This window comes from Hemitrygon akajei, chromosome 20 (assembly GCF_048418815.1).
Source record: "Hemitrygon akajei chromosome 20, sHemAka1.3, whole genome shotgun sequence".
Classification (NCBI taxonomy): domain Eukaryota; kingdom Metazoa; phylum Chordata; class Chondrichthyes; order Myliobatiformes; family Dasyatidae; genus Hemitrygon; species Hemitrygon akajei.
The window spans coordinates 68,696,209-68,763,388 of record NC_133143.1 but is presented as its reverse complement, the minus strand read 5'-3'; the positions used below and the strand labels follow the sequence as shown (position 1 = coordinate 68,763,388).

General features: G+C 44.4%; 1 long non-coding RNA gene across 1 annotated transcript; it reads right to left on the bottom strand.

Moving 5' to 3' along the window:
- Positions 1-33,690: 33,690 nt before the first annotated feature.
- On the bottom strand, positions 33,691-63,213 carry LOC140713904 (uncharacterized). The gene is made up of 3 exons (XR_012095773.1): positions 63,108-63,213; positions 36,710-36,773; positions 33,691-33,949 (listed from the first exon to the last, which is right to left on the bottom strand). It is a non-coding gene; the product is annotated as an uncharacterized lncRNA (long non-coding RNA).
- Positions 63,214-67,180: the final 3,967 nt, after the last annotated feature.

Genomic DNA, 67,180 nt, shown 5'->3' with positions numbered 1-67,180 from the left:
AATTAACACAACCATACCAGTGGAAAAATTGTACCTAGAAATTTACTCACTTCATACCTGTTACTGCACTAACTAGTAATAACCTCTGATCTACTGTGATTGTAATGGTGACACACAGAGAATGCCGATACAGTTGTTGCTACAGAAATAAGAGAGCAAATACACCGTATTTCATCCATCAACACCCAGGAACTGACAAACAATTCTTCATTTGCTGCTCTTCTGAATCACAGAGAATATGCCAGCACAGATAGAGGCCTTTTGGACCATCTAGTTTGTGTTGAACCATTAATCCACCTAGTCCAAAACTCTCTGCAGTTTCATCGTTACTAAGTGTTAGATGGAGAACAACCTTTTTTGTGGTCTTGGCAATAAGCCACACAAACTGCTGAGATTTTCAGCAGTTCACCGTTCGCTGGTGCACACCTGGAGCACAGAGGCTTTAGAACGGGGATCCCAGCCTGGGGTCCACAGACCCCTCAGTTAATGGTGGAGTCCATGGCATAAGAAACATTGGGAATATGTCAGTTCCAGTTAAAGTTGGCACCTAAAACATTAAATAAATGTCTTCTGGGCTTGGAAGCAAACCCCTTCATTATAATCTCCTCATCAAAGAAACATTAACTGCAACCTCTCACAAAAACACCCAAAATCCACACAACAAGGAGAGCACTAGCGGAAGTCACGAATCATTTAACTTAAAAGCTCCACATTAAGCTCTGGAAATCTGACTTGGAGGTTTTATTGTATTAAGTCAACCTATTACATATTTTCAATAGATCAAAGTCAAGCAAGTCAGACTGCACTGCCCTGGAACTATAGATTAGCTGAGGTTATAAATCTGTAATGTGGCCATTAGATCACTTCAGTGGCTTTAACCTTACCGATTTCCTAGAACCGCACAAGCGGCAAAAAATCAAAAGTCAACCCATCAATCCGCCCTCACTATTCCTTCACCAGGAACATTTTATAGCCATTCATTTTCCATGCAACTTCACGATCAACAAAATGTCATTTCATAATCCACAACAGCTCACCAAAGAACAGAAAGACTTTTGTTTTACTTCTCATAAACACAGGAGATTCAGCAGACGCTGGAAATCCAGAGGAACGCACACAAATGCTGGTCAGGTCAGGCAGCATCTATTATCAGGGAAGAAAAAGTTAATATTTTGGGCCAAGATCCTTCATCGGGGCTGGAACGGAAGGGGGCAGAAGCCAGAATTAGAACGTGGGGGGACGGGAGGAGTACAAGCTGGCAAGAGATAGGTGAGGCCAGGTGAGGGGAAGTGTGGGAGGGAGGGATGAAGTGAGAAGCCAGAGGTGACAGGTGGAAAAGGTAGAGGACTGAAGAAGGCATCTAATAGGAGAGAAGAGTGGACCAAGGGAAGGAGAGGGGAACCTGAGGGAGGTGCAGAGATGAGAAGGGGTGAGAGGAGAACCAAAATGACGAATGTAAGAGAGGAGGGGGTGGTGAAAATTTACTCAAGTTAGAGAAATTGATGTGCATGTCTTCAGGCTGCAGGTGGAATGTGAGGTGTTGCTCCCCAAACCAGCGTTAGCCACATCGTGACAGTAGAGAAGTCCATGGACAGACATGTCAGAATGGGAACGGCAAGTCGAATTTTAATGAATGTAAAGAACATGAGATGAAGAGCCCTTGAAAGTGAGTTCAAAGTTTGTGGGAATATTTCAGTGATGGGGCAAGTGAAGTTATCCCCTTTGGTTCAAGAGCCTGATGACTGAGGTGTGTTTAGGTGCATTTACAATAAACAGTATAATGCTGCTGGTGAGGCCCGTCCCAGATCCCAGGTGGTGGGGGCTGTAACAACCTTAATTTTCCCGATAAAGGAAAGTTTCTGAGCGTTTGGAAAAGATTGACAACCTGACCACGCACTCTGATGTCAAAGACAGCTCATCCCATCACACAGTCAGCCACTTTCATTACCCCAATACGAACCCAGAAGAGGCACATCTCTCCTGAACAGTTATAACAAGAGGATCTGACAAATGCCAAACCCTCTCACAGCCAGTTTTGAACAAAGTAACATCTATGGTTAAAGTCAACACGAGTGAATCTGCAGATGCTGGAAATAAATAAAAAACACAAAATGCTGGCAGAACTCAGCAGGCCAGACAGCATCTATGGGAGGAGGCAGTGACGACGTTTTCCAAGTTTAGATCTACTGTCATTCAACCACACACATGTATGCAGCTAAATGAAACACCATTCCTCTGGGGCCAAGGTGGAAACACAGTCACACACAACACATACAGTTACGATAGCACATACAGTCACAAAAAATATTATCAGCACAAGTCCCTGAGTGACACAGCCGGATGATTGACAGGTTGACATTAAGTGTGAGGTGCATGTTTATGTAGACAGTGTAATGTTACTGACACTATTATAATAAAACAAGTAGTTGTATAAATATGTAATCTATAATTAATATCACCTCCTATCTTGTACTCTATTCCCTCCCCCAACTTTTTAATTCTGGCATCTTCCCCCTTCCTTTCCAGTCCTGATGCAGGGTTTTGGCCCAGAACTGTTCATTTGTTTCCACAGAGGCTGCCTGCCCTGCTGAGTTCCTCCAGCATCTTATGTGTGTTACACTGGATAAATATGTGAAACAGCAGCAATGAAGATTAAAGGTGACCAGTGCAGGATGAGAGATTGGAGAATGGGGCAGGCGTTCAGACGGGGTGTACGTGTGTGCTGGGTGACAGCACGGTGTTCAGAAGTCTACCAGCCGAGGGGAAGAAGCTGTCCTTGTTTTTGTGAGAAGGGTAATTTATCCTTGGTGCAGAATAAATGCAATTCCAGTTCATTTTATTTCATTTTTTCAGTCTTTTTATTGATTTTCAAATAAAAAATATACAAATCAGAGGAGTTTAGCAAACAGATAATATAAAAGACATATAAACAGCAATAATAAAAACAGAAAGTATATAATGTCAAAATCAAATCGGTAAAATGTTACGCTGTTATATATACAATGATAAAAAAAACTCCCAATGCTACAAACTCCCCGGTTGCTATAGCCGGGGGTGGTGGTTGAGTAAACACCCACTACCTTTTAAATGCTCCCAAAAAATGCTCCCAATGGCGTGCATCTCAAAGAGCCTCTGACAACTGAGTCTAGTTCCTGGCTTCATAAGTAGCCTGTGCAATGCGATAGTGAGGATAGGAATAGAATGAGGTGGAGGATAAATGCGTGGCTGAAGAATTGGAGCAGAGGGCAGCAAGTCAGATTTCTGGATCATTGGGACCTCTACAAAAGGGACTTCTATAAAAGGGATGGGTTGTACTTGAATCTGAGGGAAACCAATATTCCTGTGGAGAGGTTTATCTGAGCTGTTGGCAGAGGTTTAAACTAATACGGCAGGGGGATGGGAACCAGTCTGATAGAGCTGAGGATGAGCCAGCTGGTGATGGGTGTAACATGAATGTTAGGAAGGACAAGCCAATGATTGGGTACAAATGCAGACAAAGTAGAGTTAATTGTACCACAGAGGCAAAATTCAAAAGGGTGAAGAATGCAGGACTGAAGATGCTGTATTGAAACTTGTGTAGCATTCAGAATAAGGTAGACGAACTCATGGTGCAGTTAGATTGGTCGGTATGACATTGTGGGCATCACTGAGTCGTGGCTGAAAGAAGGCTATAACATCAAAGGCTATACTTTGTATCGAAAGGACAGGCAGGAAGTCATAGGCAGTGGTGTGGCTCTGTTGGTAAGAGATGGAATTACATCTTTAGGAAGAGGTGACTTAGGATCAGAGATGTCGAATCTTTGTGAGTGGAATTAAGAAATTGCAAGGGTAAAAAAAAATTATGGGAATAAAATATAAGCCTCCAAATAGTAACCAAGATGTAGGATTGAGATTGCAAAGGGAGCTGGAAAGGGCGTGTAATAAAGTAATGTCACAATGGTAATGGAGGACTTCAATATGCAAGGGCATTGGGAAAATCAGGGTGGTGTCAGAACGAAAGAGAGGGAATTTGTTGAATGCCAATCCATTGGCTTTTTAGAGCAGCTTGTGCTTGAGCCTACTCGGGGAAAGGCTGTCTTAGACTGGGTGCTGTGTAATAACCCAAATCTCATTAGGGAGCTTAATGTAAAGGAACCCTTAGGAGGCAGTGATCATAATATGATTGAAATCAAACTGCAATTTGAGAGGGAGAAGCATAACTCACATGTATCAGTATCACAATGGAGTAAAGAGAATTACGGAGGCATGAGAGAGGAGTTTGCCCAGGTGGATTGGAGGAGGATACTGGTGGGGATGACGGCAGAGCAGAGATGGGTGAAGTTTCTGGGAATAGTTCACAAGGCGCAGGATAGATATGTCCCACAGAAGAAAAAGTTCTCAGCTGGCAGGGGTAGGCAACCGTGGCTGACAAGGGAAGTTAAGGACTGTATAAAAGCCAAGGGAGGGGCATACAAGGTAGCAAAAGTGAGTGGGAAGTTGGATGATTGGGAAGCTTTTAAAATCTAACAAAAGACAACAATAAAAGTTATAAGAAGGGAAAATTAGAAATATGAGGGCAAACTAGCCAATAATATAACTCGAGATTTTTCAATTATATAAAGAGTAAAAGGGAGGTCAGAGTTGATATTGGACCACTGGAAAACGATGCTGGTGAGGTCATAATGGGGGACAAAGAAATGGCAGATTAACTTAATGTGTACTTTGCATCAGTCTTCACTGTGGAAGACGCTAGCAGTGTGCCAGAGGTCCGTGAGTGTCAGGGGGCAGGAGTGAGTGCCATTGTTAATACAAAAGAGGAAATGCCAGGCAAACTCAAAGGTCTTCAAGTTGATATGTCACCTGGACCAGATGGACTACGTCCCAGGAGTCCTGAGAGAGGTGGCTGAAGAGATAACGGATGCATTAGGCACAATCTTTTAAGAATCATTTGAATCCGATGTGGTCCCAAAAGACCAGAAATTTACAAATGTCACTCCACGTTTTATGAAGGGAGGAAGGCAAAAGAAAGGAAATTATAGGCCTGTTAGCCTAACCTCAGTGGCTGGGAAAGTGTTGGAGTCTATTATTAAGGATGAGGTTTCAGGGTACTTGGAGACTAATGATAAAATAGTCAAAGTCATCATGTTTTCTGAAAGGAAATCTTGCCTGACAAATCTGTTAAGAGTTTTGAGGAAATAACAAGCAGAGTGGACAAAGGAGGGGCAGTGGATGTCATTTACTTGGATTTTCAGAAGGCATTTGATAAGGTGCCACACATGAGGCTGCTTAACAAGATAAAATCCTGTGGCGTTACAGGAAAGATACTGGCATGGATAGAGGAATGGCTGACAGGCAGGAGGCAGCGAGTGGGAATAAAGGGGTCTTTTCTGGTTGGCTGTCAGTGACTAGTGGTATTCCTCAGGGGTCAGTATTGGGACCACTACTTTTCACATTGTTTGTCACTGATTTAGATAGTGGAATTGATGGCTTTGTGGCAATGTTTGCAGATGATACAAAGATAGGTGGAGGGGTAGGAAGTGCTGAGGAAGCAATGCGATTACAGCAGGACCTAGACAAATTGGAAGAATGGGCAAAAAGAGGCAGATGGAATACAGTGTTGGGAAATGTATGATAATGCATTTTAGTAAAAGGAACAATAGTGCAGACTGTTTTCTATGTGGGGAGAAAGTTCAAACATCAGAGGTGCAGAGGGACTCAGGAGTCCTCGTGCAAGACTCCCAGAAGGTTCATTTACAGGTTGAGTATGTGGTAAAGAAGGCAAATGCAATGTTGCCCTTTATTTCAAGGGGAATAGAACATAAAAGCAAGGAGATAATGCTGAGGCTTTATAAGACACTAATCAGGTCACACTTGGAGTTTTGTCAACAGTTTTGGGCCTCATCTCAGAAAGGATGTGATGTCATTGGAAAGATTACAGAGGAGGTCCACGAGGATAGTTTCCAGAATGAAGGGGTTAACATATGAGGAACGTTTGGCAGCTTTGGGCCTGTACTCACTGGAATTTAGAAGAATGTTGGGGGATCTCATTGAAACCTACCAAATGTTGAAAGGACTAGATACGGTAGATGTGGAGAGGATGTTTCCTGTGGTGGGGGTATCCAGAACTAGAGGCACAGCCTCAAAATTGAGGCACGACCTTTTAAAACATGAGTAAGGAGAATGTTTTTTAGCCAGAGAGTTGTGAATCTGTGGAATGCTCTGCCACGGACTGCAGTGGAGGCTGAGTCCATGGATATACTTCATAGTTTTCTGATTGATCAGGGCATCAAAGGATGTGGCGAGAAGACAGGTGTACGGGGTTGAGTGGCATCTGGGATCAGCCATGATGGAATGGTGAAGCAGACTCGATGGGCTGAATGGCCTAATTCTGCTCCTATGTCTATGATCTAAGCGTGTCTCACTGACAGGAGAAAGGGCAAAGGCTGGTTACTGGCACTTGGAGCGAATGCAGTTTGTCAGCTGATCTAGGAGAAGGAAAACTCTGATCTCAAACCTCTGCTGCCTTGTAGGAGGATTTGGGAGTAAACCCTGAGGAGAAATCTGGAGCTGGAGTCTCTAAAGCAGCTGTGTGTTGGGTTCAGCGCTGACCGGCAACTCCTGCGATGCCGCTGGTGCCAAACAGCATCAAAATCTGCCCTTCCTTTGGATTCGTCAGCTGTGTGGAGAGGAGGAGATGCTAAATGGGCAACAGCTCGCTCTCCATATCGTTCTGCCCTGGCTTGCATACTCAGCTGTGTGTCACTTAGACAGCTAGAACATAACTTCCATGGCCGATCCCAACCAAAGGAAGGCCTCATTAGGCTTCACACAGTACTATAATAGTTTCTCATTAAAGGGAGCGTAGAAACCAGGTCCCTGTGAATTTTAAGGGAGTGTAGGAATCAGTCCTATTGAACCATTGGGACAATTGGATAGCACGTTATGGGAGTTTTACTGCACTGATTCCCATAATCACTTTATTACAGAATGTGATTTGCTGACATGGCTGAGGACAACACGGAGTCACAGGGATATGCTATCAAACTCCTGATGTTTTCACCAAAATATTTCTGCCAATAGTCCTCGCTCTTAATTAATTCTCTGCATTAATGCAAACAAAAGATGTTTCCTGAAATTCTTCCTGTTTCAGACAACCTCTGGAATTTGTTATTTAGAGATACAGTATGGCTGCACAGCAAGCTCCTGTGGTCCAGCCAGAGCACGCCACCAGGTACACCAATCTGAGTAATTACCCTACTAACCTGCGCGTCTTCGTAACATGGGAGGAACCCCACACGGTCACAGGAAGAACATGGAAACTCCTCACAGACAGCGGTGAGAAATTAACCACGTTAATAGGGTTACACTAACCACTACACTACCATGCCTCCCCAGATAAAAGATTAACTTTGTTTGTCATATGTACATTGAGACATCAAAATGTACAGTGAAATGCACGTTTATGTCAGTGACCCGCACTGTCCGAGGATGTGCTGAGGGCCGCCAGAAAGAGCCGGCACCCTTCTGGTGACAACGTAGCATGTTCAGAAGTTACTAACCTGTACTAATCTCTGGACTGTGAGAGGAAACCAGAGCACCTGGAGGAAACCCACATGGTCACAAACTCCTATCAGACAGATGGAACTGAACCCTGTCACTCGCACTGGAAAAACATTACACCAGCTGCTGCACGACTGTGCCATTACCATGAATTACATCCATCGATCCAGAGCAATTTCAAGTGGTTTGCAGCTGGACCTAATTTCACCTCGATGTCAAAATGAAGAACAAGGCTCAATGATACGAGGTAAATTAAATGACAATTTACAAATCTCCTTTCTAACCTCAGTCAACATGCAGCTGTTAATTGCCACAACCCAGAAAGCTCCACCACATTTGAGCGACATGGTTACGTAGCGGTTGGTGTAACACTGTTACAATGCCAGCGGTCAGGGTTCAATTCCCACCGATGACTGTAAGGAGCTTGTACTTTCTCCCGGTGATCGCGTGGGGATCCTCCAGGTGCTCCATTCTCCTCCCACAGTCCAAAGACGTACAGGTCAGATTAGTGAGTTGTGGGCACCGGGAGCATGGTGACATCATCATGAAGTGTTTTGGGAGGCTCGTCATGAGGCACATCAAGACCCTGCTGCCCCCCTCACTGGACCCCCTGCAGCTCGCGTACCGTCCCAACTGCTCAACAGACAACGCCATTGCCATCACCCCCCACCCCCCACCTGGCTCTAACCCACCTGGGCATCTCCTGCCATCTCCCTGTAACCTTTGACACCATTACTGATCAAGAACTTATCAACCTCTGCCTTAAATATATCCAATGACATTTATCTGTGGCAAAGAATTCCACAAATTCACCACCCTCTAGGTAAAGAAATTCCTCCTTATCTCTGTTCTAAATGGATGTCACTCTGTTCTGAGGCTGTGCCCTCTGGTCCTAGACTCCCCCACTATGGGAAACATCCTCTTCATGTCCACTCTATCTAGGCCTGTCAATATTCAAGAGGGTTCATTAAGATCCCCCTCATTCGTCTAAATTCCAGCGAGTACCGGTCCAAAGCTGTCAAACACTCCTCAGATGTTAACCTTTCTTTCCCAGAATCTTTCTAACTGACCTCCTCTGGACCCTCTCCAATGCCAGTTCATCTTTTCTTAGCAACACACACAAAATGCTAGAGGAACTCAGCAGGCCAGGCAGCGTCTATGGAAAAGAGTATGGTCGATGTTTCGAGCCAAATTTTGCTTGGATTTCCAGCATCTGCAGATTTTCTCTTCTTTGTGATTTGACATCTTTTCTTAGATAAGGGGCCCAAAACTGCTCACAATACTCCTCATGCTGTTTGGCCAATGCTTTATAAAGCCTCAGCATCACATCCTCGTTTTGTGGGGTAAAAAGTGGGAACCTGACACAACAGCCCCTCTTCAGAAAACCAATCAGACATCGGGAATGATACGGGACTTTGGAGACATACAGCACAGAAACACACCCTTCATTCAAAGTTCAACATAATTTTATTCTCAATATGTCACCGAATATAACCCTGAATTCATTTTCTTGCGGGCATACTCAGTAAGTCAAAGAAACTTAATAGATTCAATGAAAGACAGCACGCAACAGGACGAACAGACTACCAATCTGCAAAAAACAACAAACCGTGCAAATACAAAAAAAATAATAATAAATAGGCAATATATATCGAGGATGTGAGATGAAGAGCCCGAGAAAGTGAGTCTGTAGGTTGTGGGAACAGATGCCTGTCAAGCTTTGTGTTCATCTATACTCATCCCGTTGACGCACGTTAGGTCCCTATCCTTCTACACTTTGTCTCCTCAGATTACCGTCTAAAGGTCAGCTCAACATCAAGATGATTCACCCACTCCTCTGGACATCACCCAGATTACAGCCAATATCTGTGTAGTGTCAAAGTAAAATTCCCTCTGAACCCCTTTAAAAATTCTTCCTTCCCTCCCAGTGAACTCCTAATACATGTAAAATTATATTGTACCAATACTGTACAAACTCCTGATAAATGTAAATGTATATGGTGAATAAAGTACCAATACTGTACAAACTCCTGATAAATGTAAATGTATATGGTGAACAAAGTTGATCCTTGAACCTTTCACCTGCCCTGTTCTTCTTGACGTTCTTCCCATGGAGAAAAGATTCTGAGTGACACAAAGATGCTGGAAGAACTCAGCAGGCCAGGCAGCATCTATGGAGAGGAATAAGTAGTCGATGTTTCGATCCTAGACCCTTCAACAGGACTGGAAAGGAAGGAAGGAGAAAGGGGGGGGGGGCCAAGCCCCGATGTAGGTCTCAGCCAGAAACGTTGACTGCTTATGCGTTTCCATTAATGCTGCCTGACCTGCTGAGTTCCTCCAGCATTTTGTACATGTTACTCTGGATTTCCAGCACCTGCAGAAACTCGTGTTAGTGAGAGAATGTTTTAACTACCTGTTCTATTTGGACCTCTTTTAATTGTTTATATTTCCTTTAGGTCATACCTCAGCCTCTTCTGTCAAGGAAAAACAAGTCCAACCTATCCAATCTGTCCCCATCACTAGAGTTCTCCCATTCACACAACATCCCGATGAATTTGCTCTGCACTCTCTCCAGCGTAACTGCATCATTTGTCGAGGAGACAGGCAGAAATGCACATTAAGCTGAAAGTGTGGCCTAGCCAGAGTTTTATCAGACACAGCAGAGGTGAGGTGATACTTCACCTGTGAGTTTGTCCGAGCCGTCTATTGTGTTCACTGCTCTTGTGACGTAGATCGGGGGAACATTTGTCAAGCACCTTTGCTCCATCCATCACAAAAGGCAGGATCTCCCACTGGTTGTTTCAATTTGACTTCCCATTTCCATTCTGATATATCACTGTCACAACGAGGCCACTCTCCAGATGGAAGAACAACACATCATATTCTGTCTGGACAGCCTCCAACCTAATGGCATGAACATTGATTTCTCCAACTTCTGGTCATTTCAAACCCCCCCCCCCCCAACCTTCACTCTTTTTCCATTCCCCATTCTCACCCCTTCTCTTCTCCTCACCTGTCCAGGGAATCTCATTCTCACCCACAGAACTTCCTTCTCTTTCTCCCATGGTCCACTCTTCTCTCCTCTCAGATTCCTTCTTCTTAAACCCATTGCCTTTGCCACCTATCACCTTCCGGCTTCCCAGTTCATCACCCCCCCCCCCCCCCCCAGCAACCCACCCACCTGCATTCTCACCTGTCATCTTGTCCTCCTTCCCCACCCCCCACTTGCTAATTCTGGCCCCTGCCCTTTCCTTTCCAGTCCCAATAAAGGATCTCAGTCAAAAATGTTGACTGTTTATTCCTCTCCATAGATGCTGCCTGACCTGCTGAGTTCCTCCAGTATTTTGTATGTGTTATTCAAGATTTCCAGCATCAGCAGAAACTCCTGTGTCTCTTGGAAGAGTTTTGGAACACAAGTGTAAAGGAGAATATAACACTTCTTACTCCAGATCTGATGCAGCACAAAAATAAAACGCAATAAGATAAAGAACACAATAAATATAAATACATTAGATAGCTCATATACATAGGTTGATTGTAGGTACAGAAAGAGACACTGGGCACTGCAGGGTCTATACATAAGGTGACTCTGACAGAAAATAATGAAGTAGTGATGGTTGGCGGTGCCTAAGACTTTTGCACAGAACAGTATTGTCAACGTGAAGTGGAGAGTGAATTTGTAAATCTGGTTGAGCAAAGGATGTTGGGAAAAGCGAGGGGCTGGAACCGCAGGAGGGGAGTGGGGCAGATGACTGAGGTGAGGCCAGCATCACAACACTTAGAATGCACCTCAGGAGTGAAGGGTTGGAGCTTGGCGCTTCAGTATGAGACAATTTGACACTTTACTGCGAGGATTTAAATTTAATTAACGCTACTTCCTTGGTCTCTGTGTTGTGAATCTATCAGAACAGAATACGCAGCATTTGTGGAAATGCATTCTGATCGAGCCTCTGAGCTGTGTCTATACCCCTGTTAAATGCCCGTGATGCCCAGCTGTCGCCACTTTTTAAATGGAGAGTCTCCAGAAGTTATTACGATGCTTTTGGAATCTTTATTTAAAATGATTATGGTCCAGAGTAGGTGCAAAATAATTTATCTCCCTCCTTCTGTATGCTGCATGCATTCAGATACAACACCTTCAGTCCTATATTCACTCTTTTTAATTTTGTCCACCTTTTATCCTGTTAACTGCTGTTTTGCCCTGTCAACAGCCTCTTCTCAATACATATTGCCTCTGTTTGTAAACCAGTTATCTCATCTTCAGCCTTTCCTGTGAAACTTCTTGCATTGAAATATTTGCAGCTCAGGACTCTAGTCACACTATGCTCGACCTTTTGATTCCTGACTTTGTCTGAGTCTTACCCAGCATCTGCTTCCTCAAACTCTCCACTAACAGCTCTGGCACTCTGGTTCCCATCCCCCTGCAACTCCAGTTTAAACCCCACTGTGCAGCATTGACAAACCTTCCCACTAGGATATTAGTCACCCTCCAGTTCAGGTGCAAACTGTCCCACCTTTCATGGAAGAGAGCCCAAAAATCCAACAATCCTGTGCTCTCCCTCCTCCACCAACTCCTCAGCCACATGTTAAACTGAATAATCTTCCTAGTTCTAGCCTCACTAGGGTGCAGTCCTGAGATCACGACTCTGGATGTCCCGCTCTTGAACTTAGCACCTAACTCCCTGAACTCCCAGTGGAGAACCTCGTCACTCGCTTTACCTACTGTATGTCATTGGTACCTCCATGGACCACGACCTCTGGCTGTTCACCTTCCAACCTGAGAACGCGGAGGACTCGATCCAAGATAGCCCAGACCCTGGCACCCGCATGCAACATACCAGCCAGGAATCTCATTCTCACCCATAGAACCTCCTGTCCATTTTCCTAAGTAAATAATCCTCTTCTCCCCTTCCCTTCTGGGTCTCAGAGGCAGACTCAGTGCCACAGACCCAACCACTATGTCTTTCCTCTGTTAGGTCAACCCCCCCCCCCAACAGTATCCAAAGTGATACATATTTTGTTGTGGGGGATACCACTGGGATACTTTGCACTGGCTCTTTAACCCCTTTCCCTTTCCTGGCACACAGTTTCCTGTGTCCGCCACCTTGAGTACAACCACCTCTCTCTACGTCCTATCTATCATCCCCTCAGCCTCCCGAATGATCCTGAGTTCATCCAGTTCCAGCTCCAACTCCTTCATGCAGTTTGTTAGAAGCTGCAGCTGGAATTACTTCTCGCAGTTGCGGTCATCAGGGACACTGGAGACCTCCCTGCCCTCCCACATCCCGCAATTACCCTGCCTGACGCCTCTGCTGTCCTACCGGGGCAGATATGAAGAGGAGAAAGGAAACAACTTGAGCTTTTCTTTCCATTGCTTTCCCTTTGCTGAAGCCCAAAGATCACCACTGACTCTGCCCGGTCAGACAATGGCCACTGCACTTGCCCCTGCTCTCAGATGCCGATCGGCGGCTGGTCAAAGTGCTTATTGCAGTGCCGTGACCCACGACTGCCTTTTATCCTCAGGCAGTGAACCTGACTAATGTCCCTTCCCGTCCAGACTTCCGGACTGGCCGCTGGTCAGTGCAATGTACAGAGAGCAAATTCCACAACGTACTGTGTGCCAGGGATATTAAATCAGATTCCAGTTCTGATGTGCGTGGACCGCCATGCCAAGGGTGGTGGTACAAGCAGTTACATTAGGGAAATTTAAGAGTCTATTGAAAAGCACATGGATGATAGAAAAATGGAGGCTGTGTGGGACGGAAAGGGGTAGATTGATCTCGGAATATAGAAGGTCGGCACAACATCAAGGGTCGAAAGGGCTGCACTGTGTTCAATAAAATGTTTTATAGATTATTTCACAGACTGAAATTCCAGGGAGCATTTCCTTTCTACATGCCTGTATTAAACTCTTTTTATTTGTTGAACTTCGAAGTCAATAACAGTACAAAGATATTATGTAAATTTTGTGGTTCTACAAGCAAGCAAAGGTACTTTACCTGTCATTTCCTCAATTACACTCACAGAAAGTTAGAAACTGCAGCATCTAGAAGTCAGTCCGTCATGTAAGACCATCTCCTAATGACCTTATGTGGCATCTTCATTCTTTCACACAAATGATAAAACCATTTTCACCATCAATTCAGAGAAATTATGTCTTTTTCGAGAACCTGCAGTTGTTTTTTTTTCAGATTTCCATTTACTGTAACATTCTGACTGATTTCATCTTCCACAGGTGACAAAATTATTTTCACTGTAAGTTCTGAGAAAGAAAGAGTTCTATCTCATCCTCACTGACCAGAGCCTGAAGAAACACACTCAATGTTTCAGAAACAGCTTCTTCCCCTCCAACATCAGATTTCTGATTGGTCCACGAACCCCCTCACTGTTCCTTTGTTTACAATTTTTATTTATTTTTATAGTCTTTGCCCTGTATCACAAGACAGGCCATCATGGTAGCATAGTGGTTGGCACAACGTTTTACGGTACCAGCGGCCTGGGTTCACTTCCCGCTGCTGCCTGTAAGAACTGTCTGCGTTCTCCCCGTGATCACGTTGGTTTCCTCTCAGTGCTTCGGCTTCCTCCCACAGTCCAAAGACGTACCAGTGGTAGTTTGATTGGTCATTGTGATAAGGGGGTTAAATCGGGGGGATTACTCGTCAGTGCAGATTGAAGGGCCGAAAGGCCTACTCTGTGCTGTATCTCAGTAAAATAAAAACAACGAGACTCCTCTCCCTGGAATGGCAGCAATTGAGAGGAGATTTGACAGGGGTATACACAATTATGAGGGGTATAGATAGGGTAACTGCAAGCAGGCTTTTTCCACTGAGGGTGGGACTAGAATTAGAGGTCATGGGTTGAGATGGAATGTTTAAGGGGACGGTGAGGGGAAACTATTTCACTCAGAGGGTGGTGTGAGCGTGGAACGAGCTGCTGGCACAAGTGGTGGATGCGGGTTTGATTTCAACGTTTAAGAGCAATTTGGATATGTACGTGGATGGGAGGGGTATGGAGGGCCATAGGCATAGAGTAGAAGGGCAGAAGGGCCTGTCGTGTACTATGATTTTTCTAACTACATTTGCCCTGGGCCCAGCACGTAAGAGCAATTATGAAGAACCCATGGCTGCAGCCATTTATTTGAGGCGATTTGGCACAACTTCGAAACTTTGGTGTCATGCCAAAATTAAAAATTATTGAGTATGCCCACAAGAAAATGAATCTCAGGGTTGTATATGGTGAAATATATGTACTTCAGTAACAAATTTAGTTAGAACTTTGAACTAATTATTATTATTACTGAAAATATATCACAGACAATAACTCCTCTAACTCCTTCACTCAATAGATTACAACTCTTGCTTTCAGTCAATGGGTTTTAGTTTTGTCTTTGATTTACCCTAAAGATTTTCTTTATTCATTTTTTAATATATGGGGAATCATTCTGTTACATTACTGTCAATTGAAATTTAAATGTCTTTTGAAGCCTGGATTTCCATTACCATCTCATGTGGCTTAATATATTTAAATTATTTCTAAGACACTCAAGCAGAAATTGTTCATTTCCATCAGCGTTGTAGCTGCCAGATCAGATTTTATCTATAATAAACTGACATTCATTTTCTTTTAAACACAAGATATTCTACAAGATATTCTGCAGATGCTGGAAATCCAAAGCAACGCACACTTCCATGTGTGGCAGCATGAACAAGCAGTCAACATCTCAGTCTGAGGTCCCTCATTAGGACTGGGGGCGGTGGGGGGGTGTTCGGAGCTGGAATAAGGAGGTGGACAAGCCGGCAGGTGTTAGATAAAGCCAGGTGGCGGGGGGTGGGGGGAATGAAGGTAGAGGCTGGGAGGTGATTGGTGGAAAAGGTAAAGGGCTGAAGACTCCTTGGAGTGACGGAGGATGAGAGGTGACCTGATAGAGGTGTACAAGATGATGAGAGGCATTGATCGTGTGGATAGTCAGAGGCTTTTTCCCAGGGCTGAAATGGCTAGCACAAGAGGGCATAGTTTTAAGGTGCTTGGAAGTAGGTACAGAGGGTATGTCGGGGGTAAGTTTTTTTTATATAAACGCAGTGAGTGGTGAGTGTGTGGAATGGGCTCCCAGTGATGTTGGTGGAGGCAGAAACGATAGGATCTTTTAAGAGACTTTTAGATAGGTACATGGAGCTTAGTAAAATAGAGGGCTAAGGGTAACCCTAGGCAATTTCTCAGGTAAGGACATGTTCAGCAGAGCTTTGTGGGCCGAAGGGCCTGTATTGTGCTATAGGCTTTCTACGTTTCTAAGAAGGAATCTGACAATAGAGGAGAGTAGATTAATTTTCTTTTACACATTCTGTAGAAATCCAACTAGGCAACACTGCTAGAAGCTAGCCCTAAAACCGGAAAATTCAACAACACAAGGGAAAAACAAAGCACATTGAAGAATGTGGTAAAGAAAGCAAATGCAATGTTGGCATTCATTTCAAGCAGAATAGAATATAAAAGCAAGGAGATAATGCTGAGACTTTATAAGACACTAGTCCGCCCGCATTTGGAGTATTGTCAACAGTTCTGGGCAGCATATCTCAGAAAGGATGTGTTGTCATTGGAGTGAGTACAGAGGAGGTTCACAGAGATGTTTCTGAGAATGAAGGGGTTAACATATGAGGAGCGTTTGGCAGCTTTGGGCCTGTACTCACTGGAATTTAGAAGACTGCAGGGGATCTCATTGAAACCCACCAAATGCTGAAAGGTCTAGATAGGGTGGATGTTTCCCTTGGTGGGGGTATCCAGAACTAGAGGCACAGCCTCAGAATTGAGGAGCGACCTTTCAAAACAGAAGTAGGGAGGGATTTTTTTTAGTCAGAGAGTATTGAATCTGTGGAATGCTCTGATATAGATTGCGATGGAGGCCAAGTCTGTGGGTATATTTAAGGCGGAAGTTGTTAGTTTCCTGATCGGTCAGGGCATCAAAGGATATGGTGAGAAGGCAGGTGTATGGGGTTGAGTGGGATCTGGGATCAGCCATGATGGAATGGTGGAGCAGACTTGATGGGCTGAATGGCCTAATTCTGCTCCTTTGTCTTTGAAAATAAATTCTACAGATTCACCACCCTCTTTCTAAAAAATCTGTTAAATCCCTCCCACTTCTGTTTTAAAGGGATACGCCTGTACTCTGAGGCTGTGCCGTCTGGTCCTAGACTCCCTCACTTTAGAAAACATCCTCTCCACATCCACAGGCCTTTCATTATTCAATAGGTTTCAATGAGATCCTTGATCTGTTTTTTTAAACTCCAGCAAGTACAGGCCCAGAGCCATCAATTGCCCCTCAAACATTAACCCTTTTATACCTGGAATCATTCTGGTGAACCTCTTCTGGACTATCTCCAATCCAGCACATCGTTTCTGAGATCAGGGGCCCGAACTGCTCACAATACTGCAAATGTGGGCTGACCAATAACTTACAAAGCCTCAGTGTTAATGTCAAACACAGGAAGCAAACAATTGTCAAACTACAAGCCCATATTTGGGCATTTCATTTAGGACAAGGCTGTTAGGGTTTTATCTACAATTTGAAGATTACAGATACAACAAAACATCAAAACATACAGTGAAATTCATTGTTTACATTAACATGGCCCTTCGGCTCATAATGGTGCAATCAACACTGGCACACCTCAGGGGTGTGTGCTTAGTCCACTGCTCTACTCTCTCTATCCCCATGATGGTGTGGCTAAGTACAGCTCAAATGCCATCTATAAATTTGCTGATGATATAACCATTGCTGGTAGAATCTCAGGTGGTGACGAGAGGGCGTACAGGGGTGAGATATGCCAACTAGTGGAATGGTGCCACAGCAACAACCTGGCACTCAACGTCAGTCAGACGAAAGAGCTGATTGTGGACTTCAGGAAGGGTAAGACAAAGGAACACTTACCAATCCTCATAGAGGGATCAGAAGTGGAGAGAGTGAGCAGTTTCAAGTTCCTTGGTGTCAAGATCTCTGAGGATCTAACCTGGTCCCAACATATCGATGCAGTTAAAGAGAAGGCAAGACCGCAGCTATACTTTATTAGGAATTTGAAGAGATTTGGTATGTTAACAAAAATACTCCAAAACATCTATAGATGTACCGTGGAGAGCATTCTGACAGGCTGCATTACTGTCTGGTATTGGGAGGGGGGGGGCTACTGCACAGGACTGAAAGAAGCTGCAGAGGGTCGTAAGTTTAGTTGGCTCCATCTTGGGTACTAGCCTACAAAGTACCCAGGACACCTTCAAGGAGCGGTGTCTCAGAAAGGCAGCGTCCATTATCAAGGACCCCCAGCACCCAGGGCATGCCCTTTTCTCACTGTCACCATCAGGTAGGAGATACAGAAGCCTGAAGGCACACACTCAGCGATTCAGGAACAGCTTCTTCCCCTCTGCCATCTGATTCCTAAATGGACTTTGAACCCGTGAACACTACCTCACTTTTTTAATATATATTATTTTTGTTTTTTTGCACAATTTTTAATCTAGTCGATATATATATACTGTAATTTATTTATTTATTATTATTTTATTTTGATTTTTTGTTCTACATTATGTATTGCATTGAACTGCTGCTGCTAAGTTAACATTTTTCATGTCACATGCTGGTGATAATGAACCTGCTGCTGAATACTGATTAATGTTGTGCTGACCTTTTAACCCGCTCGAAGATCTAACCCCTCCCTCCCACAAAGCCCTCCATTCGCTATCATCCATAAGAGTTTCTCAAATGTCCCTAATGGACCTGCCTATCCCCCCACCCTGGCAGTGAGATCCACACACCCAGCACTCTCTGTGTAAAAATACTTACCTCTGACAACACTCTCCTCCAATCACGCCCCCTTGAATCAGCGATTACCACCCTGACAGTGAGATCCACACACCCAGCACTCTCCGTGTAAAAATACTTACCTCTGACAACACTCTCCTCCAATCATGCCCCCTCGAATCAGCGATTACCACCCTGGCAGTGAGATCCACACACCCAGCACTCTCCGTGTAAAAATACTTACCTCTGACAACACTCTCCTCCAATCACGCCCCCTCGAATCAGCGATTACCACCCTGGCAGTGAGATCCACACACCCAGCACTCTCTGTGTAAAAATACTTACCTCTGACAACACTCTCCTCCAATCACGCCCCCTCGAATCAGCAATTACCACCCTGGGAAAAAGTCTCTGGCTGTCCACTCAATCTATGCTTATCGTCCAGTAGACCTGCTATCAAGTCACCCCTCATCCTCCCTCACTACAAAGAGAAAAGCCCGAGCCCACTCCAGGATGACACCAAGACTGGGGGTGTTGTGGACAGTGAGGAAGGCCACCGGGGCTTGCAGAGGGACCTGCACCAGTTGGATAAATGGACTGAAAAATGGCAGATGGAATTTAACGCGGGCAGGTGCGAGGTTTGGCACTTTGGTAGGATCAATCAAGATGGGTCTTATACAGTGAACAGTCAGGCACTGACGAGTGAGGTAGGACAAAGGGATCTGGGAGTACAGGTCCATAATCTGGTGAAAGTGATAGGGTCGTAAAGAAAGCTTTTGCAACATTGGCCTTCATAAATCAATGTACTGAGTACAGGAGATGGGATGTTATGTTGAAGTTGTAGTAGATGTGGGCGAGGCCGAGTCTGGAGTATTGTGTGCAGTTTTGGTCACCTACCTACAGGAAAGACGTAAACAAGGTTGAAAGAATACAGAGAAAATTTACAAGGATGTTGCCGGGTTTGGAGGACCCGAGTTATAAGGAAAGATTGAACAGGTTAGGACTTTATTCCCTGGAACGTAGAAGATTGAGAGGAGATTTGATAGAGGTATACAAAATTATGAGGTGTATAGATAGGGTAAATGCAAGCAGGCTGTTTCCACTGAGGGTGGGTAGGACTACAACCAGAGGTTGTGGGTTAAGGGTGAAAAGTGAGAAGTTTAAGGGGAACATGAAAAGAAGCTTCTTCACTCATAAGTGTGGAAAGAGCTGCCAGCGTGAGATGGTCGGAACGAAACACAATATCCCCGGTGTGGTCTAACCAGCGCTCTATCGATCTGAAACATTGGCTCACGGCTCTTGAATTAAATCCCCCAACTAATGAAGATCTCCACATCATCTGACTTAACAACCTTATCAACTTGTGCGGTAACTTTGAGGGATCTATGGACATGGATCCCGAGATCCCTCTGTTCCTGCTGAGACTCCTGTCATTAACCTTGAACTCTGCTTCAAGTTTGACTTTCCAAACTGTATCACTTCGCACATTTCCCGGTTGAGCTGATGTTGAAGGCTGGCCAGTTACTTGCTATGACTCTGACCTATTTCATCAATAAGAGCTATTGCTTCTCATGGAATAATCATCTCTAAAAAAAAGGCAAAGACAGATTGACCCAGAATATTACTCAACAGGCACCCTACAGTGGAAAAGTGAAAAATAATTGCATAACTTCCATGTTAATCTAGTGCTGAAATTAAACTGGGTGCTGCTCGTCATGAATTACACTGACAATGATCACCAATCAACACAATTGCTCATACACTACTACCAGGAAAATTAGACCCTGATGGTCACAGCAGTGACGTTAGTTAAACTGCTTCCTCAACAGGTCTAACCAGTGCTTGAGAATCCCATCCAGGTCAGGACCATTTCCTAACCTTAACTCTGACTTATCCCATCAACCCACCTAACTCAAAACCAATTCCCACTCACTCTCCAAGTTTGCCTTCCTATCAACCAAATACCCTATGGCTCCCAGATGACATTGAACAAAGTTTTTGGCAGGTCAAAAATATTCAAGATTCAAGATCGTTTATTGTCATTCTTCAATGCAGGAGTGTAAAGGAGAGCAAAATGTCCATACATGGCCTCCTCCACTGCCATGATGAGGCCAAACTCAGGTTGGAGGAGCAACACCTCATATACCGTCTGGGTAGTCTCCAGTCCCTTGGTATGAACATCGAATTCTCCAACTTCCGGTAATTCCCTCCCTCTCCCTTCCTCCATCCCAGTTTCACTCTGCCTCCTCTTCCAGCTGCCCATCACTTCCCTCATGATTCTGCCTCCTTTTACTACCCATAGTGCTTTCCCCCTTACATTCCTTCTTTACCTCTCCTGCCTATCACCTCCCTGCTTCCCCTCCCCCACCCCTTGATCTTTCCTCTGATTGGTTTTTCACCTGGCACCTTCCACCCTCCCCCCACCTTCTTTATAGGGCCCCTGCCCCCTCCCTCTTCAATCCTGACGAAGGGTCTCGGCCCGAAATGTTGACTGCTCGTTTCCACGGATGCTGCCCGACCTGCTGAGTTCCTCCAGCGTGTTGTGCGTGTTGCTTTGACCACAGCATCTGCAGTGCACTTTGTGTAGAGCAAAATGATGGTTGCTCCAGATCCGTTGCAGCATTAAAAGACATAATAAGCATAAAAAAACACAATCAATTAATCTATATATTTCTCTATCTCGTATTAATCTCCTTAGGATGCAAGATATTTTCATCCATTGGTGAAGGAATTGATTTTAATTTCAGACAGGATGAATGAGTATTTTCTAACAATGTAATCTCTACTATAGGAGTAGATTGCTCAATTTTAATTTTCTTTGCAGTTTAATATGTTGCCTTCTAGTATTTTTATAACTACATATATACTATACATGTCAATGTTTAGTATGCTTCCTAGTGGTTATAGTAGTCCTGCTGAAGGGTCTCAACCCAAAACGTTGCCTGTACTCTTTTCCACAGACGCTGCCTGACCTGCTGAGTTCCTCCGGCATTCTGTGTGTGTTTCTCCAGATTTCCAGTGCCTGCAGATTTGCTCTTGTATATGCGGTCATTCTGTGTCTCCCCCTGGTGGTCACAGAATTTATATGCAATTGTTCAAAGTGTCCCCCTAGTGGTCACAGTATGTATGTGCAGAATCAGAATCGGGTTTACTATCACCAGCATGTCATGAAATTTAACTTTGCAACAGCAATACAATATATGATAACTAGAGAGAAAACTAAATTACAGTAAATATATATGTATATTTCATTGTTAAATAAAATAAGTAATGCAAAAACAGAAATTAAAAAGTAGTGAGGTAGTGTTCATGGGTTCAACATCCATTTAGAAATCGTATGGTAGCGGGAAGAAGCTGGTCTTGAATCGCTGAGTGTGTGCCTTCAGGCTTCCGTACCTCCTTCCTGACAGTAACAATGAGAAGAGGGCATTTCCTGGGCGATGGGGTCCTTAATAATGGATGCCACCCCACCTTTCTAAGGCACCACTCTTTGAAGATGTCTTGGATACTATGGAGGCCGAAACCCATGATGGAACTGAATAATTTTACCACTGTCTGCAGCTTACTTCGATCCTGTGCAGTAGCCACCCCACCCCGCCCACCCTCCCCATACCAGACTGTGATGCAGCCAGTCAGAATGCTTCACATGGTACTTCTAGAGAAGTTTGAGTGTTTAGTTGTGTACTATTTCAGTTCCATTTGAGTAATATTGTAAATATATTGTTTGGTTATGCTTTGTTTAAATAATTCATTATGGATTACATGTAAAAATACATGAATTGCAAACATCATTAGACCACCACGTGATACATACAAGTCTTGCTTTAAGTAAAGAACGAAGTTAGACACATCTCTCAGTTTTCTTGTTTTCCTTTGAATTAGATTAATGTTTTGAGATTACAAAACATAAAAGTGATCATTCTTGGTGCCTCCCGGCTACTCCTGAGTTCTGTAATCCTAACTATGTGTCTCCATACTGATAATAATTGCAAGTACATATTTCACCAAATCATTCTCTGAAATTCACTCTTCGATCCACTTCCACCAGCTTCAGACTGAGCTTTATTTATTAGATATACATCAAAGCTTGCAGTGAAATGTGTCCTTTGTTTCAGCCAACACGCCCCGGGGTTGCAGGGGGATGCCCCCAGGTATTGCCACAAATTCTGGCATCCACACAGCATGTCCTCCTCCACTCCCCCGCCCTCCCCCCCCCCCATGTTCAGCAGAACAACACGTGCACGTCAAAACATACAGCGATTGCATTCACAAACAACTCAGCCGAGAGTGTGCTGGGGGCAGCCCACACCTGTTGCAAACATTCTAATGCTCACAATGCTTGGCAGAACAGAAAACAACAACAGCAAAACAAGACCCTTTCCTCCCGATGCACATACTTACGCCTTACTTCTTACTAACCCCCCCCCCCCCCCACTTTCTTACTCTGCCTCCTGCCTCCTGATGAAGGATCTTGGTCTGAAACTTCAATGTTTACTCCCCCTCCATAGCCTGACCTGCTGAGTTCCTCCAGCATTTTGTGTGCATTGCTGAAGACAGATTTCCAATTTGATCGTTGTGACTTCTTCATTTCTGGAAACATGGGTGTTGTTGCAAGGCCGTCGATATTTCCAGTCCCTGATTTGTCCTTCGTTGGGCAATGGAGAGCCATCACTCTAAACCACCTCAGTACTTCAGGAGAAAGCACCCACCCATCTTCGCAGACTCCTGAAGAAGTAGAGGCTCTGTCGTGCTTTCTTTGCAATTATATTTATTTGATGGATCCAGGACGGGCCCTCTGAGATGGTGACACACAGGAATTTAAAGTTACTGACCTTCTTCACCTCTGATCATCCGAGTACCGGCTCGTGGACCTCTAGTTTCCCTCTCCTGAAGTTTATAATCAGTTCCTTTGTCTTATTGACATTGTGTGAGTGACACCCCTCAGCCAAATTTTCAGTCTCCTTCCTGGATGCTGATTCATCACCACCTTTGATTCAGCCCACAACAGTGGAGTCATCAGCAAACTTGAATATGGCATTTGAGCTGTACTTAGCCAGTGACAGGTGTAAAGTGAGTCAAAGCAGGAGGGTAAGCACACATCCCTGTGGTGCTCCTGTGCTGATGGAGATTGTGGGGGAGATGTTTTTACCAATCCAAACTGACTAGGCTCTGCAAGTGAGGAAATCCAGGATCCAATTGCACAAGGGGACATCGAGGCCCAGGTCTTGGGATTTACTGATTAGTTTTGAGGGGATGATGGTGTTAAATGCTGAGTTGAGCATGCAGAGACAGCAAACAATTAGAAAGGCAAACAGAGGGAAGGGACACAAAACAGATTCTGCAGAAGTACAGACACAGGTCAGAGCAACAGCACCTCATCTTCCACCTTAAACATGAGATTCTGCAGATGCTGGAAATTCAGAGTAACACACACACAAAATAATGGAGGGTCTCAGCAGGTCAGGCACCATCTATGGAAATGAATAAGCAGTTGAGATTTAGGGTTGAGACCCTTCATATTCCACCTTTGTAGAATCAAATATGACGGCATCAACATGAATTCCTCAGATTACCAGTAACTGCTTCCCTCAGCTCCCCACCAGCCCCATCACCCATTCTCTTTTCACTCCCATCTTCACAGTCTGCCATCACCCGTGCATTCCTCCTTCCAGTTCACCTCCCTCCCTTTATCCCATGGCCCTCTATCGTGATGTGCACTTGCGATGACTGAACCCAAGTGCGGAGGGTAGACAGACACCCACCTGGAGACGGCAACCAAGAGTTCCAACAAAACCTGGGAGCAACACCATGAGGCAAAACGTTCTCAAAACCAGGACCACATGGTGAGCACGAACCAGAAGTCCGCTTAAATAATCACAGAACATGGAAAACCCAGTCAAAATCAGCTTAACAAGATTAAACAGAAAACAGCAGGGAGTAACAACTCTCATTAAGACAACATTCGGGTGCTCTGGAAACCTCAAAACACTAGCGCTCTGTCGCTGCTCCCACAGGATGGAGGAGCTCATTACAGTCCGCTGTCCCCTCCTGTTAGATTCCATCTTCTTCAGTCCCTGGTCCATTCCACCTATCACCTCCCAGCTTCTCATATCATTCTCACTCTCACCCTTCCCCACCTGCCTATCACCCCCCCCCCGCCCACCTCATCTGGATCCACCTATCACCTCCCAGCTTCTCATATCATTCTCTCTCTCACCCTTCCCCACCTGCCTATCACCCCCCCCCACCTCATCTGGATCCACCTATCACCTCCCAGCTTCTCATATCATTCTCAGTCTCACCCTTCCCCACTTGCCTATCACCCCCCCCCACCTCATCTGGATCCACCTATCACCTCCCAGCTTCTCATATCATTCTCACTCTCACCCTTCCCCACCTGCCTATCACCCCCCCCCCACCTCATCTGGATCCACCTATCACCTCCCAGCTTCTCATATCATTCTCACTCTCTCACCCTTCCCCACTTGCCTATCACCCCCCCCCCCCCACCTCATCTGGATCCACCTATCACCTCCCAGCTCTCACACCACCCCTTTCTCCCCATCACATAAGCTATCACCACTCCGCTTTTCCATTCCCAGCATTGGAGTGGTTCACAAGAATGATCCTGGGAATGAAAGGGTTAACATATGAGGCACATTTGATGGCTCTGGGCCAGTAATTACTGAAGTTTAGAAGAATGAGGGGGTATCTCATTAAAACCTATTGAATATTGAAAAGCCTAGATAGAGTGGATGTGGAGAGTATGTTTCCAGTAGTGAGGGAGTCTAGGACATTCTTTTGGATCAGGGATGAGGAGGAATTTCTTTAGCCAGAGGGTAGTGAAACCGTGGAGTTCATTGCCACATACGGCTGTGGAGGCAAAGTCACTGGGTGTACTTAAAGGGGAGGTTAATAGTTTCTTGATTAGTAAGAGTGTCAAACGTTACGAGTAGAAGACAGGAAAATGGGGTTGAGAAGGATAATAGATCAACCATAATGGAATGGCAGAGCAGGCTCGATGGGCTGAATGGCCCATTCTGCTCCTATGGCTTATGCAGTTAACATATGTCAAAATGTCAACTGACCATTCCACTCCATAGATGCTGCCTGATCCACTAAGTTCCTTCAGCATTTGTCTGATGTTAAGTTGGTTTATTACTGTCACAGGAACCGAGATACAGTGAAAACAGTCTTATATACTGTTCATACAGATCATATTATTACACAGAGCACTGCGGTAGAACGATGTAAATCAATAACAGAGTGTGAAGTAGCGGGTTACAGTTACAGAGAGAGTGCAATGCAGGCAGACAGTAAGGTGCTGATCATAACAAGGTTGATTGTGAGGTAGGAGTGCAAGAGGTCTGTTCAAGTGTCTGATAACATGCAGTGAACAGCTTTGTTCTGCATGCCAGCCGCACAGAGATTTTACCCGCTGAGATCGTACAAGGGAAAGCAGAAAGAGAATGGGGAATAAAGTGTTCCAGTGCAGACAGTTCAAAAACTTTCTTCAGTAGTTACTCTAACCAAACACCTTAATCACACCTTAAATCTGTCACTTCATGAAATAAACATCTAAAAACAGTTAGTCTTTGTAAACCAACCCAAAATAATTGTCAAAAGGAACTCAAGTAGTGAGGCTACTTGGATCCAGTAATTAATGCGAGAGTTATAAAAACACTCCCATCGTCCATGAAGAAAACTGGGACGGTACAGACAAAAGAGATTCTGCAGATGCTGGGAATCCAGAACAAAACGCTGGAGGAACTCAGCCGGTCAGGCAGCACCTATGGAAATGTTTCAGGCCGAGACCCTTCATTCTGACTGGAAAAGAAGGGGGAAGAAGACAGAATAAGAAGATGAGAGGAAGAAAGGAGCCCACACTGGCAGGTGATAGGTGAGACCAGTTGAGGGGGAAGATGGTTAGGTGGTGGAGGTGGGGGGTGAGGTAGTAATCTGGTAGGAGAGGAGAGGACCATGGGAGAAAGGGAAGAAGGAGGGGCACCAGAGGGAGGTGATGGGCAGGAGAGGAGAAGAGAAGGGGTGAGAGAGGAACCAGAATGGGGAATGGAAAAAGAGAGAAGAGGGAGGAGGAAGAAATTACTGAAAGTTCAAGAAATCGATGTTCATGCCATCAGGTTGAATTCCCAGACAGAATATAAGGTGTTGCTCCTCCACCCTGAGACTCCATAAAATGCAGGAGCAGATTAAACCATTCAGCCCATCGAATCTGCCCCACCATTCCATCATGGCTGATTTATCATTCCTCTCAACCCCATTCTCCTGCCTTCTCCCCATAACATTTGACAGCCTTACCAATCAAGAACCTTTCAATCTTCACTTTAAATATTCCTAATAACTGGGCCTCACCATGACAATAGAGCAGGCCATGTCAGAGTGGGAATGGGAAGTGGAATTAAAATGGTGATGAACACTGATTTCTCAGGTGAAGGAGAATTGGCATTGATCTTACTAAGTTTGCCTTGTATGTGTGCTTCTAAGTGTCTTGTATTTACACATTGGTATTTGGCAAATGCAATATTTGTGTAATTTTTAATAGCTTGTAAATAAACAAGGCACATATTTAACTATTTATGTAACACTCCACCAAATGAGAGTGACATCATAAAGTCAACTGTTATACAAATATGCAAATATTGACTGTTACAACGCTGCTCCGGCAGACCAGGATCAGAACTAATTCTGAATGAAGCACATTTGCAACCTTGTATGAAGTCACAGTTCAATAAGAGGAAGTACCTCCAATGATCTTTTAACAAAACTGTATCATATAGATTCATAGAGAAGTACAGCACTGAAACAGGCCTTTCAGCCCATCTAGTCCATGCCAAACCAGTTAAACTGCCTACTTACATCAAACTTCACCAGGACCACAGCCCTCCATACCCTTCCCATCCACGTACCTATCCAAACTTCTCTTAAATTTTGAAATCGAGCTTGCATGCATCACTTGCGCTGGCAGCTCGTTCCACACTCTCCCCACCTTCTGAGTGAAGAAGTTTCCCCTCGTGTTCCCCTAAAACCTTTCACCTTTCACATTTAACCCATGACCTCTAGTTGTAGTCCCACCCAATCTCAGTGGGAAAAGCTTGCCTACATTTCCCTTATCTATACCCCCCATAATTTTGTATACTTCTATCAATTCTTCTCTCAGTCTTCTACGTTCTAGAGAATACAGTCCTAACCTTTTCAATATTGCCTTATAACTCAGATCCTCCAGACCCAGCAACATCCGTGTAAATTTTCTCTGCGCTTTTTCAATCTTATTTACATCTTTCCCGTAGGTAGGTGACCAAAACTGCACGTAATACTCCAAATTAGGCCCCACCAATGTCTTATACAACTTCAACATAACATCCCATCTCCTGTACTCAATACATTAATTTATGAAGGCCAATGTGTCAAAAGCTTTCTTTACGACCCTACCTACCTATGATGCCACTTTCAATGAATTATGGACCTGATCCCATTGTTCTACCACATTCTACAGTTCTCTCCTGTTCACTGTGTAAGCCCTACCCTGGATGATCCTACAGAAGTGCAAAACCTCACACTTGTCTGCATTAAATTCCAGCTGCCATTTTTTCCATCTGGTGCAGATCCCTTTGCAAGCCATGATAGCCTTCCTCACTGTCCACTACACTCCCAATCTTGCTGTCATCCGCACCACATTATCATCCAGATGGTTGATATAGATGACAAACAAGAAAGGACCCGGCACTGATCCCTGCAGCACTCCACTAGTCCCAGGCCTCCAGTCAAAGAGGCAACCCTCTACTACCACTCTCTGGCTTCTCCCACAAAGCCAATGTCTAATCCAATTTACTACCTCATCCTGAGTGCTCAGCGACTGAACCTTCTTGACCAACCTCCTATGCAGAACCTTGTCAAAAGTCTGGCTAAAGTCCATGTAGACAACATCCACTGCCTTGTCTTCATCCATCTTCCTGGTAACTTCCATGAAAAACTCTATAATATTGGTTAGACACGACCTGCCAAGCAAAAGCCATGTTGACTATCTTTACTCAGTCCATGTTTATCCAAATACTCATTTATCTGGTCCCTTAGAATACCTTCCAATAACGTTCCTACTACTGATGTCAAACTCACTGGCCTACAATTTCCTGGTTTACATTTAGAGCCTTTTTCAAACAGCGGAACAACTTTGCCTATCCTCCAGTCGTCTGGTACCTCACCTGTCCCTAAGGATGATTTAAGTACCTCTGCTAGGGCCTGAGCAATTTCTGCACTTGCTCCTGTAGGGTCTGAGGGAACACCTTGTCAGACCCTGGGGATTTACCTCAGGATAGCAAACATCTCGTCCTCTGTAATCCATGGATTTGATGCAGCTTTGTCTCACTTCTATAGACTCTGTGTCCACCTCATGAGCAAATACAGATGCAATATATTTATTTATGCACTCTTTCATCTCTTTTGGCTCCACATGTGGATTACCACTCTGGTCTTCCAGAGGATCAATTTTGTCCCATGCAATCCTTTTGCTTTTCACATATCTGTAGAATCCCCTCAGATTCCTTCTGCTAGGGCAAACTCATGCCTTCTCTTAGCCCTCCTGATTTCCTTCTTTTGCATTTCTTGTTTTCTTTTGCCTTTTGTGAATGAGAACTAATAATATATATCTATTTTAAATATTGGACATAAAGTGACAGTAAACTACAGCACAGAAACAGGCCCTTCTCCCAACCAGTCTCTGCCAAACCACTAATCTGCACATTAGCATCTACCTACACCCAGAACATGGCCCTCTGTACCCCTCCCATCCACATACCTATTCAGTTTTCTCTTAAATGTTGAAATCAGTCCATTGGCAACTCATTCCACACTCTCACCACCCTCTGAGTGAAGAACTTCCCCCTCATGTTTCCCTTAAAGATTTCACCTTTCACCCTTAACCCATGACCTATAGTTCGAGTCTCTGGTGATGAGTAATGATACTCTGAGGCAAAAGCCCAAATAATCTACAAATTAACCATTTATAAATGCAAACTTATACACTCTACATTATCGACAGACTTACCTTCCCCTGTTAAATTCTGACTTCTGCTCCTCCTCGGTATCAATTGGCCACATTATACATTCGACAATGGAGAAGCTCAGCACACTGCATGTTTGAAAAGTACCTATTTCTCAAGGTCCATTACCCATCCAAAAGTTACAATTATTTGCACTGGAGCAGAAGGTAAATATTTTGGAAATGACTGGAAGTTTCTCATCGATGAATCAAAACTGGTGCAGAACTACGAACAATGTCGAAAGTGACAGGGCACTGCATCGTCAATGCACTTAGGGCAATTATTTGCATTGCAAACTTATTTCGGATGGGGCTAAAACATAATTTTTGATTGTATTTAGCATTTAATTGAATTTACCAGTAAAACACATCTAATTTAGCTAATCAGAAGTCACTAACTTGAAAGGTTGTGCATTTCAGGTGTGGAACTGGCCATGACTGCGAAACAGTGAACAATGGGCTTGCTCCATTGCCAGAGTGAGTGGTCGCCGGCTCTGGTTAGAGCGAGCAGCCGCAGCACAGAGCGCAGTCCCAAGCTGTCAATCACTTAGTCCCGGGGCTTGGTTACCTGAGCTGTCAATCACCGAGTCCCGGGGCTTGGTTACCTGAGCTGTCAATCACCGAGTCCCGGGGCTTGGTTACCTGAGCTGTCAATCACCGAGTCCCAGGGCTTGGTTACCTGAGCTGTCAATCACCGAGTCCCGGGGCTTGGTTACCTGAGCTGTCAATCACCGAGTACCGGGGCTTGGTTACCTGAGCTGTCAATCACCGAGTCCCGGGGCTTGGTTACCTGAGCTGTCAATCACTTAGTCCCGGGGCTTGGTTACCTGAGCTGTCAATCACCGAGTACTGGGGCTTGGTTACCTGAGCTGTCAATCACCGAGTCCTGGGGCTTGGTTACCTGAGCTGTCAATCACTTAGTCCCGGGACTGCAGTGACTTCACGGGGGTGCTGGGTGATGCGCTTCATACTTGGTTTTGGATGGAGGGATGAAACGTAGCATGCCAGTTCTGATTAGCGGAATCTTTGAGCCTTACAGACTGGCGGGACAGATAGCCGATGCCTTTTATCAACCCAGATACTGGAAATCCAGAGTAACTCACACAAAATGCTGGAGGAACTCAGCTGGTCAGGTATCATCTGTGGAGGGTCTCCGCCGAAAAAAGTCGTCTGTTTATTCATTCCTTGATGCTTCCCAACTTGCTGAGTTCCTCCAGCATTTTGTGCACGTTACATTGCTTTTCCTCTGTGGCTGACCTTGAACCTGGTTGGGCTGCGTGACACTTTAGTATTGAGTGTTTGTTAAATGAATGATTAAAGTTCTTAAAGCATAAGATCACACAAGAATAGAAAAGTTGAAGTCTACACTCTGGATATTTAATTTATTTTGTATAGTTTTTATTGCTATGCATTGCACTGTACTGCTGCCACAATACAACAAATTTCTCGACATGTGTCAGTGATACTGTATTAAATCTGAGTCTGATTCGAAACTCAAACATGCTGAAAATACTCGTCGTCTTGCTGGTACCGCCTACCACTGAGTATTTCCAGCATTTTATTTCAATTCCGTCCTGACGCGTCCAATTGCAAAGTGGGAGAGGACAGCAGTTTAAAAAGAATGGTTGTCCAGTAAAGGAAGCCATTGAAATAAAATTAGAGTAAAAGAATTTTAACAATAAGGAAGGTCTCGCTCTAAGAACTGGAATTTGATTGTACACAAGGTGGAAGAGCTGAAACCTGATTGGATGAGGACTAACCAATCAGGAGGGGTGGAAGACAGGGGTATAAATAGCACCAACTAAACATACCCAAGCCTCATCCCCGAAGATGGCAAAGTTGGTCACAGCAATATTGGTTCTAGTCGATACCCGTATCCTGCTGGAAACCCGAGAGGAGTTTATTTGAGAGTAGTTTTACGTGGAACCTAGATGAGTGGGTATGTGGTACTGGCTTCAGATGGCCAGCGAAGGCTGCAGGCTTGGTCTACGGCCTAAAGGAGTGCCAGCCAGTCTGCGACTGTGAGAGTGGGTGACTCAGAACGGGCTACAGCATGGCAGGGAATCAATTCATTAACCATCAGAATATGGCGTGAAATTTGTTACTTTGGAGCAGCAGTTCAGTGTAATACATAATAATACAAAACTACAAATTACAATAAGAAGTACTTTAAAACTGAATTAAGTAAGCAGCACAAAAAGAGCACAAAATAGTGAGGTGGTTTCCATGGATTCATTTCCACTCAGAAATGTGGTGACAGAGGAGAAGAAACTGTTCCTGAAATGTCTTCAGGATCCTGTACCTCCTCCTTGATGGTAGCAGTGGGAAGAGGGCATGTCCTGGCTGTAATATTTGGTGTGTTTATATGCAAACTTTAAGAAATGTGGTACAACATTTGATGTATTGTTGCAACAGTCAGTGTTATTAAGTTTTGATGGCCATCAATAAAAGATGTTTGGAAAGTAGCCATATTCTTATTACTTGCATTTGCAAACAGCAATATAGTAATAAACTTTATGGGTGCTGCATTAGCAACATCGATGATATATTGGTGAAGAAGCTATTTGGCACACTGGTCCTCATCAATCAGAGCAGTGAGTTCATGAGTTGGGAAGCTGATCTCCAATTAAAAGCAGGCTTTTTCCACTGAGCTTGGGTGAGACTACAACTAAAGGTCATGAGTTAAGGGTGAAAGGTGAAATGTTTAAGGGGCACATGAGAGGGAACTTCTTCACTCAGAGGGTGGTGAGAGTGTGGAACGAGCTGCCAGTGGGAGTGGTGGATGTGGGTTTGATTTCAACATTTAAGAGAAGTTCGGACAGGTATGGAGCGCTGTGGTCCGAGTGCAGGTCACTAGGACTTGGCAGATTAATGGTTTGGCATGGAATGAAAGGCCTGTTCTATGACTCAAATTCTATAGGATGCAGGTGAGGCTACACTTGGAGTACCAGGCTTAATGTTACTGGCATATGTATGTCATGACATTTGTTGTTTTGTGGCACCTCTACTGTGAAATACATTAAAACTATACACACACATGCACACACCCACACGCACACACACACACGCATGCACACACCCACACGCACACACACACCCACATGCATGCACACACACGCACACACACACACACACACACATGCACACACCCACACGCACACACACGCCCACACGCATGCACACACACGCACACACACACACATGCACACACCCACATGCATGCACACACGCACACACACACACACACACACACACACCCACACACAGACATGCACACACCCACACACACACTCACACACACACACAATAAACACGCACACACACACACACCCACACACACACACACACACACACACACACACACACACACACACACACACACACACACACACACACACACACACACACACACACACCCTTCCGCTATATTCCTTAAAGGGTTAACACCTGAGAGCAAAAGTGTCAGGTTATGAGTTCAGCTTCAATAATGGTAGCTTTAGGAAAACCACTGTATGATGCATTAACCTAACAAACAATCACTTTAGTGAGAATTTCTAAAAGCTGTTTCAGAATCTGAAGTTACACCTTTCTCCTGACTGTTGCACTTTTCTCTTCTGCCAGAAGGGTGAGGGTTGGGGCCGTGGTTTTCTGCAGTGGCCACCTCCCCCATACCAGACGGTTAGAGTGCTCTCCACAGTACTTCTGTGGAAATCTGCAAGTGTCTTTGGTGACATACCAAGTCTCTTCACACTCCTAATGAAATATAACTGATCTCATGCCTTCTTCGTAGTTGCATCAATGATGCACCATCAATAACTCACTCTGAGACGTAAGAAGCGAGATATCGGCTTTTATTGACTGGAAGAATGAACAACACTACATCCTAGAGAATGAGGCCGGGCTCAGGCCTCAATCGCCTTTATACAGGGGTCTGTGGGAGGAGCCACAGGAGGAGTCAGCAGGGGGTCTGTGGGAGGAGCCACAGGAGCAGTGGGTCTGTGGGAGGAGCCACAGGAGCTGTCAGCAGGGGTCTGTGGGAGGAGCCACAGGAGCAGTCAGCGGGGGGTCTGTGGGAGGAGCCACAGGAGGAGTCAGCAGGGGGTCTGTGGGAGGAGCCACAGGAGCAGTCAGCGGGGGTCTGTGGGAGGAGCCACAGGAGCAGTCAGCGGGGGTCTGTGGGAGGAGCCACAGGAGCAGTCAGCAGGGGGTCTGTGGGAGGAGCCACAGGAGCAGTCAGCAGGGGTCTGTGGGAGGAGCCACAGGAGCAGTCAGCAGGGGGTTTGTGGGAGGAGCCACAGGAGCAGTCCAGACAGGTATATGTAGTTCACCACAATCAATATGTTTGGTCCAGGATAGATCCCCAAGAGATGTTGACATCCAGAAAGTTGAAACCGCTCACCTTTTCCACTTCTGATTCCTCGATGTCCACAATCAATTCCTTGTTCTCACTGAAGTTGAGTGCAAGGTTGTGACACCTCTCAACCAGCTGGTCTTTCTCACTCCTATCACCATCTGAAACTCTACCAGCAGTTGTTGTGTCATCGATGAATTCCTAGATGGCATTTGAGCTGTGGGTGTAGAGTAGAGCAGTGAGCTAAGACACACCCTTGAGTTGTCAGGGTTGAAATGAATTGAATTGAATTTATTACTCACATCCTTCATATACATGAGGAGTGAAACTCTTTACGTTATGTCTCTGTCTAAATGTACAATTTATAGTCATTTATAATAAATAGTATGTACAACAGGATAGTCAATATAACATAGAAATACAGTTGTGTCAGCATGAATTAATCAGTCTGATGGCCCGGTGGAAGAAGCTGTCCTGGAGCCTGTTGGCCCTGGCTTTTATGCTGCGTTACTGTTTCCGAGATGGTAACAGCTGGAACAATTTGTGGTTGGGGTGACTCAGGTCCACAATGATCCTTCAGGCCCCCTTTACACACTTGTCTTTGTAAATGTCCTGAATAATGGGAAGTTCACTTCTACAGATGCACTGGGCTGTCCGCTCCAGAGTCCTGTGATTGAGGGAGGTACAATTCCCATACCAGGCAGTGATGCAGCCAGTCAGAATGCTCTCAATTGTGCCTCTGTGGAAAGTTCTTAGGATCTGGAGGCCCATACCAAACTTCTTCAACCGTTTGAGGTGAAAGAGGCACTGTCGTGCCTTTTTCACCACACAGCTGGTGTGTACAGACCACGTGAGATCCTCAATGACGTTTATGCCGATGAACTTAAAGCTGTTCACCCTCTCAACCCCAGATCCATTGATGTCGATAGGGGTTAGCCTGTCTCCATTCCTCCCGTTGTCCACTACCAGCTCCTTTGTTTTTGCGACATTGAGCGAGAGGTTGTTTTCTTAACACCACCCTGTCAGGGTGATGACTTCTCTGTAGGCTGCCTCATTATTATTTGAGATGAGGCCAATCAGTGTAGTGTCGTCAGCAAATTTAATTAGCAGATTGGAGCTGTGGGTGGCAACACAGTCATGGGTATACGGAGAGTAAAGGAGGGAGCTTAGTACAAAGCCCTGAGGGGCTCCTGTGTTGAGGGTCAGAGGGGTGGCGGTGAGGGAACCCACTCTTACCACCTGCCAGTGATCTGACAGAAAGTCCAGGATCTAGTTGACGGTACAGTTTTGGCCATCCTGTTACAGGAAAGATGCTATTAAACTAGAAAGAGTACAGAAATGATTTACCAGGAACTTGCCTGGTCTTGGCAACCTGAGTTAGAGGAGATGTTGTGTATATTGTGAATTTATTCTCTGGAACGTAGGAGATTAAGGGATGACCTGATAGAGGTATATACGATTATAAAGGTATAAACAGTGTGAAAGCACAGTCTTTTTCCTAGGGGGAGATGCATATATGGATAAGAGTGGTTTAAAGGGATATGGACCAAAAGTAGGCAGATATGACTAGATGGGCAACACAGTCAGCATGGATGAGTTGGGCTGAACGGCCTGTTTCCCTGCTGCTGTGTGACTCTCTGATTCCTACAGCAGAAAGGCACCGCATGGATTACGAGGTGCAGGTCACGATGGAAGCCTGGATTAGGGTAACTCCACTTGAGCATAAAGGAGCGGGTCATGCACAGAACCAGAGAACGTGTGTGAGGACAAAACAAAATACTGGAGGAACTCAGTGGATCAGGAAGAGTTGAGAAGTCATATTGGAGATGTGTAAAATTCTTTTGGTTCAGCTTTAGAGAAGGTGCAAAAGAGTTTCAGCCGGGTGTTGCCTGGGCTGGAGAGTATGAGCTATAAGAGGTTGGACAAATCTGGATTGTTCTCACTGCAGTTCTCATCATGGCTGATGGAATCGTCTCAGCCCCAATCTCCCTCAAGACCATAAATACAGGAGCAGAATTTCAACACCATTCATTTAGAAACTTGGTATAAATAGAAGCAATGATTACCCAGTGAAGCTGTCTAAAAAAAATTTGAAAACAAATTGATTTGGAACCTTGGCATAAACAGAAACAATTACCAATGATGCTTCCTAAAAACTAAAAGCAACTAATTGTAGTATCATATTTGTAATTGTATTTTACAATCATTCCCTCTGAAACAGCTTGCAAGACCCAACAGCAATTCCTTTCAAGGAACGGTGTAAGTGAGAACCTATTGATCAGAATTAACCTTATTTCATTATTCCTTGAGTAAATTGATGGGTTATCAAGTTCATCGTCATTCAACCATACACATGTATACTGCACAATGAAACAACGTTCCTTGGGACCACGGTGCAAAACACAGTACTGTGTATATATCAGATACAGAACATAAAACAATATAAACACAATAATATTAACAGATAAAAAATATTCTGTAGATGTACAAGTTGACATAAAGTGCTTATACCATATGACATATAGTTAAATATACAACTGTGTTACTGTTGCTGGCACTGTCATGAATAATGTGTACTAGGTGGGAGCAGGACGTTCAGAAGTTTGACAGTCTGGGGGAAGAGCTGTTACCCAGCCTAACTCACCTTGTTCTTATACTGTGACCAGAAATAACTCTCGTAGTTCCACAGCCCAGTCCTTCAGGTGAATGAAAATAAACACAAAAAATACTGATCGAGTACTCAAGAGATTCTGCAGACACTGGAAATCCAGAGCAACACACACAAAATGCTGAAGGAACTCAACAAGTCAGGCAGTATCTATGGAGAGGAATAAGGAGTTGACATTTTGGGCTGAGACCCTTCATCAGGACTGATTGCCCTGTATACAGTAGATGCTGCCTGATGTGCTAAATTACTGATCTGGGGCTTTTTACATCAAGAAACAAACATGTTCAATTTGCAAAGGAACAAACTTACTTTTATAAATTGGTTCTTTCTTTCAAGATCATTCTTTTGTTCTGTTTGAGCTTCTTGATCCAATCTAAAATTCAATAAAACAGATATCGAGAATCCTTAGGATCAACTTTATTCTCCAGAGATGTTTACATGGATTAGGAATTCACTGTGGTGCATTGGTCAGGGTGTGACACGCAATAAAAAACAACATTCAGCATGATAAACAATAATGAATTCTATAAAAATAAAGGTAGAGGTTAAAATGCAGATGAAGAATTAAATGTGCACAAATACACATCTTTACAAAGTAAACAACATTATAAAAAGTGGTTTGAAGTGATTACAGTGCGGTGACAGGAGTAATAGATGGAGGGGGCGGGGGATAGCTAGAACGGTTGATCAGATTAACCGCCTGGGGGAAGAGACTACATTTTAAATGAAGTGACTATTTTAAGTTTCCAGCTGGTTCGGGTAGCATACTTACTCCTCTGAATAGCATCATCTATTCTTATTAATGAATTTTGCTTGGAAAATTTCCCAGTATAACTCTGCTAAGAGCAAGTAACCAAATCAACCCTCAGACAGACAATGCCTGAAATCCCAGCTCCATCAGTCATTTGCCTAATTCTTAACAACTGGTGGGCAGAAGATATGGGATCTTACGCGACTACTATCAATCTATTATCAATTTGGCAACGCTCTGCATTGACATGGCACTGATTGAGGAAATGCATTCAGTAGCCACTCAGTTTATCAGTTACACCTGTACACCTGCTCGTTAATGCGAATATCCAATCAGCCAATCATGTGGCAGCAACTCAATGCATAAAAACATGCAGACATGGTCAAAAGGTTCAGTTATAGAGATAAGTGAAATTACCAAGACTTAGATTGGGACATTGTGGGCTAAACTATCACTTAAAGATAATAGGAAGACATCCAACTGGATTATGTGACTGTGGTAATCCAGAGACAGTTCAGCATGTTTTGCTGAGTTGTAATCGATATAAAATTGAAAGAGGGATATTGTTCAAGAGGCTGTCTGACTTAAATGTATTTTGTTTTTCTATTAAATCTTTGTTTGGCCACCAAGAGAATCACCATCTGATTGAACAGTTTATTATTCTGTTTCTACATGTGACTAGTTTATATTTGAGAATTTGAGTTTCTTGAAATTCTGTAATGAATTGTACATCCTGCAGAGGGCAGTAATATGCCCAGCTGCGACTAAACTGCCGGAAATAGAAGAAGAAGAAGAAGGAGAAGAGGTTCGATTGCTGTTCAGACCAAACATCAGAATGGGGAAGAACTGTGATGAAAGTGACTTTGACTGTGGGATGACTCTTGGTGCCAGATGGGGTGGTTAGAGTATCTCAGAAACTGCTGATCTGTTGAGCTTTTCACACACAACAATCTCTAAAGCTTACAGAGAATGGTGCGAAAATAAAAAGAAAAATCCATTCAGCGCAGTTCTGTGGGTGAAAACGCCCTGTTAATGAGAGAGGTCAGAGGAGAATGGCCAGACTGGTTCAAACTGACAGGAAAGTGACAGTAACTCAAATAACCGCACGTTACAACAGTGGTGTGTAGGAGAGCATCTCCGGATGCACAATGCATTGAATCGTGAAGTGGGTGGGCTGCAGCAACAGAAAATGATTAACATTCACTCACTGGTCACTTCATTAGCTACAGTTGGTATTTAATACAGTGACCACTAAGAGTATTTTCACTATGGCAATGTTCTGTGCGCTGACGAGATATGTTTGAAATCTATTTGGATGACTTGTTTTTTAGCCTCAAATCCCCTCATTATAGGGAGGATGTGGAAGCTTTAGAGAGGGTGCAGAGGAGATTCACCAGGACGCTGCCTGGATTAGAGAGGGTGCAGAGGAGATTCACCAGGATGCTGCCTGGATTAGAGAGGGTGCAGAGGAGATTCACCAGGATGCTGCCTGGATTAGAGAGGGTGCAGAGGAGATTCACCAGGACGCTGCCTGGATTAGAGAGGGTGCAGAGGAGATTCACCAGGATGCTGCCTGGATTAGAGAGGGTGCAGAGGAGATTCACCAGGACGCTGCCTGGATTAGAGAGGGTGCAGAGGAGATTCACCAGGATGCTGCCTGGATTAGAGAGGGTGCAGAGGAGATTCACCAGGATGCTGCCTGGATTAGAGAGGGTGCAGAGGAGATTTACCAGGATGCTGCCTGGATTAGAGAGGGTGCAGGGGAGATTCACCAGGATGCTGCCTGGATTAGAGAGGGTGCAGAGGAGATTTACCAGGATGCTGCCTGGATTAGAGAGGGTGCAGAGGAGATTCACCAGGATGCTGCCTGGATTAGAGAGGGTGCAGAGGAGATTCACCAGGATGCTGTCTGGATTAGAGAGGGTGCAGAGGAGATTGACCAGGATGCTGCCTGGATCAGAGAGGGTGCAGAGGAGATTTACCAGAATGCTGCCTGGATCAGAGAGGGTGCAGAGGAGATTCACCAGGATGCTACCTGGATCAGAGAGGGTGCAGTGGAGATTCACCAGGATGCTGCCTGGATCAGAGAGGGTGCAGAGGAGATTTACCAGGATGCTGCCTGGATCAGAGAGGGTGCAGGGGAGATTCACCAGGATGCTGCCTGGATTAGAGAGGGTGCAAAGGGGATTTACCAGGATGCTGCCTGGATTAGAGAGGGTGCAGAGGAGATTCACCAGGATGTTGCCTGGATTAGAGAGGGTGCAGAGGAGATTCACCAGGATGCTGCCTGGATTAGAGAGGGTGCAGAGGAGATTCACCAGGATGCTGTCTGGATTAGAGAGGGTGCAGAGGAGATTGACCAGGATGCTGCCTGGATCAGAGAGGGTGCAGAGGAGATTTACCAGAATGCTGCCTGGATCAGAGAGGGTGCAGAGGAGATTCACCAGGATGCTGCCTGGATCAGAGAGGGTGCAGAGGAGATTTACCAGAATGCTGCCTGGATCAGAGAGGGTGCAGAGGAGATTCACCAGGATGCTGCCTGGATCAGAGAGGGTGCAGGGGAGATTCACCAGGATGCTGCCTGGATTAGAGAGGGTGCAAAGGGGATTTACCAGGATGCTGCCTGGATTAGAGAGGTGCAGAGGAGATTCACTGGGATGCTGCCTGGATTAGAGAGGGTGCAGAGGAGATTCACCAGGATGCTGCCTGGATTAGAGAGGGTGCAGAGGAGATTCAGCAGGATGCTGTCTGGATTAGAGAGGGTGCAGAGGAGATTTACCAGGATGCTGCCTGGATTAGAGAGGGTGCAGAGGAGATTTACCAGGATGCTGCCTGGATTAGAGAGCATGCCTTATGAGAAGAGATTGAGCAAACTAGGGGTTTTCTCATTGGAGGAAAGGAAGATGAGAGGTGTTGAAGATGATAAGAGACATAGATTGAGTGGGCAGCAGGAGACCTTTTCCCAGGGCAGGAAGAGCTAATAGAAGGAGCTTAATTTTAAGGTGATTGGAGGAAATTATAGGCGGATGTCACAGGTAGTTTTGCTTCAGAGAGTGGTGGGTGTGTGGAACGTGCTGCAGGGGTGGTGGTAGATGCAGAAGCTTTAGTAACATTTACGAGCCTCTTAGAGAGACACGTGAATGATAGAAAAATCCAGGCCTATGTGGGAAGGAAGGATTAGACTGATCTCAGAGTAGGTTAAAATGTCGGCACAACATTGTGGGCTGAAGGGCCTGTACTGTGCTGTAATGTTCTATTTTTTAATATATTTTTATTTCAAATTATATTAATTTATGTATTGCACTGCAATGCTTCCCAAAAAAAACTAAATTCCTGACTTATGTCACTGATAATAAATGACATATGTCATTTATGACATATGACATAGTCCCCAAATCCTAATGGGGACTAATTAGGTTACACTGCAGTATGCTGGATCCTGATGTGTCCAAAATAAACACCATGATGCCAGATTTTAGAGACTAACATTGTGCATTCAATTCAATTCAAGTTTAATTCTCATTCAACCATACATGAATAATCTTGAATACAGCCAAACGAAACAGCATTACTCCAGGACCAAGGTACAAAACACAGTACCAACAGTGACACACACAAGACAGCCAGCACAAATGGTTTCACAGTCACGCAATGGAAGAGTCTGAAACTTGTGCTGACAACCTACAGTCGGCCACAAAAGAGCTTGCCTTCTGCCGAGCGATCACGGCATGGGTGGGGGGAAGAGGTGGGGCACCGACTCCAGCCACATTTCACTGCATTGGAAGTAAGACTCAATGATGGAACTTAGCTTTTGTGGTGAGCTTGTGAAGGATTTGGAAAGAAGTCTAAATTAAAACCCAACAGTAAGTGGAGTGGGGAAGCTAAAATTAAACAGAAAATATAATTTCACCTCAGTAAAGTGAAGGACTGTGGCTGATGATAAAAATATAACTTGGGTATTATTGAAACTGCAGGGATTTTGAAGGCAAAATGAAACAGTGGTGTGAGGGGATTTATAACTGAAAACATTTGGCTGAACAGCATGGAAGAGCTATATTTACTAATCATAAGCCAGCTTGTCCTGTCTCTTGTGCAGTAAATTTTGAGTGTTTGGAACGATTAAGTTCTGCAGGAGTCATCCGACGTCTATCAGGACGATGGGGTGAAGTAAAATTAGTTGCAAATGTGGAACTGAAACTTCCCATAACAGAGTCTACACAGTTCTATTTTCTGCAGTAAATTATAACTTCATTCAATCAGAATAAAATAAATCTTTCAAAATATCTTTTATCGTAAATATTATTTCTTCAATAGCAAAAGTTAGAGTTTTCAGAATTAGAACAACTGTGATTCTTTGGTTCTGGAATGGGAAAACTAACTGAATGGCCCACTGTACGATATGATCCTCAGATCACAAGATGCCTTTTAAACGGAATGCATCTAGGTGATTGTAGAGTTGAACAAGTTCAGTTTAATGCCATCTTACCAGAAAAGCTGAACATTGCGGGCCGGATATGTTGGCAACACTTGTGAGATGCCCCCAGCATGCCTTTGGGTGCGTTGGTTATAAATACAAAGGAACTTCTTCACTCAGAGGGTGGTGGGAGTGTGGAACGAGCTGCCAGCACAAACAGAGCATGCAAGTTCGATTTCCGCGTTTCCGAGAAGTCTGGCTAGGTACATGAATGGGAGGGGAATGGAAGGCTATGGTTGGGTGCAGGTCGATTGGAGTAAGCACTTAAATGGTTTGGCATGGACGAAATGGGCCGAAGGGCCTGCTTCTACTCTGTATTTTTCTGTCATTCTAAGCATTTCCCTGCATATTTCAATGTACTCGTGATAAATCCGAATCAGGAAGAACAAATTGTAATAACGTTGGGCACTAGGACCCTGTGGATACATTTGCACTGACGCTGAACCTGATATTGTGCTTTGAAAAGCATTTCTGTACACTAGTTCAAAACTCAATAATAAAGGTCGTACTTGGCAGCTCAGACACCTTGTGCACGTTGGGCAAGATGATATTGTTTTAATTGTCATCGATTCTTAATTGGAAAAGTGAAGAAAATAACTGAGCATGGAGTTTAGAAATTAAAATAATGGCTTTGATTGTATCAGCTTCATGTGTTTAAACTTCCAGAGATCTTTAAGAGATTGACAAACCGTTCACTGCTCCCTGACGCTCACTCTGCACTTCGCTGTTCTGAGGCTGAGACTGCAGACCTGCCCCGGCTGCTCCAGGCTTCGTGTCCGTGGACTCACAGCCATTCTGAACGCTGTTACTTCCTTTATTGTTTGCATGTTTTGTGTTTTTCCTCTCTCTCTCTGCTGATCTGTAGAGAGACGAATCTCAAGGCTGTGTAATATATACATAATTTGATAATAAATGTACTTTGAACAAGAGGCTTTGCGGGAGCACTTTTCTCTAGCTAAGGAGTCTAGTGCCAGAGTATCAGAATGAAGTTATCCACTCCGGTTTAGGAGCCTAATGGCTGTAGGGTAATAACTGTTCCTGAACCTGGTGTTTTGGGGCATAAGGTTACCTCGTCAGGTATGTAACCATCTGCCCTTACTTCTCTAGAGATGTAATTTCTGCTAATTAATATTGCTTAACAATCTGTAGTCAGCTTCATTGTGAAACTCAGAAGTTGCTTCAGTGTCCTTGGTTCTGCAGGGTCAGGCGGGGAGCAGATGTGCAGGCAAATGCCAAAATCTTCCAGCATAAACTCACTGAACTTGGCATTGACCCACACTAAATGTTCTGAAAGAGTTGTACTCACGGATAAACATGATCTAAAACTAGGTCCAGATAGTTTAGTGCTTGTAAACAATGCAAGTATTCCTCGAGAGCTGTTAATTGCTAATTATCTCAACTAACCTCAGAGACACCGAAAATTGTCTGCCAGGAATAGACGGTAGAACACAGGAGCAACCTTCCCTCCGAATATTTCGCCTGACATAAAGCATTTTAAAACATTATATAAAAGAAAATTCCATTTGCACAGCAACAAAGGCAACGGTGACGAGAGCATTTCAGTTACAGTGTGGCCGCACACCCGCACAGCTTAGAGGGAACCCTGCAAAGGAGCAGGGTAAGGCCATTCAGCCCATCGAGTCTGCTCCACCATTCCAGCATGGCTGATTTATTATCCCTCCCAACCCCACCCTCCTGCCCTCTCCCTGTAATGTTTTGACACCTAAACTAATCACGAACCTATCAACCTCTGCTTTAAATATACCCAATGACTTGGCCTCCACAGCTGTCTGTGGTAATCTATTCCACAGATTTACCACCCTCAGGCTGAGGAAATTCTTCCTCATCTCTGATCTAAAGGGACGTCCTTCTATCCTGAGGCTGTGCCATCTGGTCCCACACTCTCCCACTACAGTTCAACAGTTCCATTTAATATCAGAGAACATATACAATATATAAACTGAAATTATAGGAAACTATAATTTTCCTGCAGGAACTATCCCCTCCATATCCACTCTGTCTACCCTTTCAATATTTGATAGGTTTCAATGAGAGCCCCCCCACCTCAATCTTCTAAACTCCAGCGAGTACAGGCCCTTATATGTGACCTGATGAAGGGTCTCAGCCCGAAACATCGACTGTTTACTCTTTTCCTGGCCAGCAGAATTCCTCCAGCATATTGTGTGCGTTGATCCTTCTACGTTAACCCTTTCATTCCTGTGATGATTCTCGTGAACTTCCTCTTCAATGCCAGCACATCTTTTCTTAGATAAGGGCTATAAGACCGTAAGACAAAGGAGCAGAATTATGCCATTCCATCATGGCTGATCCTGGAACCCACTCAACCCCATACACCTGCTTTCTCGCCATAACCTTTGATGCCCCGACCAATCAAGAAACTATCAATTTTCACTTTAAATATACCCACGCTCTTGGCCTCCACTGCTGTCTGTAGCAAGACATTCCACAGATTCACTACTCTCTGGCTAAAAAGTTCCTCCTTGCCTCTGTTCTAAAGTGTCGCCCCTCAATTTTGAGACTGTGCCCTCTAATTCTGGACACACACAACCATAGGGAACATCCTCTCCACATCCACCCTACCTAGTCCTTTCAGTATTCGGTAGGTTTCAATGAGATCCCCTCACATTCTTCTAAATTCCAATGAGTACAGGCCCAAAGCTGCCAAACGCTCCTCATATGTTAACCCCTTCGTTTCCAGAATCATCCTCGTGAACCTCTTCTGGACTCTCTTCAATGACAACAGAACATTTCTGAGATACGGGGCCCAAAACTGTTGACAATACTCCAAGTGCAACTAGATTAGTGTTTTATAAAACCTCAGCATAATCTCCTTATTTTAATATTCTATTCCCCTTGAAATGATTGCCAAAATTTCATTTGCCTTCTTTACCACAGACTCAACCTGTAAATTAACCTTCTGGGTGTCTTGCATGAGGACTCCCAAGTCCTTTTGCACCTCTGATGTTTGTATTTTCTCTTTATTTAGACAATAGTTTGCTAAATATTGTCTAAACTGCCAACTGCCACGTTTTTGCCCATTCTTCCAATTTGTCTAAGTCCTTCTGCAATCACATTGCTACCTCAGCACTACCTACCCCTCCACCTATTTTCATATCATCTGCAAACTTTGCCAGACATCAATTCCATTATCCTAATCACTGACAAACAATGTGAAAAGTAACGGTCCTAATACTGACCCCCAAGGAACACCACTAGTCACCAGCAGCCAGCCAGAAAAGGACCCTTTATTCCCACTCACTGCCTCCTGCCTGTTGGCCATTTCTCTATCCATGCCAGTATCTTTCCTGTAACGCCATAGGATTTATCTTGTTAAGCAGCCTCACATGTAGCACCTTACCAAATGCCTTCTGAAAATCCAAGTAAATGACATCCACTGCCTCTCCTTTGTCCCCCCTGCTTGTTACTTCCTAACAGATTTGTCAGGCAAGAATTTCCTTGACAGAAGCAATGCTGTCTTTGACTTATTCTATTATTAACCTCCAAGTACCCCAAAACCTCATGCTTAATAACGGACTCCAACACTTTCCCATCCACTGAGGTTAGGCTAACTGGCCTATAATTTCCTTTCTTTTGCCTTAAAGAGTGGAGTGACATTTGCAATCTTCCAGTCCTCCGGAACCATGCTAGAATCAAGTGATTCTCAAAAGATCATGACCAATGCATCCGTTCTCTCTTCAGTAACCTCTCTCAGGACTCTGGGATGTAGTCCATCTGGTCCAGGTGACTTATCCACCTTAAAATCTTTGAGTCTGCCTAGCACTTTCTCCTTTGTAATAGCAATGGCTCTCACTCCTGCTCCCTGACACTCACGGACTTCTGGCACACTGCTCGTGTCTTCCACAGTGAAAACTGATGCAAAGCACTCATTAAGTTCATCTGCAATTTCTCTGTTACCCATTACTACCTCACCAGCATCATTTTCCAGTGATTCAGTATCAACTCTCACCTCACTTTTACTCTTTATATAACTGAAAAAAACTTTTAGTATCTTGCTTTATATTATTGCCTAATTTGCACTCATATTTCATCTTTTCCCTTATAGTTTTTTTTAGTCGCCTTTTGTTGGATTTTAAATACCTCCCAGTCTTCCAACTTCCCACTCACTTTTGTTACCTTATATGCCCTTTCCTTGACTTATTTTGTATTCCTTAACTTCCCCAGTCAGCCACGGTTGCCTACCCCTGCCATTTGAGAACTTCTTCCTCTGTGGGACATATCTATCCTGTGCCTTGTGAACTATTCCCAGAAACTTCAGCCATCTCTGCTCTGCCGTCATCCCCACCAGTATCCTCCTCCAATCCACCTGGGCAAGCTCCTCTCTCATGCCTCTGTAATTCCCTTTATTCCGTTGTGATACAAACACATGTGAATTATGCTTCTCCCTCTCAAACTGCAGTATAAATTCAATCATATTATAATCACTGCCTCCTAAGGGTTCCTTCAGTTTGAGCTCCCTAATAAGATCTAGATTATTAAACAACACTCAATCTAAGACAGCCTTTCCCCAAATAAGCTCGAGCACAAGCTGCTCTAAAAACCAATTTTGTAGAAATTCAACGAATTCCCTTTCTTGCAATCGGACACCAACCTGATTTGCCCAATCTCCTTGCATATTGAAGTCTCCCATTATAATTGTGTCATTACACTTACTACATACCCTTTCCAGCTCCTTTTGCAATCTCAACCCCACATCTTGCCTACTATTTGGATGCCTATATATGATTCCCATAATGGATTTTTACCCTTGCAGTTTCTTAACTCTACCCACAAAGATTCAACATTCTCTGACCCTATGTCACCACTTTCTAAAGTTGTAATTCCATCTCTTACCAACAGAGCCAGACCACTGCCTATGCTTTCCTGCCTGTCCTTTCAATACACCTTATATCCTTTGATATTATGCCCCCAACTATGGCCTTCTTTCAGCCATGACCCAGTGATGCTCACAATATCATACCAACCAATCTCTAATTGCACCACAAGTTCATCCACCTTATTCCGAATGCTACGTGCATTTAAGTACAGCACCTTCAGTCCTGCATTCTTCACCCTGTTGATTTTTGCCTCTGCGGTACAATTTAACTCTTTACTCTACTGCCTTTGTACCCACCATTGTCTTGTCCTTCCTTACGTTCATCTTTCATCCATCATCTACTTGTAAACCTGCTGGCTTAACCTCAGCTCTATCATACTAGTTCCCATCCCTCTTGCATATTAGATTAAACCACTCCCAACAGCTCCAGTAAATTTGTTTGCAAGGTTATTGTTCCCCTTCAGATTCATGTGCAACCCATCCCTCCTGCCCCAGGGAAAGACCAATGACCAAGGAATCTAAATCTCTGCCCCATTCTCCAGTCTTTCAGCCACACATTTATCTGCCACCATATTCTATTCCTATCCTCACTGTCACGGGGCACAGGCAGCAATCCCGAGATTACTACCCTGGAGGTCCTGCTTCCCAGCTTCCTTCCTGTATTCTGTTTTCAGGACCCCCTCCCTTTTTCTACATGTGTCGTTGATACCAATGTGTACCATGACTTCTGGCTGCTCACCCTCCCTCTTCAGGATATTGTTGACGTGTTCAGAAACATTGCAGGCCCTAGCACCTGGGAGGCAAACTACCATCCGTGTTTCTTTTTCGTGTCCACAGAATCACCTGTCTGTCCCCCTGACGATAGAGTCCCCTGTTACTGCTGCCACCCACAGGGCAACACTCAGTGCCAGAGGCACGGCCATTCCTGCTTCCCTCAGCCAGGTCTTCATTCATTCAGATTTATAACCTTTCAGGACTGAGGTTAAATCTGAGTAAATCGGGACTGCGTAAGTTTTATTGCTTTTTTACACTATCAGATGAGTTTTTCTCTGATTATTTTTGCCACTCTCCATCACTTTCGTATTGCTGGACTGTGATGACATTTCTCAAGCCCCCGTCTCGCCCCGCATTGCACTTCCACCTTCAGCTGGCAAATTAACATTGATAAAACCAGCCCTGCAGCCACCTACTGGTATGAGTGATGGTCACAAACATTTTTATAATGGATTACGCCACAGATAGAGCCTGACACAGGATTTTCAATGCATTTTAAAACCTACATCACACTTTCAATGCATATATTTCAGAATTTTTCAGTATTTTTCTAGTTTATAACTGTAATGTGACCAGCATAACTTAATTTTGAATCAGATGCATGAACCAATTTCTCCAATTTTCTGTAATTTTCCCCCTCCCACTCCCCCTTCCCTCTTCAAAGTAAATTTATCATCAAAGTACATACAAAATATGTCACCACATACAACCTGAGATTCTTTTTCTCAAGGCATTCTCAGTAAATCCATAATAGAATAATAACTCAATTAACGACCACACAAACTTGGTCATTTGACCAGTGTGCAAAAGACAACAAACTGTGCAAGTACAGAAAGTTAGAAATAATTATAATGAATAGATAAACAATAAATATCGAGAACATGTGATAGAGTGCTTGGAAGTGAGTCCATAGGTTGTGTGAACAGTTCAGTAATTGGGAAGTGAAGCTGAGGGCAGTTATCCCCTTTGGTTCAAGAGCCTGATGGTTGAGGGGTAATAACTGTTCCTGAACCTGGTTGTGTGGGTCCTGAGGCTCTCATACCTTCTTGCTGAAGGCAGCAGCGAGAAGAGAGCGTGGTCCGGGCGGTGGCAGTCTCTGATGATGAAATCCCCACTTTGGTTCCCACTTACAATACCTCTTCTCTTCACCTGCCTATCACCTCCCTCTGGTGCCCTTCCACATTCCTTTTCTCCCATGGTCCACTCTCATCCCCCATCAGATTCCTTCTTCTCCAGCTCTTTATCTTTTCCACCCATCACTTCCCAGCTTCTTACTTCATTCCCGCCCACCTGCCTTCACCTAGCTTGTCCTCCTTCCCTCCCCCACCATCTTACTCTGGCATCTTCTCCCTTCTTTTCCAGTCCTAAAGAAGGGTCTTGGCCTGAAACACTGACTGGCTATTCATTTCCATGGATGCTGCCTGACCTGCTGAGTTCCTCCAGCATTTTGAGTGTGTCGCTCTGGATTTCCAGCATCTGCAGAATCTCTTGTGTCTATATCATGAAATGTAATATTTTGTGTCAGCAAAACCATGTAAAGGCATAACAATTGACAAAAGTATCGCAGAGAAAAAGGAATAATGGATTGTGCAGGAGCCCATGACTTCCTTTGGTTTGGATGCCCGAGACGTGGCCTCAGGTATATCAGTGCCATCTGGTGGTGTACTTTGGTATTGATTGATTATGGTCATTTACAGTGAAAAGCCTGTCTTGCGGTATACCGTTCATACAGATCAATTCACTACACAGCGCATTGAGGGAGACCAAGGTAAAACAAAAACAAAACAGAATAAATTGTAAAAGCTACTGAAAGAGTGAAGTGCAGGTAAATAATGAAGTTTTAAGGCCATTGATTGCAAGGCCATTTTACTGTACAGGACGTCCATTTAATAATATAATAACAGCAAGATAGAAACTGTCCTTGTGTCTGGTGGTACACGTTTGCATCTTCTGAGAAATATCAGGGGTGAATGTCCGTGGTGGGTGGGGTCTTTGATTATGCTGGCTGATTTACCAAGGCAGTGAGGTGTAGACAGAGCACACGGAGGGGAGGCTGGTTCCTGTGATGTGCTGAGCTGTGTCCACAACTCTCTGCAATTTCTTGTAGTCATGGGCAGAGCAGTTACTACACCAAGCTGTGATGCATCCAGACAGACCATAAAATATAGGAGCAGAATCAGGCCACTCGGCCCATCGATTTCACCACCATTCCATCACGGCTGATTTATTATCCCTCTCAACCCCATTCTCCTGCCTTCTCTCTGTAACTTCTAATGTCCTAAATAATCAAGAACCTATCAACCTCCCAATAATTTGGTCTTCACAGCCATCTGTAGCAATGAATTCTACAGATTCACTGCTCTCTGGTTAAATAAATTCCTCCTCATCTCTGTTCTAAAGGGATGTCCTTGTATTCTGAGGCTGTGCCCTCTGGTCCTAGGCTCTCTGACTATTGGTAACATCCTCTCCACTTGCACTCTACCTTGCATTTCAATGCTTGCTAGGTTTCAACGAACCGAAGAGACCATACACCAACATGTCAGAATGGGAATGGGAAGGTCGAATTGAAATAGGCGGCCACCGCAGACTCCACCTCTCCTGGTATATGGAGCGGAAGTGATCGATGAAGCGGTCCTCCAACTCACACCAGGCCTCACCAGTGTAGAGGAGGCTACACCAGGAACACCAGGTATGTTCGATGACTTACCACCAACTGGCAGGACAAGTGTCATTTCTTGTTCTTGTGCTTCCGTTACAGCTCACTTGTTTTTGTTTGCTGACTTCCACATCTTAACTCCTTCTGTTCAATGCCAGATATATCCAACTGTACTCTCCCTGTTATGCATGGCAAAGATGAGTTTTGAAATAATCTGATAATGTGTGGGGAATAGAATTTCTGGGCCATCCTCACCTCTCCCTCTACGTTCAATCAGTGAAAAAAAGTCTGAGATGGCCAGTGAGTTCCTCTGTGAGTTACTTAGGCTGTAGATGTCTTACTGCATCTATACAGGGCCTTGGTGAAACGATACTTGGAGTCAATATGCAGTGCTGTGAAGACTCTAGGAATGTTGACTTTGTCAAGCAGGGAGAAGACAGAGAACATTAGAGCACAGTACCGACTCTTCAATGTTGTGCCGACCTACTGCGAGATCAATCTAACCTTTCCTTCCCATTTAGCCCACTATTTTTCTATCATCCCTGTGCCTATCTAAGAATTTCTTAAATGCCCCCAATGTTAAGATGATTCAATCTGGAAGATCGAATCTGAAGGCAGAGTACAAGGTTAATGGCAGGGTTCTTAGCAGTGTAGAGGAACTGAGAGATCACATCCATAGATCCTTCAAAGTTGTCACAGGAGTTGATAGGGTGGTTAGGAAGGTGTATGGTGTGTTGGCCTTCATTAGTCAAGAGCCACAAGGTAGTGTTGCAGCTCTATAAAACTCTGGTTTGATCACCTATTGTGCTCAGTTCTGGTTGCCTCATAATATCCTGTGAGATAATATTGATGCTCTATAAAACTCCAGTTAAACCACACTTGGAATATTGTGTCAGTTCTGGTCTCCTCATTATAGGGAGGATGTGGAAGCTTTAGAGAGGGTGCAGAGGAGATTTACCAGGATGCTGCCTGGGTTAGAGAGGGGCAGGGGAGATTTACCAGGATGCTGCCTGGATTAGAGAGGGGCAGGGGAGATTTACCAGGATGCTGCCTGGATTAGAGAGGGTGCAGAGGAGATTCACCAGGATGCTGCCTGGATTAGAGAGGGTGCAGGGGAGATTCACCAGGATGCTGCCTGGGTTAGAGAGGGTGCAGAGGAGATTCACCAGGATGCTGTCTGGATTAGAGAGGGTGCAGGGGAGATTCACCAGGATGCTGCCTGGGTTAGAGAGGGTGCAGAGGAGATTCACCAGGATGCTGTCTGGATTAGAGAGGGTGCAGGGGAGATTCACCAGGATGCTGCCTGGATTAGAGAGGGTGCAGAGGAGATTCACCAGGATGCTGTCTGGATTAGAGAGGGTGCAGGGGAGATTCACCAGGATGCTGCCTGGATTAGAGAGGGTGCAGAGGAGATTCACCAGGATGCTGCCTGGATTAGAGAGGGGCAGGGGAGATTTACCAGGATGCTGCCTGGATTAGAGAGGGTGCAGAGGAGATTCACCAGGATGCTGCCTGGATTAGAGAGGGTGCAGGGGAGATTCACCAGGATGCTGCCTGGGTTAGAGAGGGTGCAGAGGAGATTCACCAGGATGCTGTCTGGATTAGAGAGGGTGCAGGGGAGATTCACCAGGATGCTGCCTGGGTTAGAGAGGGTGCAGAGGAGATTCACCAGGATGCTGTCTGGATTAGAGAGGGTGCAGGGGAGATTCACCAGGATGCTGCCTGGATTAGAGAGGGTGCAGAGGAAATTCACCAGGATGCTGTCTGGATTAGAGAGGGTGCAGGGGAGATTCACCAGGATGCTGCCTGGATTAGAGAGGGTGCAGAGGAGATTCACCAGGATGCTGCCTGGATTACAGAGCATGTCTTATGAGGATGGGTGGAGAGAGCTACGGCTTTTCTCTTTGGAGCAAAGGAGGGTGAGAGGTGACTTGATAGAGGTGTACGAGATGATAAGAGTTATCAATCGAGTAGACAGACAGATACATTAGGAGCATTTAAGAGACTATTAGGTGGGCACATGGATGAGAGAAAAAATTATATTTGGTTATTTATATTGGAGATCACAATATATAAGTATATATAGAGATCACAATGTTAACGGATCACAACGGAAAGAGAAGGAGCAAATAGACATAAAGAAGATATATATTACAGTGTACATCTGTACCCAGGGACTAATTTCTCATTACACACAGCAGAGAAATGTGTCAAATACTTCAATTTTCTGGGTAAGAGTGTGCACACTAAATCACAGTGATGCCAATTAACAATAAAAGGAATGTCCATTGAAGTTCAATAATTTAAGAAATTTGAAATGAAGTAAATCATTCATTAGAACATGGAAAATATATTTAATATGAATCAGAATCTTGTTTAATATCCCCGGGATATGTCCTGAATTTTGTTGCTTTGCAGCAGCAGTGCAGTGCATTACTTAATAATAAAACACTGTAAATTACTGTTTATATTAATTTAGTTGAAGGGAGATGTCCTGAGTGGTGTGAGTGCTTACATCCTGACTGATTCTTTGAGGCATTGCCTTTTGGATATGTCATTAAAAACCCACTGCACAACGATACAAGACCTTTTACACCTCAAAAATCCCAAAGCACTTAATAGTCAATGAAGTATTTATGAGGTGTATTCACTGTTGTGATGTAAGTGGATTCACATTCATTTTACAGCCTGCAAACTCCCACAAACAGCAGTGTGATCATGACTGGAATATCAGTATCAGGGATAATTATTGGAAGCACTTTGATGGAAGTCCCCTGCTTTTCAAGTTCCTGGGTGTAACCATCTCATAGGATCTATCCTGGACCAAACATATTGATGTAATCATGAAGAAGGCGCACCAGGGGCTATATTCCATTTGGAGTTTGAGGAGATCTGGACTGTCACAAATTGCTAGTTGTAATGTAGAGAGCATTCTGAATAGCTGCATCACCATCTGGTACGGAGGGGCCACTGCACAGGGTCGGAAAAAGCTGCAGAGGGTTGTAAACTCAGCCAGCTCCATCACGGACACTAGCCTCCCCAGCATCAAAGATATCTTCAGAAGGCAATCTCTCAGTAAGGCAGCATCCATCCTGTAGGACCATCACCATCAAGACATGTCCTCTTCCCATGACTGGAGGAGGTACTGGAACCTGAAGATGCACACTCAACTCCAGCAAGCACAGGCCCAGGGCCATCAAACTTTTCTCATGCAATAACCTTTTCAATCCTGGAATCATTCTCTAACCCTCCTCTGGACCCTCTCTAATACTAGCACTTCTTTTCTTAGATATGGGCCCCAAAACTGTTCACAGTACTCCAAGTGCAGTCTGACCAATGTATTATAAAGCTTCAGTATTACATCCTTGTTTTTTTATTCTAATCCTCTCAAAATAAATGCTGACACCACATTTGCCTTCCTTACCGCTGACTCAACCTGCAAATTAATCTTTAGGGAATCCTACACAAGGACTCCCAAATTCCTTTGCACCTCCGATTTTTGAATTTTCCCTGTGCTTAAAAAATAGTCTCCGCCTTTATTCCTTCCAGCAAGTGCATGGCCATACACTTCTCTACACTGTATTCCTTCCGCACATCCTCAACACTGCCTGCCTCAGCTTTATAACCCCCCTGAATCTCTTCTCCAGTTCCACCAGTACTAAGCCCAGAAATATTCCAGTTATTGTCAAGCCCATATATCTTGTCATAAGTACAATAACAAGAACTGAGTGCTTTATTCTGAGTAAGGCTGTCAATGTTTTGTATTGAATGTTTTTGTCCACTGAAATGCTCGTTTATTAAGTTAGCTAACATCTTTAAACAGTAATTGTGGAAAACTCCTTGGGGTCAATGGGAAATGTGATGAACTGACTTCTGCTCATTTCAGAATAACCATGTGGTAATACCTCTTGTTCTCTAGTCATTTAAAAAACAATCTAATTTCCTTTCTGATCCTATGAATGTTCACATTAGTCAAGCACAGCTCTCAAGGGAGATCTTATTATCTGTTTTCTGAAAGTCAAGAGGTATGTCAGTCACATTCCCATCACCTTCCTTCATTCCAATACATAAATCAGTAATGACATGAGTTAGAGTTCCATTTAATCTATTGCCCTTCTGAGGCATCTCCAGTGAAACAGTTCCAGTGTTTCTCAGGCAATAGATGGCATACTAAGCCTTTTGACTTGAAGTATCTCAAACAGTCATGGAACACTACAGCACAGAAACAGGCCCTTCAGCCCATCTAGTCTGTGCCAATCCATTAATCTGCCTAGTCCCATCGACCTGCACCCAAACCATAGCCAAGACAGATCTTATTTTTTTTATACTTTCATTCTAATTGCTGAAAGCAAACTATGTCCAAAACCAAGCATTCTCTGTTACTGTTCTCAGCTCAGTACATTGTACCAGCCTCTTAACCTCCACTAAGCTCAATCTAACTCTTCCCTCCCACATAGCCCTCCACTTTTCCATCAGTGTGCAAAGTTCCCTCTGATCTTTTTCCACAGCTGGGCAGACAACCATTGCTTTGAGCAGGAAATTTTTGCATGGCCTGAAATCTGAGCAGCACGTGAAATTTTTTTATGTAATATCCATGCTTTGAATACTTAGAATGAAGAGCGGCACGGCTGCAATGGCTATGTGCTCAGGAGCATTTCAGTTACTGCATGGCCATGCACATGTGCAGCTTAGAAGCAACAGTGCAGCTGTCTATCTTAAATGCCCCTAACTTTTCTGCTATCTTGAAGAATGGTCAAAGTTTATTTCTGGTAGCCTGGTAACATTTGATTCCTTGTTTGACATTATTTTCTAGACAGATCAGAATTAGAATCAGATTGGTTGGGCAAGCCAGAGCTTTTCTCTTGGAGTGAAAGAGGATGAGAGGACACCCGACAGAGGATGATAAGAGGCATTGATCGAGTGGACAGCCAGAGACTTTCTCCAGCACAGAAATGGCATAATTTTAAGGTGATTGGAGGAAAGTATAGACGGGGTGTCAGAAGTAAATGGTGGGTGTGTGGAACACGTTGCCCGGGGTACTGGTCGAGGCAGATACATTAGGGACATTAGACAGGGACATGGATGATAAAAGAATGGAGGGTGATGTGGAATTGAAATATCAGATTGATCTTAGAGTAGGTATTAGATTGGCATAACCTGGTAGGCTGAAGAGTCTTTACTGTGTTGTAACGTTCCATGTTCCAGAATCAAGTTATGTGATGTGAAATTAGCTGCTGCAGTAGCAGTATTGTACAAAACATAAGAATGACCATAAATTACATTAAAAATATTGTGTAACGCTGTGTAAGGTTTCACTCCTATGCAATGGTTTCTCTGTAGCAGCAGTGTTTGGGTTATGACTAGAGATAACGGGGCTTTGGAATGTATGCCATCCAATGAGAGGTGTGTTGTTCTTTCTTGTGGGTCTGACAGAAGGTATTCACGGGTTTTTGTGTAGTGGAAGATGGAGAGAGAAGATGCCAGAACGGAGAGGTCATAGACTGCAGGACTGAGTGGACGTGGAATGGGGTCGGGAGTCAACTACGTCTGGGGGAAATCGACGGAGAACAAACCAACGGGAAAGTCGTGAGTTCTAACGTGAGTATTCGAGTGTTTCATTAAAATGGGCCCTTTTCTTTTTGATTTCTTTACTAACCCTACAGTCAAACTAAGAAATATAAAGCTAAATCATGTAATTGCATATGATGTACTGCTTGTTATTTCATGGTACCAATTTGTAACGGGGAAAACATCATGCAGCATCCACACAAACGAGATTTTATAAGTTTGGTGAGCCAGAGAGCGTCTTTCCCTAGACGAACACAGCCAACCGAACCTGGGGGTTACAATTGCAACTGAAGGAATACATGGACCATCCAGAAATCTGACAGCAGGGGGGAAGAAGCTGATCCTGAAATGTTGAGTTTGTATCTTCAGGCTCCTGTACCTCCTCCTTGATGGTAGAAATGAGAAGAGGGCATGTCCTGGGTGATGCAGGTCCTTAATGATGGATGCTGCCTTCTTGATGCACAGATTTTTGAGGGTGTCTTTGATAGTGGGAGGGTCACACCCGTGGTGAAGCTAGCTGATTCTACGAACATCTACAGCAGGGGTTTGTTCCCAAGGTTATTGATGCCATTGACCAATATCATTAAGCAAGGGATCTGTGGATCCCAGGCTGGGAACCCCTGCTCTTCAGCCTCTTGCAGCCCTGCACATTGGAGCTTCCGCTTGCATAATGTTAGCACGCTACCGTTAATGGGAGCGTACTGTCTGCAAATCAGCTGCCACATTTCTACGTTCTCATAGAAACCAGATATCAAATAAATTTTTATTAGCTTCAGTATGTGAAAGGGATGATAAAGATACCAACTAAACACAAGTCACTAATCAGGCCACACTTGGAGTATTTTGAACATTTTTGGGCCCCATATTTTGGAAAGGATGTGTGTCATTGGAGAGAGTCCAGAGGAGGTTCACAAGGATAATCCCGGGAAAGAAGGGGTTAACATATGATGAGTGTTTGGCAGCTTTGGGCCTGTACTCACTGGAATTTAGAAGAATGTATTGGGATCTCATTGAAACCTACCGAATGTTGAAAGGACTAGATAGGGTGGATGTGGAGAGGATGTTTCCTCTGGGGGGGGGGGGGTATCCAGAGCTTGAGGGCACACCCACAAAACTGAGGAGCGATCTTTTGGAATAGAATTAGAAAGGATTTTCTTTAGCCAGAGTGGTAAATCAATGGAATGTTCTGCCGCAGACTTCTGTGCAGGCCAAGTCCAGGGGTATATTTAAAGCAGAAGTTGATAGATTCCTGATTGGTCAGGGCATTAAAGGATATGGTGAGAGGGCAGATGTATGGGGATAACTCGTGGAGAGGACTCAATGGGCTGAATGGCCTAATTCTGCTCCCTATGCCTTATGTTCTTATGGTCTAAGTCCAATATACAGTCACTGAGTCATAGAAAAGTATAGCATAGAAACAGGCCCTTTGGCCCATCAAATCTGTTTTGAACCATTTAAATGTCTACGCCCATCAACCTGCACTGGGACCATAGCCCTCCATACCCTTACCATCCATGTACCTATCCAAATTTCTCTTAATCCTTCTCTCTGTAGCATAATGTGTAAGTCTAGGGTTCTCAAGCTTCAACAAGAGTAAAAGGACCCTGATGACAGTAACTGGGATGTGGAATACAGATTACAAAGGGAAATAGAAAAGGCATGCCAGAGGGCAATGCTATGATAGTTGTGGGAGATTTTAATATGCGGGTTGATTGGGAAAATCAAGAGAGTGAATTTGTTGAACGCTTATAAGATGGCTTTTAGAACAGTTTGTTGCTGAGCCGACTAGGGGCTCAGCTATACTGGATTGGGTGTTATGTAATGTAATGGAGGCAATTAGGGAGCTTAAGGAAAAGGAACCCTTTGGAGGCAGTGATCACAATTTGATTGAGTTCAACATGAAATTTGATGGTGAGAATATAAAGTCTGATGTAGCAGTATTTCAGTGGAGTAAAGGAAACTACAGTGGTATGAGAAAGACGTTGGCCAAAGTAAATTGGTAGAGATGACCGCAGAGCAGCAGAGGTTTGAGTTTCTGGGGGAAATGAGGATGCTGCAGAATAGATGCATTCTAAAAGCAAAGCAATAAAATGGCAAAATAGAACAACGGTGGCTGTCAAGGGAAGTCAAAGCTAATGTAAGGGCAAAAGAGAGGGCATACAACAAAGCAAAATTTAGCAGGAAGATAGAGGATTGGGAAGCTTTTAAAAACCTACAGAGAGCAACTAAAAGAATCATTAGGAGGGAAAAGGTAAAATATGAAAGCAAACTAGCAGACAATGTCAAGGTGGATAGAAAAAGCTATTTTGAGTAATAAAAAATAAAAACGAGATGAGAGCGGATATAGGACCACTAGAAAATGAGGCCTCAGAAATAATAATGGGGGACAAGGAGATGGCAGATGAACTAAATGAGTATTTTGCATCGGTCTTCACTGTGGAAGACACCAGCAGTGTGCCAGATGTTGTAGTGTGTGAGGGAAGAGAAGTGAGTGCAGTTACTATTACAAGGGAGAAGGTGCTCAAAAAGCTGAAAGACCTAAAGGTGTATAAGACACCCAGACCAGATGAACTGCACCCTAAGATTCTGAAAGAGGTAGAGGTGGAGATGGTGGAGACATTAGTAATGATCGTTCAAGAATCATTGGACTTTGGCATGGTGCCAAAGGGCTAGAAAATCCCCACCATTGAGGACATCTTCAAGAGACAATACCTCTAGAAGGCTGTATTCATCATGTAGGACTCTCACTGTCTAGGACACGTCCTCTTCTCATACTGCCATAGGGAGGAGGGACAAGGCCTGACGACGCACACTCAGCATTTAGAAACAGCTTCTTTTCCTGCGCCATCTGATTTCTGAATGGTGCATGAACACTACCTCACCTTTTGATCTCTTTTTGAGCTGGTTACTTATCTTTATTATATTCTTATAATTTACAGTAACTTTTATGTATGGCACTGTACTGCTGATGGAAAACAAATTTCACAACATACAGTAGGTCAGTGATAATGAACCTTATCCCAGTCAACTATGACCTTGTACGAGGCCAATGCCTGTGCAGAGTAAACACCATCTCTCTGTCACCATGTCTGCTTCCTCTGGGCGCACTGCTTTCCTCCCACATCAAAGTCAAAGTAAATTTATTATCAAAGTACATATAATGCACTAGATACAATGCTTAGATTCATCTTCTTGCAGGCAATTACCAGAAAATAAAGAAATACAATAGAATTTATGAAAAACGATAAAGACAGCCGATCACCAACGTGCAAAAGAAAACAAATTATGCAAATAATACTGAGAACTCAAGGTGTAGATTCTGTAGGTTGTCGAGTCAGATCAGTGTTGAGGTGAGTGAAGTTATCCATGCTGGTTCAAGAGCCTGATGGTTGACTAGTAATCTCTTCTTTTTCTTCAGCCGTCCATCGATTTTCGATGATGACTGAGGCCTGGGCAGGGTTGTATGGAAGACCGGCAGTTGCCCATGCTGCAAGTCTCCCCTCTCCACACATGTGGTGCGTGGCCAAGTTGTCTAGTGATCTGAAGGTCGCTAGTGCGAGCCTTAGCTGAGGCAATGTGTTGTGTCCTCGAGCAAGGCACTTAACCACACATTGCTCTGCGACAAACAGTAATAACTGCTCCTGAACCTGGTGGTGTGGGCCCCAAGGCTGCTGTACCTCATAGTAATAGTGAGAAGAGATCATGGCCTGGACAGATGTGGTCCTTGACAATGGATGCAGCTTTCCTGTGGCAGCTCCCCTCATAGATGTGCTTGGTGGTGGGGAGGGTTTTGCCTCGGACAGACTGAGCTGTATTCAACATTTTCTGGATCCTCTTCTGTTCTGCATGAGAAAAACATAGAACTCTCTCTGGTCTAAAGTAAGTGCCAGCATTGAGTTTTGACATTTTGACAAGACACCTGCTCTCCATTTACTGCAGCAGAACATGTAATGCCATCTGTCATTGCTTACGTTTGTACTTCAATTTTTAACAGATTTTAATTGGCTATTTGCAGATAGAAACAGGGCAATTGCAGCCAAAGTGAGCCAGGTTATATAGTGCATCTCCTTCACCCAGGAGGCTGAAGGACTGTGAAGTCGCAGCACAAGATCAAAAAAATCAAATCAGATGACAAGATCAGGTTGCCGTGGTAATGTAACGGTTAACGCAATGCTATTACAGCTCAGGGCAGCAGAGTTCAGAGGTCAATTCCAACACTTCTGTAAGAAGTTTGCATGTCTTTCCCATGACCACATCGGTTTCTTCAGGTGCTCCAGTTTCCTCCCACATTCCAAAAATGTACCAGATAGGAGATTAATAGGTCTTTGTAAATTGGCCTGTGATTAGGCTAAGGTTAAATCAGTGGGCTGCTGGGCGCTGTAGCTCAAAGCATCGGAAGGACCTATTCTCCAAATAAATACATACAGTACAATGAAAATGTAGAAAGAACATTCAATGTCAAAAACAGAAAATCAATAAAAAAAAATAAGGGACAATGAAAACAAGTGACAGAAAGAATTTCTGTTAAAACTACAGCAAGGATTTACCCACCCTGCAAACTACCTTTTCCCAAAGCTCCCTTCTGAAAAGTGCTGCTGCACTATTAAAACAAAAACTTCACACCATTTTAAAAGTTTTTCCTCCAGGCAGTTAATCTGATCAACCGTTCTAGTTAGATCCTCCCCCGCACCCCCCCCCCCCATCTGTCTACTACCTCAGTCATATACGGCCATTGCACTGTAAACACTTCAAGCCACTCTTTATAATGCCGTTTACATTGTAAATCCATGCTGGGATTTATGTATTTGTGTATTGATTGCACTTTGTGGTGTTTTCCGATCGGATACAGATTCCCTTTCAAGAGTATACTTTCATAAAAGATGATTTACTGATTATAGAAGTGTTATTCTTGAAAGATTCAGTCTTAAGATAAAAGAATAAGAGCTTACATTGTTAAAATATGATGTGACACTGCTGTCAAATAAAAATTTGAAGTTCTTTTAGAAATGACAAAAATAATTCTCTTTTCACCGGTAAATGTCAAAACAAAGGCACTTTGCACATCACCAAACCCTACGTTATTCACTGGTGTTGTGTCGGTAACAACAGCCAATCTGTATACAGCACGGTCCCAAGCACGTAATTTTTGTTGCTGAGTCTCTGAACTTTGAACTTTGAACCAAGAGAATCAGTTCTATTCAAATAATAGCACAGGGTTTTTTTATAATACAAACATCAAGAAATTTATTTAATAGAGTCACACTAACCACTATGCTACCGTTGTGCCCAGTGTAGAGCACTACAGCATAGAAACAGTCCTTTCAGCCCGTCTTGTCCATGCTGAACTATTATTTTGCCTTTCCAGTAAGTAGAGAATAAATTGATGTAAAACACTCATTCATCCTGCTCCAAATTAAAATCGGTTCCCTTCTCTATTGCTGAACAAATTGTGCTCCCCTAAGGAGATCAACGAGAAACAAGAAGATGCACCAGACGAGTTTATTGAGTCAGAGTCATCAAATACTACAGCACTGAAACAGGGCCTTCAAACCCTCTGATCCATGCCAAATTATGATTCCGCCTAGTCCATAGACCTGCACCTGCACCAAAGCCATCTATATACCTATCCAAACTTCTCTAAAATGTTGAAATTTAATCCACTTTCACCACTTGCACTGGCAGTCCATTCCACACTCTCACAATCCTCTGAGTGAATAAGTTCCCCCTCATGTTTCCCTTAGACATTTCACCTTTCAACCTTAACCCATGACTTCTAGGTCTAGTCTCACCCAACCTTAGTGTAAAAAGCCTGTTTGTAACGACTCTCTATATCCTTCATCATTTTGTGTAATGGTCGGAAGAGTTGAAAATCTGCATTGACATTGAAACTGTATTATATTTTATGCCCATATTTACTCATCTTCTTGAACTAAACTTCAACAGTTCAACTCTTTGCCATTCTAGATAACAAAACATAACGGGAGAAAAATGTGTCAGTGATCATTAACGCCAAGATCATGCATTAGTTTTGGTCACCAATTGTGGAAGTTGCAATAAGGCAAGGGTTAGAGACAACATTCAAGCAAGGATAGCTTGGGGCAGCAGTGGCCAAGTGAGTCCTTTTAAGTGACACCTCTGCTTACTACAGAAGAGATAGCGACTGTGGCAGTGTCTTCAAGCCAGACGAGTGAAGCATCTGCAGTAAGATTTTTCCAGAAAGTTCTTCCTAAAACATAGAGTCCATTTACACAACAGGTCATGCTGGAGAATGACAAGGTAAGAATAATGGAAGGATGAGAACTATACCCACAACTAAAGGACAATTGCTGAACTAACTTCAAAACATCATCAGCTGTCAGCTTGAAGTTTTGATTGTCTTTAACACCTCTATTGTGAACGGTGATTGACTTTGCAAATATTGAATTCAGATATGTACGTTTTACCAAATGGCCAATATCTGCAACTGATAAGCCGCAATTCTGTTCTAAAATGGTAGTTTTCCGTCCTGGCAGGTGACAGGGGTCCCATGCTGTTCTCCTTGTGCAGAAGTAAAATAAAAAGAACGTTTGAGTTGTAAGAGTGTGTGTGTGTGTTCTGAGTTCAGTTATTTTATTTTTTTTTATTTGTGATGACAGTTACCAAGAACATGCATTAGTAATGGACACCAAGAACAAGAATTACTATTGGACACAAAAAACACTTCACAGAGAGTGGTGGGAATTGAACCCTGATGGGTAATTGCTGGTGTTGTAATAGCATTACACTAACCACTATACTACTGTGCCACTCTAAAGTACTGTCTGTATCTCTCTTCTGGGTATTTCTCTTTGATCGATATAGGGTTATCCACAGGGGGAACATTGCAATGACAGCTGGTTAATTCAGCACCTTAAAAACCAAGGAGAGCATCAAATTTGATTAAAAGTAAAACTGATGAGAAAGATTTTTCAATGGTCAATGGTTCCATTCAATATCAAAGAATGTGTACAGTACACCACCTGAAATTCTCACGCTCCACAGACATCCTTGAAACAGAAGAAAAACCCCAAAGAATGAATGACAGAAAAAATGCGAACCCCTTGCCCCCTCCACTGCACAAGCATCAGCCCTCTCCCCACTCATTCCAGCAGAAAGCTTCAGCATTCCCACCACTCACCGTGCCAGTGACAGCAAAGCCCCCAAAGAGAGACCATGGTCTACAGTACATCAAAAACTGACCGCTCACTCCAGCATTTCAACATTCATCAGCCCTCTCTCTCACTAACAAGGGAGAAACAGAAACCACTCCTTCCACAGCGAGAGGGGAGACAACAGTCGGTGAGCTCCAACCACAGGGAAACTGCAGAAACGCAGTTCGAGTGCCGCTGGAGACCAGCCACCCTGGAAATGAAAGTGGAGACATTAGAAAAGGAAGAATGTAACGGTTTTGCTGATGAGACGGGAAGAGTTGCCCTCTGCTGCCATCTTTAGCTCCAACCTCTTGTAGAGACAGAAGAGTTAAATCCAATGTTATGCAGTTGCAATTTATTTCTTAATTTCTAACACCAGAGCTTGGTGGCAAAGCCAGGACTTATTGTCCACTGTAACAGACAAAATGCTGGCGGAACTCAGCAGGTCATTATCACATACCTTATAACCACTTTTTTTCTTATTACTTGCAGTTTGCTTTCTTTTACACAGTGGCTATTTGTCCGTCTTTATTATGTACAGTTTTTCATAAATTCTATTGTTTTTCTTTACTTTCCTGTGAATACCTGTAAGGGAATGAATCTTAAGATTATATATAGAGACATATACATACTTTGATAATAAATTTACTTTGAACTTTGAAATCTTGTGACATTTATTGTTTTGTGATAGCAAGCCAGTACAAGTAAGCTTCTCATTACACCTGTGCACACATGTTCTTGAGCAGATGACAATAAACTCGATTGACAATATCTGTCCTTACATTACTTATCAGAGCTCACATGCCAACATGACTGGAAAAAGCTCCACTTCAGGTTACAATAACACTGACGGGTAACAAAAGATAACATTAATGTACCTTCACATTTACTGGAGTAATGTTCTGAATGAAGTGAAGGCATAACATCTTGTCTAAATTAAAACTTCCTCCACAAAAATATTTTCTTCCTGCAAATGTTGTGATTCTCTTCAGTTCCACAGTGTAAGTAAAAAAAATCAAGATAGTTTTTAAAATGGATGGTGATGTTGCAAGACAAGTCAAAGTCAAGGTTATTGTCATCTGCACAAGTCCACGTCAGCACAACAGGCATCAGATAAGCCACATTCATAACAAAAATATACATTTAAATAAGATGCATTTTTTTGCAAGAAAGACGACAATTAGAACAAAAAGAAACCCATTTTAATTCTACCCATATTAACTCAACAGTACTCCATGATTTGTAACCCAGCCACATCAGAACTAATATTAACAGGGAGCCAGGAAGAACGGCATGAGACTCAAGGAAATCAAAGATATTATATAGGCCCAGAAAATTTATTTTCTTCCTTTTCTGATCATACAGCCAATCAAAATGACCCTGAGATGGAGCTTGGCATAGCAAGAAGTTCAAATTTCAAACTAAATTTATGATCAAAGTTTCATTTATTATCGAAGTATACAATTCTGAAATTCTTCTTCTCCAGATAATCAAGAAAAGAACAGCAGCACGATCATCAACCCCCAAATTCCTCCACCTCACACAAAAAACAAAACAGGCAAATCAATCCCCAAATCCCCCTCCCCATGCACAAAAAAAAGAGAAAGATTGGGCAAAAAACACAGAATATAATAAAACTAAAAGACTGAAAAAAATCTACAGTCGAAGTCCATATCCAAATCACAGAAAACCTGGGTAACATTCTCCAGGACTTTCCCTCTCCAGTAGCAAAGTGATCCCCCAGCGATCAAAAGGCAGTCTCCCCTCTCCTACAGCAGAGTGATCTCCCAGTGATCAAAAGGCAGTCTCCCCTCTCCGGCAGCAGAGCGATCCCCCAGCGATCAAAAGGCAGTCTCCCCTCTCCGGCAGCAGAGCAATCCCACCAGTGATCAAAAGGCAGTCTCCCCTCTCCTACAGCAGAGTGATCTCCCAGTGATCAAAAGGCAGTCTCCCCTCTCCGGCAGCAGAGCGATCCCACCAGTGATCAAAAGGCAGTCTCCCCTCTCCGGCAGCAGAGCGATCCCCCAGCGATCAAAAGGCAGTCTCCCCTCTCCGGCAGCAGAGCAATCCCACCAGTGATCAAAAGGCAGTCTCCCCTCTCCTACAGCAGAGTGATCTCCCAGTGATCAAAAGGCAGTCTCCCCTCTCCGGCAGCAGAGCAATCCCACCAGTGATCAAAAGGCAGTCTCCCCTCTCCTACAGCAGAGTGATCTCCCAGTGATCAAAAGGCAGTCTCCCCTCTCCGGCAGCAGAGCGATCCCACCAGTGATCAAAAGGCAGTCTCCCCTCTCCGTAGCAGAGTGATCTCCCAGCGATCAAAAGGCAGTCTCCCCTCTCCGGCAGCAGAGCAATCCCACCAGTGATCAAAAGGCAGTCTCCCCTCTCCTACAGCAGAGTGATCTCCCAGCGATCAAAAGGCAGTCTCCCCTCTCCATAGAAGAGCAATCCCCCAGCGATCAAAAGGCAGTCTCCCCTCTCCGGTAGCAGAGCGATCTCCCAGCGATCAAAAGGCAGTCTCCCCTCTCTGTAGCAGAGCGATCCCACCGGTGATCAAAAGGCAGTCTCCCCTCTCTGCAGCAGAGCGATCTCCCAGCGATCAAAAGGCAGTCTCCCCTCTCCGTAGCAGAGCGATCCCACCGGTGATCAAAAGGCAGTCTCCACTCTCCGTAGCAGAGCGATCTCCCAGCGATCAAAAGGCAGTCTCCCCTCTCTGTAGCAGAGCGATCCCACCGGTGATCAAAAGGCAGTCTCCACTCTCCGTAGCAGAGCGATCTCCCAGCGATCAAAAGGCAGTCTCCCCTCTCTGTAGCAGAGCGATCCCACCAGTGATCAAAAGGCAGTCTCCCCTCTCCGGTAGCAGAGCGATCTCCCAGCGATCAAAAGGCAGTCTCCCCTCTCCGTAGCAGAGTGATCTCCCAGTGATCAAAAGGCAGTCTCCCCTCTCCGGTAGCAGAGTGATCCCACCAGTGATCAAAAGGCAGTCTCCCCTCTCCGTAGCAGAGTGATCTCCCAGTGATCAAAAGGCAGTCTCCCCTCTCCGGTAGCAGAGTGATCCCACCAGTGATCAAAAGGCAGTCTCCCCTCTCCGTAGCAGAGCAATCCCCCAGCGATCAAAAGGCAGTCTCCCCTCTCCAACAGCAGAGTGAACCCCCAGCAATCAAAAGGCAGTCTCCCCTCTCCATAGCAGAGCGATCCCCCAGCGATCAAAAGGCAGTCTCCCATCACCGGTAGCAGAGTGATCCCACCAGCGATCAAAAGGCAGTCTCCCCTCTCCAACAGCAGAGTGATCCCCCAGTGATCAAAAGGCAGTCTCCCCTCTCCGTAGCAGAGTGATCCCACCAGCGATCAAAAGGCAGTCTCCCCTCTCCGACAGCAGAGTGATCCCACCAGTGATCAAAAGGCAGTCTCCCCTCTCCAACAGCAGAGTGATCCCCCAGTGATCAAAAGGCAGTCTCCCCTCTCCGTAGCAGAGTGATCCCACCAGCGATCAAAAGGCAGTCTCCCCTCTCCGACAGCAGAGTGATCCCACCAGTGATCAAAAGGCAGTCTCCCCTCTCCATAGCAGAGTGATCTCCCAGTGATCAAAAGGCAGTCTCCCCTCTCCGGTAGCAGAGTGATCCCACCAGTGATCAAAAGGCAGTCTCCCCTCTCCGTAGCAGAGCAATCCCCCAGCGATCAAAAGGCAGTCTCCCCTCTCCGACAGCAGAGTGATCCCCCAGTGATCAAAAGGCAGTCTCCCCTCTCCGTAGCAGAGTGATCCCCCAGCGATCAAAAGGCAGTCTCCCCTCTCCGGTAGCAGAGCGATCCCACCAGTGATCAAAAGGCAGTCTCCCCTCTCCGTAGCAGAGTGATCCCCCAGCGATCAAAAGGCAGTCTCCCCTCTCCGACAGCAGAGTGATACCCCAGTGATCAAAAGGCAGTCTCCCCTCTCCGACAGCAGAGCGATCCCACCAGTGATCAAAAGGCAGTCTCCCCTCTCCGACAGCAGAGTGATCCCCCAGTGATCAAAAGGCAGTCTCCCCTCTCCGTAGCAGAGCGATCCCCCAGCGATCAAAAGGCAGTCTCCCCTCTCCGACAGCAGAGTGATCCCCCAGTGATCAAAAGGCAGTCTCCCCTCTCCAGTAGCATAGTGATCCCCCAGTGATCAAAAGGCAGTCTCCCCTCTCTGTAGCAGAGCGACCCCACCAGCGATCAAAAGGCAGTCTCCCCTCTCCGGTAGCAGAGTGATCCCCCAACAATCAAAAGGCAGTCTCCCCTCTCCGACAGCAAAGTGATCCCACCAGTGATCAAAAGGCAGTCTCCCCTCTCCGTAGCAGAGCGATCCCCCAGCGATCAAAAGGCAGTCTCCCCTCTCCGTAGCAGAGCGATCCCCCAGCGATCAAAAGGCAGTCTCCCCTCTCCGTAGCAGAGCGATCCCCCAGCGATCAAAAGGCAGTCTCCCCTCTCCGTAGCAGAGCGATCCCCCAGCGATCAAAAGGCAGGCAGCCAGTGCTCACCTTCCACATTTACCTCGAAGTTTCAATCTCCCTCTTC